The sequence below is a fragment of the Bicyclus anynana genome, chromosome 6 (genome assembly GCF_947172395.1).
Source record: "Bicyclus anynana chromosome 6, ilBicAnyn1.1, whole genome shotgun sequence".
Classification (NCBI taxonomy): Eukaryota; Metazoa; Arthropoda; class Insecta; order Lepidoptera; family Nymphalidae; genus Bicyclus; species Bicyclus anynana.
Genome location: NC_069088.1, coordinates 8,685,327 through 8,757,415, shown reverse-complemented (window position 1 = coordinate 8,757,415; position 72,089 = coordinate 8,685,327). Strand labels below are relative to the sequence as shown.

Genomic DNA, 72,089 nt, shown 5'->3' with positions numbered 1-72,089 from the left:
ACAAGTACGTGTAAACTGACCGAGCTAAATGGGTCATTGGTTGCAAGAAATCGATAAGAAGCTTTAGATCGAACCGTTTAGCTTGTTCAATACTGATCGCCAGATTGGAAACGGTGGCATCCATATATTGTGGATGTCCAGGCAACTCGTACGAAAAGATTTGCATGTACTTTTCTAATTCGTACAGCAAAAATTTGGAATGCCCTTCCGGCGTTTGTGTTTCCTGACACATATTATTTGGACACCTTCAAAGCTAGAGTGAATAGGCATCTTCTAGGTAAGCGCGCTCCAACTTAGACCGCATTAATGCTTACCATCAGGCTTAATTGTAATCAAGCGCTGGCCTATATTGCTTAAAAAAAAAAAGATTACATCCTGTTTGATTTTTCACTAGTAAGTTATTGAGTGAAAGATTAGTTCTTATGACGTCGTTGCATTAAAATACTAAAGTTACATTGTGATAGCCCAGTGCTTATGACCTCTGCCTTGGAGGGCGTAGGTTTGAATCCGGTCCGGGGCATGCACCTTAAAATTTTCAGTTATGTGCATTTTAAGAAATTAAATGTCGCGTGTCTCAAACGGCGAAGGAAAAATATTGGAAACCTGCATACCTGAGAATTTTCTTAATTCTCTACGTGTGTGAAGTCTGCCAATCCGCATTGAACTGGCGTGGTGCCTACTATTTGGAGTTAGCCTAACCCTTCTAATTCTAAGAGGAGACTCGTGTTCAACATTGAGCCGAATATGGGTTGTTAATGATTATGATTATGAGGACTAATAAGTTAAGGCATCGTATCGACAAATACGTAATATTGTCATTGGTAGGTAAAGTAATAATCTTTTTTGAATAATCACCAAGATACAATATCCTTGCTGGCTTAAAAAATCTTCTTATTCGAATTTATTTATACGAGGCCCAAGTTAATCTAGCTTATAGCTTAATCTCCCCACGAAAATGTCATGAAAATTGTTCCATTAATTTAGGAATGATACTTTAACAAATGAATTGTCAAACATACTTAGATAGTCAGAAAATTAAAAATAGTTGTTTTTAATTTGTACATTACCAAAACAAACAGACATAATATTGTTTTTGTTCATTTAATGTAGATGTACAAACTGAATAAGTTTCCTGTCTATTATGTATCATAGACAAATGTTAACTAAACAGTGCTTGTGCTAAGTTATATTAATTGGTAGGTGGTTCACCGAAAATGTTTAACAAGGGGCAAATATACATTGCGTATTTCAACACAACATAACTTCTGAATTTGGAATAGTACCCATTACTTTGATATATTAATTTCACAGAGAGAATTTGACACTGCGAGACGGTACAACGTCTTATTTGTTACATAAGTTTGCACACTATGTTTTCACAGATAACTTGCAACGACTTAAATGTCTGTGATACTTTATTTTACGAGATTTATTGCACTGAATGTACACGTTACTATTTATTTACTATTTTACTTACTATTTAGACGGCGGCGTGGTGCAGTGGGTAGTGACCCTGATCTCTGCATCCACGGCCGTGGATTCGATTCTATAATATTTGTGTTATCACACAAATATTATAGAATCGAACGCAAGAATGTTTAGGTGTGCTTATTTAAAATTATTTATATGTACACAATACATTTAAAGGATGAAATCAGCTATCTTAGTAGGTACCTACCCGTAACACAAGCTACGCTTAGGTCTTTATCGTTAGCGACCAATATTCGGCTCACTGGTGAGCTCGAGTCTCCTCTTAGAATGAGAGGGGTTAGGCCAATAGTCCACCACGCTGGCCCAATGCGGATTGGCAGACTTCACACATGCAGAGAATTCTCTCTCTTTCAAAGAAAATCTCTGGTGCCAGGTTTCCTCACGATGTTTTCCTTCATTAAAGACACGTGATATTTAATTTCCTAAAATGCACACAACTGAAAAATTGGAGTTGATTGAAAATTTGGATCGGATTCGAACCCACACCCTCCGGAATCGGAGGCAGAAGTCATATCCACTGATATACCTATATAGGTCTTTATAGTGATGTCTTTTGTCTATTTATATTTATTTAATAATACTAATGGCCGCGACTACATCTGCGTGGAACTTTCGTAAAACTAAAGGTGATTTTCTTCCATTATAATTAATGAATACTTTATTGCCATACTTATGACTAGGCATACACAATTCAATGTTAAATGTACCACCTACTACAAACTACAATACTATACGCATTCCATAAATTATATATTCCCAATTCAAACTTTTATTAACTATTTTCCCATCAAGTTTTACTGTTGCAAAAAGTATGAAGGAAGAAAAAAAGGAAAAAAAACATTTATTCATATTTGACTCCATAGTACAAATAAAACATTTCAAAAATACTTGGTTTTGAACATTTTTACAACTATTGTCCAAAACAAGGATTGTTAAGAAAAATAATCATAAATATGCCTAATAAATGCTACTAACTAATTATGTACATTGTACATAAGGTATAACAGATGGAATCTTTCTTATCGTCGTTATCAACCCATATACGGCTCACTGCTGAGCTCGAGTCTCCTCTTAGAATGAGAGGGTTTAGGCTAATAGTCCACCACACTGGCCCAATGCGGATTGGCAGACTTCACACACGCAGAGAATTAAGAGATTCTCTGGTATGCAGGTTTCCTCACGATGTTTTCCTTCACCGATTGATATTTAATTTCTTCAAATGCACACAACTGAAAAGTTGGAGGTGCATGCCGGGACCGGATTCGAACCCACACCCTCCGAAATCGGAAGCAGAGGTCATATCCACAGGGCTATCACGTATGTATCTTTTTTATACATACTTACAATTCAACTTAAAAATGTATTTAACATATAAAATCCTAACAGTTTTCCAAAATTTCTGCATTTAGGCTAAAGCTCGAAATTAGCCTGGAAAATTTATAGATTAAATCTTTGGGTTAGTTCCAAATAGCGCTTCTCTCGGCAATCTTTTGTATAAATAATTACCTACTGCTTTGTAGAAATCATTGGTACGAAAATGTATTTTCAGTTATTCTGAGAACTTTAATTTAATACATTGTTTCTTTGAATGAGCAGAAAATGTAACAAATAAACGCCTTTTCATTTTTCGTTTCGCGGTTTGTGATACTCAGAGAAAGTTTCGCTTGAAGGAGCTTAATACAGATAGATGAGAGACAAATAAAACTTTTAAATTGGTAGCTAATGCCACTTTGTTTGTTGACTGGCAAATAATCATGGTATAAGGGTCTCTACACACTATTGGCTATTATATAATAGCCAATAGAGGCTTTACCTTACCTACTTTACCTTGTCTACTTTACTTGACGTTAGTAAGTAGTTAAGTAGCTTAGAGCAACCAAACCATATGGTTTGGTTGCTCTAATACTTACACGTAAACGCTACGCCATCTAAAATGGTCTAGTTGATAGTGAGTAGAACAAAGACCATCCAATTTACAATTAATTTAATAACGAAACGATAATGAGATAATATATAAGTACATACCTACGTATTGACAAATAATCAGCTAGTAATTACACATAAGTTTAAAGGCATTGGTGATGCCTTTTATGAGTTTTCATCATTTATTTATTATGAAAATATACGCACTCATACTTAATATAAAATTAATAAATAAATTATTTTTATTTTATGACTTTAATACTGGATCGTTTTACCTCGTATGTAAGTAATAATATAAGTATTTTGATTGAAAAATCGAACAAAAGTAATGCTCGGCAAAAAGTCTATAGTCTGCGGGGAGCTTATAACTCAGAGAGATTTATTACCTCAAGAGGCCACATTTCCCACGACAATAGTGCCTAAGGACTGTCGTCATTTCAACTGATAGACGTCCACTGCTGGACGATAATGTACGTCCATGCTCTACTATCATTTGCCGCTTGCTTCCAGGATTCCAGAGACACCATCCTAATACTTGATGAAATCAAAATTTATCTATCTTTCATTCCTACATTCGTACACCTATCCATACACAATCATCAATCGTTTACTATTAAAGATTTGGGATTCAATATATTTGATCCTGTCAGTCAGTTACTCCTCACATATCTTGAGCCTAATATGGGCTCATAGTACTAGTGAATTTTCTTCTATCAACCTATTATAGCTTGTGAGCGAACTATGAATTACTGGGGACTTAATGCACACAATTTTGAAGGCATTTTGACGGCCTCTGTGGCGCTGTGGTATGCGCGATGGATTTACAAGACGGAAATCCTAGGTTCGATCCTCAGCTGCGCAGATTGAGGTTTTCTTAATTGGTCCAGGTTTGGCTGGTGGGAAGCTTTGGCCGTGGCTAGTTTCCGGCTACCGGCAAAGACGTACCGCCAAGTGATTTAGCGTTCCGGTACGATTTTGTGCAGAAACCGAAAGGTGTGTGGGTTTCATCCTCCTCCTAACAAGTTAGCCTGCTTCCATCTTAGATTGCATCATCACTTACCATCAGGTGAGAATGTAGTCAAGGGCTAACTTAAAGGGTAAAGAATAAAAAATATACATATGTACCTTTAATAATATTATTATGACCACGCAATGATAACATAAAATTTTAATTGGCTAAAAAAATACCTACAGTAAGAACATCCAAAAATTTGTGAGGAAAGGCAAACGTCGTTTGAGATGAGTTGCATGACCATTAACGTTTATCGAACATTCTGGATCCTTGCCAGTTATATCTAAACCAGTTTTTCTCAAACTCTCTGATAACGTTCACATGTGGTAGGTATAGTATAGAAAGTCCATACATGGACAACTGTATACGAGTATGTAAAAGCAAAAATAAAACAATTCTCTGTTTTGAGGGTCCATTCATAGGACTCACTGATGGTAAGTGATGATGCAGTCTAAAATGGAAGCGGGCTAAGTTGTTAGTAGGAGGATGAAAATCCACACTTCTTTTGGTTTCTACACGATATCGTACCGGAACGCTAAATCGCTTGGCTGTACGTCTTTGCCGGTAGGGTGGTAACTAGCCACGGCCGAAGCCTCCCACCAGCCAGACCTGGACCAATTAAGAAAATCTCAATCTGCCTAGCTGGGGATCGATCCCAGGTCCTCCTCTAATAGTTATAGTTCTGTATGATGGGTATTCTTAAAAGAGAAAGCAAGCTGTTTTAAGAAATTATTAAAAAATCACGTGTCTCAAACGGTGAAGGAAAACATCGTGAGGAAACCTGCACACCAGAGAATTTCTTAATTCTCTGCGTGTGTGAAGTCTGCCAATCCGCATTGGGCCAGCGTGGTGGACTATTGGCCTAACCCCTCTCATTCTGAGAAGAGACTCGAGCTCAGCAGTGAGCCGAATATGGGTTGATGACGACGATGATGGGCTTATAACTAAAATATAATAATAATAGAATCAGTTTCTAAAACTGAGTAATTTGTCAAAATTTGGAGTAAATTAATAAGCGTACCCACACAACAATGCGGCTTAATCGTAGTTGCATAAGTTTTTGATAGCGTACTCAATAACAATGAAGCAGCAATTTATCATTCTCTTTGAGATATGAGAGTGATAAACTCCGTAGCCGTTAAAACGGCTGGTCTGTGTCAACACAATTTATTGTAACAGTATTTCTATTAGCAGCTGGGACACAAGAATGACACTACTCTATTTACTTTTTAAGTACTACAAAGGACTTGAGGAGAATACCTACATTGACAGTGAGGTTTTTAACTTGAACTTGAATCCGCAGAAGAATCAAAGTCACCGACAAAGCTCGGTTTGGCTGAAGTGGCTTTGGGTGGAGTAGTTAGTTCGAAGAACCGATGGATGTTGGGGTCTCAAAGTTAATTGTGGTGACCTGTTACCGAAAAATGCAGTGTTGGTGTCGACCAACACTGCATTTTCCGGCACTCCGACCGAAGTGAACCGATGAGTGGACCATTTGGAGTGAACCGATGACATCAAGCGGGTAACTGGATGGACTGGACATATGGATTATATGGATAATGATTTAAGCTTAGTTGTGTAAATAACGACGTAAACCTTAGTATATGATTTAAATATTTTATTAAAGTACAAAAGGTACTATATCTGCTAATATATAGAAGATAGATATATGCTGTTGCGACACTTTTTGTAGAAAATGATGTTTTCTGCAAAAATGTAGTACATTATTTTATTCTCACATCAATTGTTTTTGCAGCGTACGCCATGTAATAAAAACTTTTGTACACCTTGGGTTACATTATTGGAGTTTCAGGAAGGATTCCTGATTTTTTGAAAACATAATATTGCCTATAGCCTTCCTCGATAAATGAGTTATCTATCACTGAAAGTATTTTTCAAATCGGACCAGTAGTTCCTGAGATTAGCGCAAATCAAACAAACAAACAAACAAACTCTTAAGCTTTATAATATTAGTATAGATTTATATTTTCTTTAGGTTAGTAGTAATTCTGTGTCTATTAACCAGACTATTTTGATTCATAGAGGCCATTCGCTAAAAATCAGTAACATAACGTTCGAGGTTCGGTTATCACTAGCCTAGTTTTATTATATAAATTACACTCTTAAACTAGTTCAAGAGGTGCGTCGCACTTTAATTTGTCAAACAAAATGGACCTTGCTGAAAAAAAGGGCAACAAAGTAATCTTATATTGGTACCGCTATTAAAAGGTCTCTACGACTTAAACTTAAACTAAAAAACTTGTCAATGACAGACAAGGTCATAACCCAGACAAGGTCACACTCACATACCTACCATTTAGATTCTTTTGATGTTGTCCTTATGCCCTTTCTTTCTAACAACTTGCTTACAATATTTGTGTAACGTAATGGATTAACATAATATTATCTTTTCTTCAGTGTCTTGTGAACTTACTAATGGATAAAAGTATTTCATTAGTGATACCTATAAAGCTCTCGGATTACATAAGTTCGTACCTACTTAAAATTCGGAACTACTTATAATATCTATTTCATAGCAAAACTAAAAACCATATAATAAAGTATTTTTAAGTGTATTAAATAAATATATTACACATATACGAGTATTAGGTGTTTTTTTACAAAATTAATTAAAAGATCTTATTGGCAATTTTTAATATTATAAATAATTATGATTTTAAATGAGGAACTGTCGTGTTTATTGTCGGCTCTTCTCAGCTGAACCTGGTTTCCAAACCAGTGATAGAAAATCACTCAGTGGGCGATGGAGCGATCTATGCTTGGAGTTTCTCTGCGTGATCGAATCAAAAATGAGGAGATCCGCAGACGAACCAAAGTCACCGACATAGCTCAGCGAGTCGCGAAGCTGAAGTGGCAATGGGCAGGCCACATAGTTCGAAGAGCCGATGGACGTTGAGGTCCCAAAGTATTGGAATGGCGACCCCGCACCGGAAAGCGCAGTGTTGGTCGATCCCCCACTAGGTGGACCGAGGACATCAAACGGATTGCAGGAAACCGCTGGATGCTGGCGGCTCGTGATCGTAATGCTTGGAGATCCATGCAAGAGGCCTATGTCCATCAGCTGAAAATGATGATAATGATGATGATAGAATCTCTGCAAATAGAACTTGACATTTCACTGCTGTAAACTAAGGCTACATAAAAACGAATTTATAATTTCCCTTTCACGTCAGAATACACAAGGAGTACTATCTATTTAAGACATCGTTTAACAATGTAATACATTACAACGCAACGTCTAGCTTATTTCCATTATAGAAAGCTCATCGTTCATTCTTTGCATTTAAAATTACTTAATCCTGTTCGTTCTATGTTACATAGAGATCGTAACTTTAAGATATTGATCGTTCTGTTTATGCAAAGTGAAGTGAAAGACTATTATGATGTAAGAGACTATTTCTAAGTGCATAGTAGGTTTATTGCTTAAACAAATTCTAGCATTGTATGTTTTGTTTGTCCCTTGTGGTCTAAAACTCTGTGAGCCCCTGACGTCATTTTATAAAAGGTATAGCTAAGGTTCATCTGATTTATGATTACCATAGATTAGTTTGAAAGGCAACTATGGAATTTGGATCATAATAGGCTTGTAAGAAGGCAACATACGTCATATGTGATTTTGTTCAAAACAAGGAAAAGCAGTATATAGCATCCGAACATAGAACCTCCTCTTATTTAGAAAATGATGAAAAATAATTTAATTTGTTTTAATTCAAGCTACAATTACATCCTACTATCCTTAACGCGAAAGTTTGTGTGGATGTTTGATTGGATGTTTGTTTCGATATTTGTTTGGATGTTTGTTACTCTTCAACTACTGAACTAATTGGCTGAAATTTGGAATGGAAATAGATTTTACTCTGGATTAGAAAATAAGCTACTTTTCATCCTGAAAAAATCCACGGTTCCCGAGGGATTTGTGAAAAACTATATTCCACGCGTACGAAGTCGCAGGCGTCCGCTAAAAAATAAATATTTGAATTACCCTTCTTGCAATCGGGTAAAAACACCCTACAATAAAACATGGTAGGTGCTAATTGTAAATTACAGGAGGAAGCGCTGTAAGTCGGAACAGAACTTTCACTGCACTAGTCACGTATCTTCGACTCGAGTATTTAGAGCAGGAAATTGAACTTTTCCAAACGCGGAAAACGGGAAGAATCGGTAATTACTCGGCACTTTCTGTTCACGTGAACTTGTATTTATCTTATAAGCTAATAGCTTCGCGGCAGTACTTACATAACGAAGTGTTTTGAAACTTGAATCAGTGTCTCTGTGCTTGTAGAGTACCTACAATACTTAAATTCTTCTACGTTCTTCGCAACTTCTCACTGGACTTGCGTCTCTACGTTCTTTTAACTTGATTTCGGTGAATTATCACTCATTATTTTCAACCCATATCCGGCTCGCTGCTGAGCTCGAGTCTTCTCTCGAAATGAGAGGGGTGAAGCCAATTTTTATTAGTACAACAATTTATATTAGTGAGATTAATAGCGTAATTGTAATTACATATATAGTCTATATTCATGAATTGACGTTTGTTTTCTCCTTGACAAAGCAATGAATCGTAAGGAACAAAACCTAGAATCAAGTTTTTCTGATATCTACATACTTGTGTACATTTCGACTGTATAGGTAGTTTTAAATATAGATCCTTAAATGTGTAGTCCGCAATAATTTATATTAAACTAGTGGGCCCGGTCAAGCTTCGCTTTGACTTATGTGCACTTCTTCCCTATCCCTACTCTACACTAATCTATCCCTACCATACCCTACCCCTTGACTCTTAAACGTTTGTATGGGAAATATAAAAGGGTTGTTTTTATGGTTTTCCCGGCAATTATTCTAATTTTTCTCACCTTTTAAACCTTCCCTATACCTCCACGAACATTTGAAGACCAAGATAAATCCGTTTAGCCGTTCTCGAGTTTTAGCGAGACTAACGAACAGCAATTCATTTTTATATGTATAGATAGATATCAGGGATTAATAAAGACAATAAGAAATCGTACCATGTGGTAGGTAATGCATTCATTGTATTATCTCGTAGCATTGGATACAGAAATAGTTTGCACTGTGCAAGGCGTGCTATTGTTATACATAAGTGAAGTAGGGAAGCGAGGTTTATTCCGAGTGGTTGCCGCGTCCGGATTCAAGATGTGTAGTCAAGCCCGCCTGTTCGAGATTATCGTGTTAGGAATAATGCACTGAAGAAACAGTGAAGCATCTACATTATCTACTATTTTATTTTAACATAATATACTCGAACGGGTACTCGCCAACAAGGTCTATTTTTATAGCTATATAAAAATTAATGTATGAAATGTGTTCGTTATCAACCCATATTCGACTCACTGCTGAGCTCGAGTCTCCTCTTAGAATGAGAGGGGTTAGGCCAATAATCCACCACGCTGACCCAAAGCAAAGAATTAAGAAAATTATCTGGTATGCAGGTTTCCTCACGATGTTTTCCTTCACCGTTTGAGACACGTGATATTTAATTTCTTAAAATGCACACAACTGAAAAGTTGGAGGTACATTCCCCGGACCGAATTCGAACCAACACCCTCCGGAATCGGAGGCAGAGGTCATATCCACTGGGCTATCACGCATCTTGGAATGTGTTACTAAGCGCAAATCTTGAGAACGGCTGAACCGATTTGGCTAATTATTTTTTTAGAATATCCTTTGAAGTAGGTACATCGATCGTTTTCTAGGGTAAGACTAGGGTAGGGTTAGGGTAGGGGTAGAGAAGTGTAGAAGTAGGGTTAGGGAAGAAGCGCAAATATGTCAAAGCGAAGCTTGACCGGGTCTGCTTGTGTATTAATAAATATTCATAATTCTCTCGTATTATAATACTTTCCTCCGAGCGAGCCGATACGAACCGATGGACATTGGGGTCCCAAGGTGCTGGAATGGCGACCCCGTACTAGTAAGCGCAGTGTTACATCCCCCACCAGGTGGACTGACGACATCACGCGAGTCGCAGAGTATCGCTGGATGCAGGTGGCTCAGTATCGTGATGTTTGGAAGTCCCTACAAAAGGCCTATGTCTTGCAGTGGACGTCCATCGGCTGATATGATGATGATGATGATGATGATGATGATACTTTCGTCAGTATAAAAGCAGTATGGGACTGGTAACTTCTATTACGAATCTCATTTTGTTTGTTTTTAAAATTCTATTTTTACGACTCTGAATGTCAAAATACAGGGTGCTCGGGAGCCTATAATTCTTTTCTTTACCGAAAATTAATTAAAAATGTTCAAGGACCATGTGTTCTAAAATTAATATTTTCGGGGTAACTAATATTTCTTTTGTAAATAAATCTTAAAATTTGTCCCATATACGCATCCTTATAATTATGACGTAACCAAGTTTTACGTATTTTATAATGCAAGGATGAATAAAGGCATGCGTTATATGGATAGTCGGAATTATTTGAATTACTTTGTACGAAAATTTAAATAAATAGTTAAATAAATATTAGTTATACAGTTCGGCTCCAACAAGTGGCGAGTCCACTTAACACCTCGAAGTTATGGGAAATACTCCCGAGCACCCTGTATAGATACAGTTGAAATAAATTCGAGTTTCATTATAAATGATAAAAACAAAACATCTATCTTCGAACTTGCGTATTATTCTGGAGAAAAAGAATACAAAGACTTTTAAATTGGTGCTTAAGTTAATATCAGTACATCCCGTATCTGTACTAAAAATCAAATACAATATCGTACCTTAGCAATATCTCAGACGATATTCACGTATTGCCTACGAGTACAAAGAATACGCAAACAGGATGACATAAACATTTTCCTTTGTCCATAAATACGTTTGCAAGCTTTTATTGAATGGGAAACAATGGATTTTGATTGCTACATTACGTGTTCGCGTAGATATATTATGCTGTCTTTTGTGAATATGTTTAAAACATAAATAAGTAAGAGTATCTATTGCTTGGATTGTAATATATGTTTCAATGAAATTTTTTTTAAATTATTAAAATGTATCTATCTATATGTCTGTCTGTATCTTTGAAACTTTACTAGGATGCAATATAAAGTCGACTTTTATCTCAGAAAAATGGATTTTACGCTGCATTTTGCATTGAAGATACGTAAAGGAAATAATAACTATATTATCTATGAATTAGACTCAAAATCCTATTCTCCTAATCATGATTTATTTAGTTATTTCCACTCATTGATTGTAATGTTGTTCATCATTATTAGTAATTTCTTCCAAGCTATGTTTACTATGAGGACAACAGCAACAGAATATGATGATTTACCTAACGATTTATTTAGAAAACAGTCAGTAATTAAGGATAACCCTAATATAGCCGTATGTTAACAAAGTCAAAGTCAAAATTTATTTATTTCAAATAGGCTTAGTTTACAAGATCTTTCGAAACGTCAGGTAATAATAATATTAAACTTAAGATAATGGTGATAATAATTATTCGAAAACTTAAAATTAATGTTACGAGGGTTCCAAACGCGCCTTGGTCCGAGAAGAGCCCACAACAAACTCAGCCAGGTTTATCCTTTTCTAGTTTATCACCATTTAACAATAGGTATATAAGTAGCCTGTCATGTAATACATTTCATTTCCGAGCAAATTTGTCATTTACGTAATCATTGACACTATAATATGACTTTTCTATACGAATAAATACGAATAACGAACCGATTATCAAGGGTTAACCCGTAAATAGACACCCGTAGTGATCCTACAGGATCGATAAATGTATGGTAAGCGGCTTTGAGGCTGCGACAATGCGGTGACCTGCTACAGCGCTACGTGCGACATGTTTATGTTGGCGACTGCCTGCAATTATTGTAGCAACATAAACGTAAGCCCGGCTTTTAGTGTAAAACATGATTTTGGTAAACAGTATTTTACGTTAAATAATTGTACTTACATTACAATTTTAATTAATTAAACTCAATGATAATTTTATTTTATACTATACATAGATTACGTATTATCACCGACATAGCTCAACGAGTTGCGAAGCTGAAGTGGCAATGGGCGGGGCTCATAGTGCTGGAATAACGACCCCGCACTAGTAAGCGCAGTGTTGGCCGACCCCCCACTAGGTGGACTGACGACATCAAGCGAGTCGCAGAGATTCGGTGGATGCAAGTGGCTCAGTATCGTGATGTATGGAAGTACCTACAAAAGGCCTATGTCCTGCAGTGGACGTCCATCGGCTGATATGATGATGATGATATGATGATAGGTTACGTGCCTACAAAATCACCGCAAAAAGTTTTTTTTTTTTTTTACAAGTTAGCCCTTGACTACAATACTTGACTCACCTTTCGGTTTCTACACGGTATCGTACCGGAACGCTAAATCGCTTGACGGTACTGCCTTTGCCGGTAGGGTGGGGTGGTAACTAGCCACGGCCGAAGCCTCCTACCAGCCAGACCCAGACCAATTAAGAAAATCTCAATCTGCCCAGCCGGGGATCGAACCCAGGACCTCCGTTTTGTAAATCCACCGCGCATACGACTGCGCCACGGAGGCCGTCAAAAAGTGATGCGAATTTAACTACACTGAGCGCACAAATTTGTCTTTAATTCCATTAACACACAACTTGACATTGTAGACAATATTTAGGTATTATTTGGTTAGATAACGTTCGTTATTTAATAAACAATTTAACTAGCGATTAAATGAAATTAAGATAATTATATACATTTATCCGCTTCAGTATGATGCGCTAGTGTCCTATTTCTAGTACAAAATATCATTGGTATAATTAAGGGAAAAATCAGTCTTGATATTGTTATAATGGTCACGCCTCAGGTAATAGGGGTAACATACACACAAGTTTTGCTTTGTATTTTTTTTTTTTAGTTCGATACTGTTCCGCTTCTCATCTACTTAGTCTGTTAGGTTTTGCTGCCTAAAAATTGATTATTGTCGGCAACTTAACAGGAACAAAGCGTCAGCTTTAGCGTTTTCTATGGTTATTTTTTTATTCTTTACAAGTTAGCATTTGACTACAACCTCACTTGATGGTAAATGATGATGCAATCTAAGATGGAAGCGGGCTAACTTGTTAGGAGGAAGATGAAAATCCACACTTCTTTCGGTTTCTACACGGCATCGTACCGGAACACTAAATCGCTTGGCGGTACGTCTTTGCCGGTAGGGTGGTAACTAGCCACGGCCAAAGCCTCCCACCAGCCAGACCTGGACCAATTAAGAAAATCTCAATCGGCCCAGCCGGGGATCGAACCCAGGACCTCCGTCTTGTAAATCCACCGCGCATACCACTGCGCCACGGAAGCCGTCAAAAAATGTTCTGTATATAATTTAAGTTAACTGGTTAAATGACTTCATAACAGGTCATCTTTCTATGATATGATTAAGGAAGAAACTGGTAAGCATTTAGAACTCTAAACAAAATGGCTAAATCATTACTCATGAAGTGACTAAAGTTTGTACGCATAAAGCTCATGATTTCCCCGGAGGAGCATCAAGTCACTGACCAAATTAGCATGACAAAACATATCTCATCTTTAAATGCAAAGTGGCTTGTTTAAAATTGTACCTCTATTTTATTTCTAACGAAAAGGATATGGTAATAATTTATATGGATGCATTTTACATTTGCAAATTGCAAAGTTTTACGTTCTGTTTACTGTTTGCGATTTTCTGTAGATAGTTAGTTTCCTTACCAATTAATCTAACTAAAAAATAAACAACACAAGAAACTAACTTATATTATATAAAAAACTAGCTGACGCCGCGCGGTTTCACCCACGTGGTTCCCGTTTCCGTAGATATACGAGATAATATATAGCGTATAGCCTTCCGCGATAAATGGGCTGTCTAATACTGAAAGAATTTTTCAAATCGGACCAGAAGTTCCTGAGATTAGCGCGTTTAATCAACCAACAAACAAACTCTTCAGCTTTATAATATTAGTATAGATAAAAATATTATTATAGTTCGTAAACACAATTTTAAATTTTAGTCCAGCAAATAAAATCTAAATCTAATTATAGACAGCAGTGATTTATTTAGCTCTAGTAATTAAAAATATTATACATGTCTTGACATAATTTCAATGGCAATGGGCGGGGCACATAGTTCGAAGAGCCGATGGACGTTGGGGTCCCAAAGTGCTGGAATGGCGACCCCGCACTAGTAAGCGCAGTGTTGGCCAACCCCCCACCAGGTGGACTGACGACATCAAGCGAGTCGCAGGAATTCGCTGGATGCAGGTGGCTCAGTATCGTGATGTTTGGAAGTCCCTACAAAAGACCTATGTCTTGCAGTGGACGTCCATCAGCTGATATGATGATGATAATGATGATGACATAATTTCAAGAATTTTACTCTACTAATATTTTGCTTCAACGTTTAAATTATTTGATCAAGTCATGACAAAATTCTTAGAACGTAATATTAGGGAAACATACCGTATTATTAAAGCCGTATAAATTTCAAAAGAATTGCTTAGGAATACTTGGAGTGAAAAGAAAGGAAATTTCGTACCTATATATAACAGTAAATGTACAAAGTTTCACATAATTACGTACGAGTCGGAACGCTGCCGGGTAGGAAAATTGCTTGCACAATAACATAATAGCTTCATTGCTCTTATAAATGTTACATACTATTGTTATTGTCAAAATCTCGAACTTATGTCTTTTGTACATTTGAAAAGACTCAAAATTTGAAGGAAATCTTTATGAAGCGGTCTATGTGCAGTTGTGTCTGTCTATAGATATGATAATGATAATGATAAAGAGATAAGAGAGCTGTGATAGCCCAGTGGATATGACCTCTGCCTCCGATACCGGAGGGTGTGGGTTCGAATCCGGTACGGGGCATGCACCTCCAACTTTTCAGTTGTGTGCATTTTAAGAAATTAAATATCACGTGTCTCAAACGGTGAAGGAAAACATCGCGAGGAAACCTGCATACCAGAGAATTTCTTAATTCTCTGCGTGTGTGAAGTCTGCCAATCCGCATTGGGCCAGCGTGGTGGACTATTGGCCTAACCCCTCTCATTCTGAGAGGAGACTCGAACTCAGCAGTGAGCCGTATATGGGTTGATAACGTAACGTAATGATAAAGCCTTTTCTCTAAGAATGAAAATGTTTTGCCAAATTGCCATTCCTACTTGTACATACACGTCATGTTTTAATTATGTTGTCATATATGTATAATTATTTAGACTTACATTACTACTAAAACAATAACATTTAACTAATTTAATTACTGCCTACACATCTACAAAGTTATAAATTAATATCAATTTACTTAAATTAAAGTTTCAATAGGATGTGACACATTAAATAATCTACGGATTTTTACACGATTAATTTAGTAACATATAGAAAAAAATTGTTTATTATACATTTTCCAGATAACCTATCTAGAAAATGTACAATCAATAATTTATTACAATAGTATCAACAATAACAAGGTTATTAAGAGAACTTTATTTATACATAAAATAATAACAAAAAAATTTAATTAACATGTACTAGTAAGAGATAATAATAATGTATTAGTAAGAGATACAGTTTGTGAGATTGTACGGGTAAACTCTGGATCTACTGAACTGATTTTAAAAACTATTTTACCAGCAGAAAGCCAAGATATTTGTAAGTTTAACAAACTATATTTTATCCCCGTATTTTCATGGGAACGGGAACAACGAGGGTGAAATCGCGCGGCGTCTGCTAAATAAATATAATGTTCTAAAACCGTAAACTTGAATTTTCATAACATCTTTTAGGTAAATAAATATATGCGCGTCTACTATTTAAGCTATGAAGGTAAAACGTTTAGGCGTTTGAACATAAATGAGAGTGGTATGTCCCAGTAATTACCCCTGTCGCACGGACAAATTTGTGTCCAGTGAGAGCCGGACAGCCTCCCTAACTCTTTACTATTTAGCTCTGTAATAGTCTTATACACTGCATACTAAATAGACAGTGAAGCTGTTTTAAACTGGACTGGTTCATATTGGATAGAAGCAGGCTTTACGTTGCGGAAGTTCATCATGATTATATAATGACTTATTTATTTTGCTATCATCCGCAAAATGTCGACGAACCCATGCGACAACGTCACCCAGGTCCGACCAAATACTAATGGACTGGTTCAGTTAATGCCGGGTCAGGCCAAAAAAAAATACGTTATTGGGATTTTTCTTACAAGAAAAATCTTAATAGCAGCCTTGAATTGGGAAGTTGGTGGTGTTAGTGCCTGTGCCTCGAAAACCACGTAAAACCATCGATCCTGCGCCTGATATCTCACCGGTTTGTCTGCCTGCCTTGCCGTCGGACTATGAGAATGAGTTTTAATGGTTAATCTCAACATGAGATTGGCTGCCATGGTCGAAAAATTCGGTCGGAAGCAACATTATTTGATAATATCACGGGTAGAGTATTTAAATAGAAAGCTTCATTGTGTTTTAATCTTTACCGGGTGTTTTACGAAGTCATAATTCTCTTATGATAAGGTAATGAAGTTAGTTATTTATCCGTAATATAGGTACAATTGTTATACTAATAATTAACTTGGTGGCCAAGGTAACAATCTATACTTCTGTATGTCATCATCATCATCATTTCAGCCGATGGACGTCCACTGCAGGACATAGGCCTTTTGTAGGGACTTCCAAACATCACGATACTGACCCACCTGCATCCAGCGAATCTCTGCGACTCGCTTGATGTCGTCAGTCCACCTGGTGGGGGGTCGGCCAACACTGCGCTTACTAGTGCGGGGTCGCCATTCCAGCACTATGTGCCCCGCCCATTGCCACTTCAGCTTCGCAACTCGTTGAGCTATGTCTGTGACTATGGTTCTTCTGCGGATCTTCTCATTTCTGATTCGATCACGCAGAGATACTCCTAACATAGCTCGTTCCATCGCCCGCTGTGTGACTCTGAGCCTTCTTATGAGGCCCATAGTTAGCGACCAAGTTTCGGAACCATAGGTCATCACTAGCAACACGCACTGTTCGAAGACTTTTGTCTTCAGGCACTGAGAAATTTCAGCCGAATGCAGCCCAGCCGAGTTGGATTCGACGGTTCACCTCTTTCTCGAAATTGGACCTACCTAACTGGATCATATGTCCTAGGTATATGTATTCGTCTACAATTTCTTATCCCCGTATTCTTATGGATACGCGAACTACGCGGGTGAAACCGCCAGGCGTGGGCTAGTAAATTAATAAAGACGTTTGCAAGCAATTAAAGGACAGTTTCAAAGACGGTCCCACACTCTCCTTTATGCAAATGTTATGTAATTTCTGTTGTGGTATTCCATAAGACCCTTTGCGTAATTGCTTTGAATCTTTGACCGTGTTATTTACACTTGTTTGCACACGCATATTATGAGGAAGTGTTTAAGACCTTTATATTAGCTGTCTCCATCTTAGTCTCTTTGTTTACACTACACAAGGTAGACTTTACTCAACATGGTTGGGCAGGTCTCAACAGTATGCAATGTGAAGCTTTTTTGACGGCCTTCGTGACGTAGTAGTATGCGCAGTAGACTTACAAGGTGGGTAATGGATATGGATGGGTCCTGGGTTCGATCCCCGGCTGGACCGATTGAGGTTTTCATAATTGGTCCAGGTCCGGCTGTTGGGAGGCTTTGGCCATGGCTAGTTACCTACCGACAAATACGTACCGCCAAGCGATTTAGCGTTCCGGTACGACGTCGTGTAGTAACCGAAAGGGGTGGGGATTTCATCCTCCTCTCCTCTCCATTCTTATTCTTTACAAGTTAGCCCTTGACTACAACTTCACCTGATGGTAAGTGATGATGCAATCTAAGATGGAAGCGGGCTAGCTTATTAGGAGGAGGACGAAAATCCGACCATCTCTCTAATCCGAGAAAAAACACCCCTTTCGGTTACTACACCACATTATACCGGAACGCTAAATCGCTTAGCGGTACGTCTTTGCCGATAGGGTGGTAACTAGCCACGGCCGAAGCTTGCCACCAGCCAGACCTGGACCAATTAAGGAAACTCCAATCGGGCCAGCCGGAAATCGAACCCAGGACCTCCGTCTTGTAAATCCACCGCACATACCACTGCGCCACGGAGGCCGTCAAAACGCCTACTTTGGGACTACGAATTACGAACGAAACGAATACGAACAATGATGACTGTGTGTATTGTATTGGTATATTTATTTATTGACATTTATTTAAATTACCAATTAATAGTTATTAGGTACTATTTATAAATCTCGTAAACAAAAAAGAATTTTAAATTTTTTAAATTATATATTAGATGTTCGTGTGTGTGTGTGTACTTATACCTACATTTCACAGTTCTGATGTCTATTTGGATTGTACTAGTATAATAAAAGGTCATTGAGTACAGCAGCTAAAGCAGAGTCAGGGTCAGAAATGGATTCGTATTTTTTTATAAGGTTAAAGCGGTGTATCATAATGTACATTTACACGAGCGGCAGCTGCTACCGACGACTGCAGTCGACTGCCGTTGGTTGCCGCCGAGACGTCGCCGACTGCAGTAGACTGCGGTCGGTAGAGTTGCCGCTCGTGTAAATGAACCCTTAATAAAAAAAAGTGTAGGTATCACAAGCTTCTATAAATTACATTACACACACCGAATAAACGAAGGAAATAATTATTTCATTCGCATTGTTAAGACAAGCGCTTCGATCCGCGGATTTCCGTGAGACATTTAATTTTTTGCATGAAAGGAACTAGAATTTCCCAGAGCATCTTGTCTGGAAATGGGGGCCAAATTGTATTACGACTCGCCTTTAAATAGAAGCCGTCTGCCCTGTCAATTATAATTTGGGTAAATTCGAGGAATTTTCGAAGAGATATAGGCTTCTAGGCGGATTCGTATAAACCATATAGAGAATAACGAATGTACGTAATGTAAGTTACAACGTACATGTTACATTATAACATACCGAATACTTGTAATGGCGGATTTAAAAACTTGCCGCCAGATGGCTGTTAAATTTTTGCCTCCTTCTGACATCTGAAATTGGCTAACCTATCCCCATAATATCCGACTTCAAAAAGGAGGAGGTAATCAATTTGATTGGTATATTTTTTTATATACATATAGACAGATGAGTTAGTTGCTAACTATGGGCCTCATAAGAAAACTCAGAGTCACACAGCGGGTATGCTAGGAGTAGGTATCTCTGCTTGATCGAATCAGAAATGAGGAGTTCCGCAGAAGAACTAAAGTCACCGACATAGCTCAACGTGTCGCGAAGCTGAAGTGGCAATCGGCGGGGCACATCGTTCGGAGAGCTGATGGCCGTTGGCGTCCCAAGGTGCTGGAATGGCGGCCGCGCACCAGAAAACGCAGTGTTGGTCGACTCCCCACCAGGTGGACTGACGACATCAAGCGAGTCGCAGGTGTTCGCTAGATGCAGGCGGCACAGTATCGTGATGTGTGAAAGTCCCTACAAAAGGCCTATGTCCTGCAGTGGACGTCCATCGGCTGACATGATGATGATGATGAGACAGATGAGAGTATTCAGGTTAGAACGGTTTAGTTCAGATGATAAAGTGTCACGCATAGTATTTTACATTGTACAGTACGTACAGTACTAGAATATTGGTTAAATTTTCAATACTCACTTTTTCTATGTACCTATATTTAGAGATGGTTTTCCTTATTTCTGTTGGACAAAATGTTTAGGGCCAAATTTGCCGCCCTAGGCTCAGCCTACTCAGCGTACTACTAAATCCGCCACTGACTTGCAGTGAATTGCCTCGTTAATCCAGTGGTTGGTCAACGTGGCTTCAGATGATGAGGTTAGGATATTTAATCGGATTCAGAAGATTTTTCAAGAAATTCTTAGTACCTACAGCAGTTCTGAGTTGAAAAGTTAGTAGTGTTACTCCCCTATGCCTCAGAAAACACGTTAAATCGTCGTCTTCGAAAAGAATAGGTGCTGGAATGGCGATCCCGCACTAGAAATCGCAGTGTTGGCCGACCCCCCACCAGGTGGACTAACGACATCAAGCGAGTCGCAGATATTCGCTGGATGCAGGCGGCTCAGTATCGTGATGTCTGGAAGTCACTACAAAAGGCCTATGTCTTACAGTGGACGTGCATCGACTAATATAATGATGATGATGATGATGATAGACATATTAGAGACTATCATTCTCCAAAATACAATCTATCTCTATACCAAAATTCTTTAAAATTGGTTTAATTGTTTAGGCCTTTGGTTTGTAAAGCGGGTAAGTACTTACTGTCATATCCGTATTTGTAATATTAGTATAGAAGAAAGATATACATGATCTTAATTTTTGGGCCTTTTCATGTTGAGTCTTACTTTAAGTTATACACACAATATATGAGACTCCTTTTATTCATATGAAAGGCGTCGTCGTGTTAAGTTAAAGAGATCAAAGGTCCATTGAACATGAGTTGTTCGTGAAAGGGATCACTTCACGTATCGATAAGTTGTAAAAGTAACCCGCACAAGCGCTTGCCAAGTATCCGACCAAACCACCTACATTAAGTGGACGATTTTCATGCCTGTCTAAGTTGCTTTATTCTTTATAATAAAAAACATCATTATCAACCCACATTCGGCTCACCCGATGGACGTTGGGGTCCCAAAGTTGGCCGTTGGACGTTGGCCGGGTGGCCTGACGACATCAAGCGAGTCGCAGGGATTCGCTGGATGCAGGTGGCTCAATATCGTGATGTTTGTAAGTCCCTACAAAAGGCCTATGTCCTGCAGTGGACGCCCATCGGCTGATATGATGATGATGATGATGATGATTCGGCTCACTGCTGAGCTCGAATCTTCTCTCAGAATGAGAGGGGTTAGGCCAATAGTCCACCACGCTGGCCCAATGCGGATTAGTAGATTTCACACACGCAGAGAATTAAGAAAATTCTCTGGTATGTAGGTTTCCTCACGATGTTTTTCTTTCACCGTTTGAGACACGTGATATTTAATTACTTAAATGCACACAACTGACAAGTTGGAGGTGCATGCCCCGGGCCGGATTCGAACCCACACCGATATCGGAGGCAGAGGTCATATCCACTGGGCTATCACGGCTATAACAAAAATAACACCAAAATAATCCACTACTATCACAGCTACAAAATATGTAAAACATAGATTACACGCAGATGCACTTCATACATGCAAATTCGCACTGTCTACCCTGAGGACTCATCACGGACAAAGGATATGTCAGTTTTCATAATTTATTCACGTAAAAGTAATATGCCTACTCTATTTAAAAACATTGTGCACGCCACTGGGTACCCTACTTAATACGTTGAAGTCGGACAAGCAAAAAACATTACGGGTTCCGTATCTATTCAAACAAAGCCAGTACCTTTTTGAAGGAAAGATAAACGAAAGGGAAGCCTCTGCTGTACGCAAATCTGAATGTTTGTTTGTCTGTAAACTACCAGTTTCTGTTGTACTTTTCAAGGTGTTCTTTTTCAGTTGTACTTATCAAGGTGTGAGTTTTATTACTATGACAACAAATGGTACAAAAATAATAAAACAAATAATTGCTAGATGACCAAGTTAATTATAGATTTCCTGACATAATAAATCTTGAATCAATTAAGATAAGTTTGTTATCTTGATTTATTGTGCTTGGATCTTGATTATATAATTGCTACTCAAATTAGTTTTGCGTTATCATTTAATACCACCATTATAATTGAGATAAAATATATTGTAATATTTATGCAGACATGCAAACAAAACAAATACAAATTATATAAAAACCAAAGTCAGTTTTATAAAAAAATTTAAAGAAAGGTACCTACAGTAAGTTTAACAATAAGTACTTAACTAATTATACTACTAATATTATAAACGCGAAAATTTGTATGGATGTTTGTTTATATGGATATTTGTTACTCTTTTACGCCGCAACCACTGGACTGATTTGTCTGAAATTTGGAATGGAAATAGATTTTACTCTGGATTAACACATACTTTTCGTCCCGGAAAATCCACGGTTCCCGAGGGATTTGTTAAAAACTAAATTTCACGCGGATGAAATAGCGACCGCTAGTATGTATATAACGAAAAGAAGCAAATAAAACAAAAAATATTGTCAAGGCAATCTTAAACTAATAATCATAATATCACAAATGAAATTAATTTACTATATAATAATATATAATAATATTTTGAACTACTAGTCGTCTTTCTTGTCTGATCATATTATTATTAACCTACTTGAATGGCTAATTTTAAGAACAGGCCTTTCTCCTTATAGGATAGTAAAGGAGATAGTCCATTTCAGGTCCACTCTTGTATCATTAAAATTCAAGGATTCTAATAAAATCTAAATACGTGAAATAATCTAACTAAATAAAAAGAAATAAATAAAATTAAAACCCAAGTTTTTGAGTTATATCAAGATGGCGCCCTTAAAGCAACTTTGACATGACAATTGACAGCAAACGTCAAATCGACTACTGCATTGAAAACGTCATCACTCCGCCATTATTATCGGTTCTTACGGATAATAATGTTTTTGATGTTATTTTCTTTTATTTCCGCCAGGGTACAATGACTGATCCTGAGCTCCATACAATTTTGGACCATCTCTTTTGAGATTTCAATCCCACAATGTTCATATGCCGGTTGGCGGGTAAGCTTCAAGTTCAATCCTATAATTATCACTATCACAAAACCTTAATTAGGATAATGAATGAGACCGATGACTATACTTGTTCTCAACGGCACAGGGCCACCACTTTCCACCTCCAAAGTCCTGCTGAGAATTTCTTAGAAAAAAAATTCAATATTTTAACACAGGACTCAAACCTAGAACCTCTTGATCCACTGCCACACAGCCTAACCATTAAACCAACAAGGAATGCCTGTATAATATGTGCTACGTAAAATAGTTAGAAAATATGTATCCAAACATTTACCTTTTGAATTTTAAAAAGCGTCTGAAAACGGACCCCAATTTGTTTAGTATAAAGGCACCAATTAAAAGCGACAAAAGCTGTTTTGCATCAAAGGAATTCAAAAACGATTTTGCCATCAATAATAATTGACCTCTTTTTGCGTTAAAATTATTCTACTCGGGTGTTCAGTAACTTCGCTTGGAATATAAGAGCTCGTTCACACATACATACATCGTCATATTATGAAGGTACTCGTATCAAATAACGATTCGATTCATAAGATACATACAAAGTACAGTCATGTAAAAAAATAATTGATACGAAGTTCGTCAATAAATCATTATTAACTTTCAAGTTTAAATTAACATTAATAATGTTAAATTAAACTATTAATTAACCGACCTTATATATATTTATGTTTATTAAAATTATTTTAATTAAAAAAAAATTGCTTAAGGAATTCTAATTTTAAATTGGATGACGGCAGCCCGAGGCTCTAGGTTAGCGGGTTGTTAAAAAAATGAATGCAAGTATATTTAAAGTAAATGATATCAGCCTCGGGTTAGAGGGGCAACTATACCCTGGGCGGCAGTATCAGGAGAGGAGGTTACTATAATCATAATGCATTTATATGCACGCCGTGTAATTTATGTAAGAAATTTTTTTTTTTTTATTTATAAGTGTTCAGGTTCCACGTCTCCAGAGCGAGTAACCCTTTCGCCCTTTATTAGGTAAGTACGGACTTCTTTCTAGGTATAGACCCCGGTAGGTATAATTATGAACCAAATGTTAAACGCGTGCTTCGTGGTTGCCCTGTAAATTAAATCATATGTCAAATAATTGGAATTTCGTACGCGATTGTAACATCGTCAAGGTGTTGCTATGGTTACTCGTCAGTACGTCGCTAAAGTCCGAAAATGTATTTCTGCGTATAGGTTAACGTAAAGGCCGCGCACTATACCTACATGGTAAATCGCAAGCTTTGTTTTCTCATTCAAAAAAATGCTATTCATTATTCAGCAATTTTTGATGTGATAACTTCTTACGGGAGGGTAAATAGTAACGTAACGCGTTACGGCGCCACTCTGTGTAGCTTCCCTTTCTCTCACGTATGCGGCAGCAGGTTTATGTTATCACTTCTGTCAAGCATCACGAGACGCACACTTTTTTTTATAATTCATAAATACCCAAGAGAGACGGTAAAATTAAAAAAATGTTTTTATTTAATAAAACATTTCATGACAAAATTATAAGCTGCATCGCCCGAAATGACTGCGTACATCATTTACTTCGTTATTTTGGCGTAAAGTTTAAGCGGCAATTTGCCAAATTAATTAATTCCGCATTACAACGTATTTATCGCTCGACACTGGCTGCCCAGAGTTAATTGGCAGTCTAAGATATGGCATTAAGATCTCCCTATGGAAAAATATTTGGTAAATACTACCTTTAGAACAAAAAAAAATAATATAAAGGATGCTCCCATAACTCTAGGGTTATATTCTTTAACAAAAAATAATTCAAAATGTTCAAGGAACATTTGTTCTAAAATGAATATTTTCGGAGGAAATAATATTTCTTTTGTAAATAGATCTTGAAATTTGTTCGTTATAAGCATCCATATAATAATGATGTAGCCTATTGTCTTATTGTTTTACGTATTTTAAAATGCAACGATAGCTAAAGGCGTTACATGGATAGTAGGAATTATTTGAATTACTTTGTATGAAAACGGCAACAAATTTTTGACGGCCTCCGTGGCGCGGTGACGGTCTTCGTGGCGCAGTGGTATGCGCGGTGGATTTACAAGACGGAGGTCCTGGGTTCGATCCCCAGCTGGTGGCTGGTGGGAGGCTTCGGCCGTGGCTAGTTACCACCCTACCGAAAAAGACGTACTGCCAAGCGATTTAGCGTTCCGGTACGATGTCGTGTAGAAGACGAAAGGAGTGTAGATTTTCATCCTTCTCCTTACAAGTTAGCCCGCTTCCATCTTAGACTGCATCATCACTTACCATCAGGTGAGATTGCAGTCAAGGGCTAACTTGTAAAGAATAATAAAAACACAAAATCTTGAACCTACGCCCTCCGAATCGTAGGCAGAGGTCATATAGGCAGTCATGTTGCTTTATACCAATTAGTTTAAATTACTTTGAAACACAATAGAAATAAATAAAGTTTAATGTGTTAAATGAATGGTCAGAATCTTTATTATAATTTTTAACCTACGAATGCAAACTAAGATCACAACTTCAAAAGCGAACTTTATGTGTACACATAGTGACGTTTAATTTGTTCGTGGTACCTTAGTATCTCATGCATACGTAATGTAATAATGCTAAAAGCAGAAGCTATTTCAAAATCTTGCGTTTTGCTTACATTTTACTTCCATTAATAACATAAATAATAATTAAAGTAGGTTGCATATTGGATTTTTTTTCAAGGTTTACAATAAATACAATTAAACCTAAAAAAGTGGTATATCTTAGACAGGTTCCTAATGTAATTGTGCAGGACTCATCAATATCAATTACCTATTCTATTTCGTCATCAACCCATATTCGACTCACTGCTGAGCTCGAGTCTCCTCTCAGAATGAGAGGGGTTAGGCCAATAGTCCACCACGCTGGCCCAATGCGGATTGGCAGACTTCACACACGCAGAGAATTAAGATAATTCTCTGGTATGCAGGTTTCCTCACGATGTTTTCCTTCACCGATTGAGACACGAATATTCTATTTAATGGGAGAAAACATCATTCAAATCCAATTAGCACAACACTTAGCAAATTAGATTTTAATTAAAACCGTTAGCTTAAATGTATTATGTAATTTACTTCCATTTAAAACCATAAATAATTAAAGTAAGTGATATTTGATTGCTATAACTAGATATGCCTGGAAAAATAAGGATATACGCAGGTAAAACCGCGGGCACAGCTTAAATCATCATTAACAACCCATGTTGAGCACGAGTCTCCTCTCAGAATGAGAAGGTTCAGGCTAATAGTTCATCACTAATAGCCCAATGAGGATTGGCAGACTTCACACATGGAGAGAAGAAAATTCTCAGGTATGTTGGTTTCCTCAGGAAGCTTTTATTTCACCGTTTGCGACACGTGATATTTAATTTTTTAAAATGGATATAACTGAAAAGTCGGAGCCCTGGACCGCATTCGAACCTACGCCCTCCAAATTGAGCAGAGGTCATATCTATTAGGCTATCACGAATCTCTCAGAATCTCACAATTTCAATAGCTTTCGGGGAGAACATCGATACGAAGAAACCACGCTCAAATCCAACTCGGATAAAAATGCACCAGCACTAAGCAAATTAGATTCCCAGAAAATGTTTCCTTTTAAAAGCCGCGTGGCTGTGAAAAGGCCATCGCACGGAACGCTGTCATTATGTTAGCGAACAGCACGTGTTGCTGTTTGTACGGAACCTCGTTATCGCGCGATGTGACTCACTTACAGTAATGAAAAGAGGGAAAAGTTTTCACTGCCGGTGATTTTCGACCGCTTCCCGATGTATATCCTTTTACTTGGAAATATTTTGTGTGTCCTTCATCATATTCCGATAATGAACTTTACTTTACATGGCTATTCTAAAAACATGCCGATAAACACATCTATCAGAAAATAATTCTATTTCATATTTACAAATGCAAAGTCTCCGCTCTGAAATATGTCCGGTTATTATCGATCTAAATAGTGATGTGTATTGTTCAATTATATTTTTTTTTTAATTTAGCTGTGACAGCAAGTGTTCAGTACAAATACTAGTACAAATGCTGGCTCCGAGAAAACCTGGCTCAAGAACATTGAGAAATTTAAATTACGTAGTGATAGACCATATTTCAGTTTACAAAAACATATCTTGAAATCACGAACAGTGCGTGGGTGAAATAGAAATTAAAGATTTTCTAATACTGCCGAACTAAAGACGCCGAACGAAAGAGAGAAAAGACTTTCGTCGACTGTGCTTTTATGGGTCTTAAAGTTCTTTGGCCACATCTCCAGAAATCATGATTCAATAGAGCGGTTGGTAGTGCAAGGGCAAGTCCAAGGCAAAAGATCCAGAGGCCGATCTCCAACCCGCTGGACGGATTTAAGTTAAGGCTGCTACAGAGTCATCTTTGGTGGAGTGTACTCAAAATGAAGCCAATCGCCAGAAGTGGAGGAGCATTGCACAGAAGGCGTCGCTCATCGCTGAAACCACGACCAGTCTGCCAAGAGTAGCCGTACAAAGTAAGTAATTAATAGAATTGTTAACTCTAAACCGTTTTGCTTTGACCTAAATTCGCAAAATTATAAAGTAAATTTATTTTTCAAACGTTCAATCACGCCAGATACCGCCAGAACGATGTCAAAGATGAGAACGCATAATTTGATCATCAAAACAATAATTTTATTCGTACATGACCCCGCAGTTTATGAATAATAATCAAGCCGGGAACTTCTCGTCGTTAATTTTCCGACAGCCCACGATGAAATGCAGATGAGGTCTTTTTGATAAGCCTTCTGTATAATTTGAGCTTTTGCTGTAACAAACATTTAGCGGTGTTTACACACTGTTTGCTGACTAATAGGTGTACAGCCTATGATTTCTTTATTATTCATTTATAATTCTTTACTAAAATATTAAACAGCCGTTATGATCAAGAAAACCGAGAAAAAATAAAAGTTGTTTAATTTCTAAACTTCACATTTTACAAGCAAACGTTAGTCTACTCATGAACTTATGGTTTGGGTTGCGGTACAATATATTTAGAAAAGGATACATGATTCTACCAAGACAAAATCCTAGACTTCAAAATCGCACACAAAAATAACCTTTTTTATTTCTCTACAAGTTAACCCTCGACTACAATCCCATCTGGTGGTATGTGATGATGCAACCTAAGATAAAAGCAGGCTTGTTAAGAGGAGGGTGAAAATCCACACCCTTTTTGGTTTCTACGCGATATCGTACCGGAACGCTAAATCGCTTGGCAGTACAAATTTGCCGGCAGGGAGGTAACTAGCCAGGGCCGAAGTCTCCCACCAGACAAAGAAACTTCAAAGTCTACCGACATTAGAGGATATCAAACATACACACATAAATGCTTATGATAAACACACAAGTGAATTGAAAATTATATAAATAATAATAACATTAACTTTGCGTTATGTTAAATCGTATATAAGTATTTCTAATAAACATTCGACTGAAACATCGAAACTCGAGAGCACATATGGAAAAGGATAATTGCTCGAATTCAAATGGTCGGAGTTATAAAGGTAAATCGCTTAGGCATCGGGACGAACGCGAGCGGTGTTTCCTCGTAATTGCACCTGTCGTGGAGACAAATGTATCCTGCACGTGCAGGCACTCGGCTCACTAACTGCTGCACATATTTTGTGAACTTTTAACTAGTATCGACAGATGCCATGTATGAGCCTACTTTGAAGTACGTCATGTATGGGAAAGATTTTGTTTAACTATTCCAGTGGGCTAAAGATGTGCGCTAAGAGGTACTTCATAGCCTAATTTCTCTGTCTGCTCTGTCTCCATTTGACTACATATCTCTCTCTTTAACTTTCGTTTCGATAGGACGAAAGAGGCAGATGTATCTCGTTATCATAATAAAATCATGTCTATATCAGAAGACAAGCTAAATTAGAATATATAATTAGCTACGATTGGTCTCAAGATTGGTATGCTTGGAACTAGTCTGATTATGAAGTCAGAAAGATGATTCATTTAGGTATATAGTCTTAAACTAAGCAATTTAATCCCAGTTTTGTTTTAGCAAAAACTCGTATTTCTAGGTTCTGGAGATAAACTCAGTAGTTATATTATATCAAGATAAGTCCGTCGTGCTTAGCCTCGTTTGATTATTCTTTTTCTTTCTTTTTTTAAAGAAAACCCATCAAGAGAAATATATTAAACGAAAGCTAAATTTTATAAATATTTATTTTCACTGTTAGCTGATAACATTATGAATGCCGAAGGCACAATCTTATTGTGTCTTTATTTCGATTTCTGTCCCCTTGTATTCTTTTTCTTGTATTTGTAGTAAGTCTAGACATCAAAAATTTTACCTTATGTTTACATAAAAGTTGTTTAATGAAGAACTAGAGAACAACCGCGACTTCGTGCACGTAAAATTCAGTTTTTACAAATCCCTCTGGAATCGAAAATATACTTTATTGTACACCACACAGAAACATACGATACAGAAAAATAATGGAAAGAAAGAAAAATGCACAATAGGCGGCCTTATCGCTAAAAAGCGATCTCTTCCAGGCAACCTAACGAAGAAACTAATAATAAAAATTATAAAGATATAGGCTAGGGTGTACAGAAGTAATATATAAAAGAAAATAACGCATAAAAAAGAAAAAAAAATCATGGATTTTTCCGGGATGTAAAGTGGTCTACATGTTAATCCAGTACTATAATGTAACAATAGCTAATTAGTGAGTTGATCCCCACTAGATGTACCGTCGATATCTTAAGTTATCTTAAGTTTAATATTATTACCTGACGTTTCGAAAGAGCTTGTAAACTAAGCCTATTTGAAATAAATGAATTTTGACTTTGACTTTGACTTTGATACCAAGCGAGTTGCAGGATGCCGCTGGATGCTGACGGCTCATGACCGAGGTGTTTGGAAAAACATACAGGAAGAATATGTCCAGCAGTGGACGTCCGTCGGCTGTTAATGATTATGATGATATCATAGCTGAATTACCTGAATAGGCTAGATATAAGTCTATAAATAAGAAAATATGTAATATGTAAAAATACAGTGTAACACAAATATTATCAAGCCTTATTGTCTGCACGGTTAAAGGACTGGACGAGAGATGTTTTAAAAGTGGCGTGATAGCTCAGTGGATATGACCCCTGCCCCCGATTCCGTACGGTGTGGGTTCGAATCTGGTCCGGGGCATGCACATCCAACTTTTCAGTTGTGTGCATTTTAAGAAATTAAATATCACGTGTCTCAAACGGTGAAGGAAAACATCGTGAGGAAACCTTGCATACCAGAGAATTTTCTTAATTCACTGCGTGTGTGAAGTCTGCCAATCCGCATTGCGCCAGCGCGGTGGACTATTGGGCTAACCCCTCTCATTCTGAGAGGAGACTCGAGCTCAGCAGTGGGCCGAATATCGGTTGTTAATGATGACAGATGATTTGACCCCTGGTCGTCGCACTATTGTCGTACCTACTCCTACAACAGGCTTTGTTTGGAGGTTAAGGGCAACATTGATCATATAATAAAAGCCAACAAAAGTGTACCAACATCGCCATTTCCTAACTCCTGGCTGCTATTGAGATTTTTTTTAAAAAAATAAACGTACTTTCACTACTACAACTACGTATCCTTCTTAATTTAAAAACTTATTTAGATGCCATAATTGAGAAAAATAACTGTGTTATAACTTCGTTATGAAGATTTACTTAATATGCAATGATAACGCAAAACAATAACAATCTCGAATATTTTAATAACGGTAATTCAATTAAAATTCTGAGCTTGTATCACATACCTACCGAATATTAGGATCCTTTGTGAAACTGCATCAGATTACGTGGTAAAGGGTTTCTTAATTAAACTAAACCATAGTTTGTCGTATTAGTGTAACACAAACACAAACTGTTTCAACCAAGTTTACGTACCTAATAATAAAGAGCGTCCTACGAGACATGCAAATCGTGTCTACCTGTGATCACATGAGACCCCTTTGTAAAGACTTTCCAAAGTTGCCACCGTAAATTACGTTATCATTCTGAACTAAAATTCGAGTATGGGTAAGTACTTATTAGAACTGTAACAATAATGCCAAAAATTTTAATAAAAAAATTCAACCGACTTCCAACTCAAACTTAAACTAAAAAGCAAAAAATAACATCTTACCTATGTGCTACATTCTGATCAGTTTGAAGGTGGTGCCAAGCCAGTGATGTTTTAACTAAACCCGTTTATACTACAAAATTTCTGTGGTTCTTTCAGAAACAGCTTTAATTAAAACACAACACTGGCTTGGTACCGCCTTCAAACATAACACAACAAAAAAAAACATACATACAGCCGAACGTAGAACCTCCTCCTTTTTGGTAGTCGGTTAAAAATTATGTTTGTCATTCAATTCATGTCAATTAATTTTATTATTTATCACTTTAATTTTATTATATTAATTTTATTATTTACAATTTGTAATTGAAATAGAGCGATCCTTTATATTAATTGATTATTATCACGTGGCTCAAACGGTGAAAAAAAACAGCGAGGTAACAATACTCGTGAGTTTTCTTAACTTACGTGCGTGAAGTCTGCCAATCCTAGAGCTAGAGTGGACTATTAAGTAGCCTACCCCTCTCAATCTTAGAGGAGACTGCTGTGTCCAGCAGTGAGACGAATATGGGTTCTCAATCATGATCATGATGATGATCCATTGCACATAATTATTAAAAGTAAAGTATGTATAATAAATACGCGCATGGGAAATCCCCAGGTTCTAATCTTCTCTGTATTTCTCAAAAGTGAAAGAAAATCACGGTCTTTTTAAAATCACTCACCACGTTCCACCATTTATTTTTGGTAATCCTCTCGCCACAATATGTACCCGAAACAAGAGAGTTAGAAACTCACCACTGAGCATTTACTCGTAAATGCATAATGAAAATTGGAAATCTTCATAATATGTAAGCTTGTCGATGATTGGCTTATATATTTCATTTTTTTTTTATTTGTCACGTGAGGTTTAGACTGTTATGTCACCTGAAATTGTTATTAGACGATGCTGTCTGAGATTGTAGCAGGTTAACTTGAAAGAGGTACGACTTTGCCGGTTGATCAAATCAAAATCAAAAATAATTTATTTCAAGTAGGCTCAGTTTACAAGCACTTTTGACACGTCAGTTGACTATTTGTAAAGATTCTACCACCAGTTCGGAAGGCAGGTTCGGCTGAGAAGATACCGGCAAGAAACTCAACAGTTGCTCTTTTGAAATGAAAAATTCATGCAGTATTATAATTTACAATTGATAACAATTACAATTTCTTATAGTTTTACTTCCTATAACTAACTAGCCACGTTGGTCATGAAAGAAAATTTCATGTTTATAACGCCAAGAAAAGTCCATGTTACCATGAAACACGTATCTATAAGCAAGGACACATTGTGATCCTTGTACACAGTGCGAATCAAAAGAATAAGTTTGCTCGCTTGACTATCCAGGGAATTCTCAACAGCCTCTGATGAATCTATCCTTTGTCTTTCTCATGCACAATTTGTACGAATCCTATATATTGGGCCAAAATTGTGTTGCATTCAATAAAATGTCACGCTCTTACATTACCAGCAACAAATGCTTGACACGTCCGTTGCATTGTGCTCCGAATACCTTTGTGACTAAAATAAAGCAGCGTAGGTGTGTTCAGTTCACTAATTTTAGATTCTCGAACTATATCAAGGCGTAAGAAGATTTTTTTTGGTATAATAAGACAGTTTACAGTGACTTATTAGGATAATTAATCATCTGTAGTCTTCGATAGTAGTCCCCCCTAATATATTTAACTTACAAACAAATAAAGGTGTATTAACCATATATATATCATGGCGTAGGACATTCTTGCTACAAGTTTTCTTTTTCTAATTGTGTAAGTGCCTTGGACTCCTTAATGGCGAGCGCAGAAGTATCGCCTGATGGAGCCCGAAAGCAGAAGCAATTGATGTCGGCGGAATGACTCTCTAAGGGCGTCTCCTCTGATGCTGATGTGTTACGATAGTTGTTGCACTTGGGATCACATGGGCTATTATGGTGGCTCCGTCAATTATTTTCAAAAAGAAAAACAGAAATTTACCTACTAAAAAAATCAATGACGTTATAAAATATACCATAGAAGCTAATTCCATGAAAACGAAGTCACGGTCATCAGGCAGTAATTGGCAACAATGATTTTCTTTTAGTTTCATGCCTTCTCCGTTGTCTCGGTCACGTCTTTATGTCTTCAAGGTAGAATAAATTGAAATGTGTGAATAAATGTTTCGGCCAAATTCTCGTGTGCGTCACATTTAGTAACAACACAATAACTCGTTACGGATATCAAAGCCTGTATATAAGAAAGGATTTCGTCCGCTCGTATTAGTATAGAAATTAAAAGTTATGGCCCGCATTGGTTTATGGTTTTTGTTCTTTTTGTCTGTGGTGGCGGTAGTACTATGTGATACTACGGCTGCGCCTGCAAGTACTCCTGCGGCCGGCTCATCGTCCCCTGCCCCAACTGATAAACCTCCAGCCGATAAAGCTCCAGATAATGTAAGAATAATAGATACATTTTAATAACTCATGCTTTCGTGACCGTGAACCATGATAAGATAAGATAAGATAAATATACTTTATTTGCACACCACAAAGACAAAAACAAGTGAAATAAAAAACAAATTAGGAAGAGATCAGCAAACAAAAGGCGGCCTTATCGCTAAGTAGCGATTTCTTCCAGGCAACCTTCGGTTTAGGAAAACTTAATAAATGAAAATGATAGACCAGTAGAAAAGACCTTTGCCTCCGATTCCGGAGGGTGTGGGTTCGAATCCGGTCCAGGGCTTAAACTTTACAGTTGTGTGTTTTTTAAGAAATTAAATATCACGTGTCTCGAACGGTGAAGGAAAAACATCGTGAGGAAATCTGCATACCAGAGAATTTTCTTAATTCTCTGCGTGTACGAAGTCTGCCAATCCGCATTGAGCCAGCGCGTAGTGGACTATTGGCCTAACCCCCCTAAATTTCTGAGAAGAGACTCGATCTCAGCAGTGGGCCGAACATGGGTTGATAGTAATTAACACATGCTGTCATTTTATGTTTGAAGATTTCGGTTTGGGGTGTAAGATTACCCCAACCCCTCACCTGCATTTAATACTAGTACGTCAAAGTCTCACGATATCTGACTTTTTAGGGTTCCGAACGTACGTACTATTTTAATGTCTTGTTAAATTTTGTTACAGCCCATAAAGGAATTAATTACCAGTATTACTTACATACCAGCGAAAGTAATAACTACATGTACTCAAGTAAGTAATCTTCATAAAATGTATTTTTTTATTACGTTCATTATCACCTACCCCATTTTATAGTTCCTACAAAAAAATAGGTTTTGACAGTTTTCTAGAAATCATCTAGTCTATGAAGGTTCAATAAAAAGCTTCAACTGAGCTCGTTATATCGAACTATAATAATAAGAATAATAATATAGCCTTTATTTCCAAGTACATAAATTACAAAAATTTTACAGTTTACATTTTTAAAAATTACAAAAGATACAAAAGTTACAAAAAACATTTCATTTCATTAAATATTAAAAATGTCAATTAATAATTTAATTGATATTAATTACAGAAGTGTTTGTGTCAGAAAGGAGATTTCTCAGTCATTGTTAATGTTCATTTCGTCAATATCGTATCGGACTATAGATAGACCAAATGAGATCTATAATACTCTTAATTTGTGAAACGCAGCGAATATCCCAACCTAGATATTCCCAACTTCATCATTACTATCATCATTTAGAAAATGATTAAATTACGCAAAAAATAGTACATACTCGTAAAAAACCTTATCTGTTTTTTTTCTTTTACAGGTAACAAAAGCCATTCTCGATGGTTTATTTTCATTTGGTAAATAAAACACACTGGACGTAATTTTTGTTTTATGAAATAAATTTCATTGTTGACAATTATTTCCCTATGTCCTAACTATGTTGTAATACTTGATTATCGGTATCGATCACAATACAATTTATTATGAATTATCCTACTAGATAATCTTACATTAATCAATAGCGAAAAGCTTCAACCATCAAATAAGAAGCTTTCGTTTAGCTGTTGGGTCAAATTCAAACTCAGAACGCGGTAAAATAGGCTAGTTGACACTTTTTTTAAATGGTCTTAAATAGTTACATTCTACTACATTTTTTTCATATTTTTTTGAGATGTCATTACATGAAAATTTTAGTTTTTAAATATGTTTTTGACAATTCGAGCCATAACGCCCTGTCGGCCATGACGTCTATATTTCAACCTTTTCATGACGTCACTTACAAACGGAGCGGTGACAAAAATATTAGTTCACAATAATAATTAGAAGTTAGTACTTACATCAAGTAATTTTGTGACGTCACGAAATGGATGACAGCGTTTTTGGCGTTTGGAAAATTTGAAAAATGCATGTTTTTTAAATTAAGTTTTATAAAAAATCCTTAATTTTTGTTAATTACTTAATATCGATATATTTCGGGCCCTTATTCCATACACTATGCGAAGTTAATATTGCTTATATTCAATTTGATATAAGTCAACTACACTATTCTTGTGAGGATATTCCTCACACTCTTGGATACCATTACCTGAATCCTCAAGGTCCACAACGGTAGGAACGAATTTTTTATTTTCAATTTCTTATCTCGATATTCCAACAAGAATGGGATTGACGCGTGTGAAGCTTGACCGGGTCCGCTAGTTTTTATATAAAAAGATGCTTTATACTTGGACGGATATCATCATCAATTAACATCAAGTGTGATTCGCAGTCATGGGCTAACTTGTAAAAAAATCAAAAAAGGCTTCATAGAATAAGGTAAGTCTGGCTCTAGCAGGCGCTCTATAGAGTTAACAAACATGACTGGCAAGTACTCGAGACTGTTGATTGCACTAGTGTTTATTGTGGTTGTAAACTGTACACACAATACACAACTGCACAACTGCTTCGAACACTTCGCCAACAACGGACGCGTCAAGTACTCGGCCGAGTACTTATTTAAGTCAAGAAGTAAGTACTTGTCAAAGTATTGTAATTGGGATGATGACTAGGTTTGAACATATTGATTTTTATGAGACATTCGACAAAAGAAGGTTAATATTAATTAATAATACCTACATAAAAAACATAGATTGTGTGTGTGTTTGTAAAGTTGTAATTTAAAAAAAAAAAACTATCAATAATTGTGTTACGTAATAAGTTGAAAAAGCATACATTTTTAGCTTTCTTAAATTAAATGTGTATTTTCTTATTATGAAAAGTATAAACATAAACGCAAAAGTAACAAAGACATTTGTAGTTTTGTTTGAAAATCCATATAAATTTAATGATCGCACGGATCGACGACAGTCGTCTACTACTTTTCTTTAGTGCTACATAAATCATGGAGCATTTTATCAATCCGAGCAGCATCGCCAATATGCCTATTGCTCTGAAAGTATTAATCCTAGATATAATAGATACCCTATTAATTGTACAATAAAGCTGAAGAGTTTGTTTGTTTGTTTGATTGAACGCGCTAATCTCAGGAACTACTGGTCCGATTTGAAAAATTATTTCAGTGTTAAATAGCCCATTTATCGAGGAAGGCTATAGGCTACATTTTATCTCCGTATTCCTACGGGAACGGGAACCACGCGGGTGAAACCGCGCGGCGTCAGCTATCCTAGATATAATAGATACCCTATTAATTTTACAAAATTGCTTTACAATTAACTTAAATACTCATAATATAAATACTGTTTAAAAAACTGTCATCATTCCAACTGTATACGTACATACGTTGTTTTGCTTATTAAAATTTTCTACTCATAGCATTCAATATGCTGTTGGCGGAAGACAGGCAGGGTTCCTAGCTTTTCATTGGAAAAACAAATAGATCCTACGTACAAGAATGTGCAATTTTTCAAAAAATTTGCCAGCACCTTGTGTAAACAACACCCATAAACGTGGTTAAGCCTTTTATTACTACTAAAATAGTTTCTACTACTAAAAAGGGCGTAGGTTCGAATCCGAAAAACATCGTAAGGAAACCTGCATACCTAAAATTTTTCTTAATTCTTTACATGTGAAGTCTACTAATTCGCAGGCCAGCGTGGTGGACTATTAGCAAACCCGTCTCATGGAGACTCGTGCTCAACAATGAGCCGACTATGGGATGTTATTGATGATGATATAGAAATAGTTTCTCCAGTTCTGTATAGGTCGTACAGATGGTATATTTATTTATTTTGTAAATAAAACCAAACTAGAATTTTATAATATCACATTTATTTATACTTGTATCGAGTATAATATGGCATCTAATTTTAAACCAAATTATGTATATAATTTGATTTAACGTCATCAAACAATAAAAAATATATTATTAGGTATTATAATATATCCATTTACAATATATTGTAACATTTAGAGACAATTATTTAAAGAACATAGAGTTTGTAGGGATGTTTACAAGATGATGAAGTAATAATTATCTTCGTATGGGAATTATTGTGAAATATTTATAATAAACAAATAACTACAATTATATTAGATCTATGAGGTTTAACTTGTACTGTAAAATTAAATAATTCAAAGAGATATTCCGTAAACACGTTCACAAAGTCTTTTTTTTTTAATTCGACATATTCAGCAACAGTTACTCTTAACGACTTTTAGACGTAAAGCCATACTTTTTCTATTTCAATATATATAACTGAAATTCACTTCATCAAATCATTTTTAATCAAGTAAAGTACTAAAGCTAAAATAATTCATCATATTGTAAGAAAGAAAATAATTTCAAATAATGATGGAACAACTGAAAATACAACTAAAATGAGTAATTCCATAAAAGATAAATATATTACAAAATAAAACCATAGTCAAAATTGACAACAAAACCTTTGAAAATATTAAACTTTTGAAAACTTTTGAAACCTTTAAAAATCTAAGAAAATCAATTTTGATACAGTAAGGTAGGTATATAACATGAGAAGAAGATGGTAGGTACATAAGAGTATTTAAACTTACAAAACTAAAAAATACTGGTAAATCGTTATGTAACATATATTATCATATTGTTATATATATGTTATACATCTGTATTAATTTGATTTTATTTACTCCATTTTGGTTTGATATTGAAAACACATTCTGGCAAAGGCTCTTATTTTATAACATAAATTTAAAATAAGCGACTGACTGCAACACCTCGAATTGAATCATACTGTAGACCTGTCAGATTTTATCGTTAAAATCTTTGTAGCTACAGACATTAATTATATGCCGTTAAAACTAACTTCAAAAAATATGAACTCAATGATGAAAATACTTTAAAATTTTAACTTCTATCGCCTTTTAAGTTTTTCACCACCTTTAAACAATCTCTAAATGCTCTTCTGGATACACATACCACTATTATCAAGTATATAAATAGTTTTATTTCATATAATATATTAGGTACGTACAATTTCTGAAAAAATAAACTTTGCTTATTTGTGGCAAACATTAACCTGCTTTATAATAATATAATATTTACACGGTAAAACTATAATGGTGGGTCTTTGCGTTCATTGAATAAATTGACAATATACTAAAATCTTAAAATATAACAGTAATTTTACATTAAGCGATCTTATCAATCATTTCCAGCCTTTCTACCACAAAATATCACAATATATTCCGTACACATCTCATTACTAAGATAAACACCCTTTTCTATATTTAGGTATTTATAAACCATAATATTCATTTTACAAATATAATAGGTAATCAATGCAATATTCATATAACATTACAAACAGCAAAGGATATATAATTACATCATTGAGATTTCTACAATTTTAACTTATTTATTAATCAAAATTACATACATAGTAGGAGATCAAATCTTAGAAGATGAAAATCAATATTAAATAGCGTAATAAAGTAGCAAAGAGTTTTTGTGCTGTAGATTATAATGAATTATTTGACTAGACCATTTGGTACATTAATGTAACTATTGGTAATGTTCTGTGGTTTCTTTTCTAAGTCTACTTCCAGGGTTATATAGGTTGGATTCGTGACGGCTCTGTTCAGGTTGTTCTGTGCATTCTTGAAATTGTACTGTTTGGTTTCAAACACGTCGTCGGACTCTTCTTCGATTCTAGGACACATCTTTAGGTATGGCGACGTATTTCCTTCGTGATCTGATTCTGAGCCGCTTCTGGTAGGCAAGTTGTTCAAACTTAACATCGGTGTGAGCTCGGAGCCTTGACTATGACCGATATCAGAAGTCCTTTGGTTCAGTTTTCGTGCGTCGAAATCAAATTTATTTCCTAGCGCTTTAGGGCTGAATATATTGTTTTGATTTGCCGGACTCATATGTAAATAACCTTCATCATCTGCAAAACATAAATTTGGGTCAGAAAAAAAAATATGCAACTATTTTTATCTACAACATTAAATGCCATCATACTAATGCATGCAACACGGCCAATTATAACGAACATTCAAGTTGCAACACAATTTTCTCCATATACTTAGTTATTATCATTAATTTATCTATATAAAAATGTGAGAATTATCATTAAAATATTTTTTACTTATAAATTACTTGAATCATATTTTTTTGATATTATGTTTGCTTTGGATAAAATCGTGCGTGAGGCGGTAGTATTGGTAGATAGATACATAGATACGAGTACAACATTTGTAGGCACTAACCAATGATATCAGTTTTTCATATAGTGTGTTGGCCTGTCTGAACATACAGCTTAGCAGCTTTAATTGGCTACTATAAGTTTAATAACGTAAGTAACTAGGTATTTACATAATATCTTTTGTTTTCCCTAATGTCTAATGTTGCATAGTTGCATCGTTATATTATATGCCATATGGTTTGTATTATATGCCATAAGTTAGTGTGTGCCTATGGAAATTGAAGTCCATAAATAATTTATAATGGTGCGAAAGCTGAACTTTGAAATTTGTACTACTAATGCACTTTCATTCAAAGGTGCTACTTTATATTTACGATATACTAACAAATATGACCCACTACAGGTCTTTATAATAATTTGTAACTAGTTGGTTAGTGTTAGTAGCAACCAACATGCGGAATTATTGCACAGGATTTTTTTTATTATTACTTTGTTATACCTAATACGTATTCGGGTCCGCATGGTCAGAATGCTGTATTTTCTGTCGCGTCTGACAAAAGGAAAATATATGTATATGTATATTCAATAAATGTATATGATAAGTACTATAAGTAAAGGTGAGTATTAGGAAACAGTTGTAGGTAAATAATAAATAATATAAAGCTTAGCGTCAGCTTTCAACTAATATAATAATGAATATGTAAATACAAACATATTCAGTCACGTATTTAAATCAAACTATTACTTATATTATAAGTACCTACTCGTATATTGTTCAAACCAATGCTTATTCTAGGAAAACTACATGATGCTGTTTTCAAGAAAATCGTACAGTCTTCAAGAAAACTATCGCCAAATCTTCAAAATGAACTTAATAATAAATGATAAAAATGTGTAGTTAACACATGCACAATATGTATATTTTTTTATTTATTAACAAGTAAGTCCTTGACTTCCTTGACGTCCTTGACCGAGAGCCATGATAGCCCAGTGGATATGACCTTTGCCTCCGATTCCTGAGCTCGAGTCTCTTCCCAGAATGAGGGGGATTAGGCCAAAAATCCACCACGCTGGCCCAATGCGGATTTGCAGATTTCATACACACAGATAATTAAGACAGACAATTAATAAAATTCTCTGCTATGCAGGTTTCCTCACGATGTTTTTCCTTCACCGTTTGAGACACGTGATATTTAATTTCTTAAAACGCACACAACTGAAAAGTTGGAGGTGCATGCCCCGGACCGGATTCAAACACACCCTCTGGAATCGGAGGCAGAGGTCATATCCACAGGATTATCACGGTTCTTAGTAGTAGGCCTAGTATAGGTATCTATACTAATATTATAAAGCTGAAGAGTTTGTTTGTTTGTTTGTTTGATTGAACGCTCTAATCTCAGGATCTACTGGTCCGATTTGAAAAATTCTTTCAGTGTAGATAGCCCATTTATCGAGGAAGGCTATAGGCTATATTTCCGTATTCCTACTGGAACAGCAACCACGCGGGTGAAACCGCGCGGCGTCAGCTAGTCTAAGATATAATTGTACGAAGTGTACGTACCAGGCAGCAGTTGCGTTGGAGTGAGTGGGAAGAAGCTGCGAGCGTCGTTGACGTATTGGTGCGGACTGGGCGATACCATGTTGTTGTAGTCGGGAGCGCACACCATCGCCAGGTAGTCCTCCTGTCCCTCCGTCTCCACGTTCGAATTCATACACGCTGAGTTCAGATCAACGTAGTGCTGTTGGAATATAAATATACAAATAAACAAAATTGAAATGTCTGTCAGTGATTTCAAAATAACTACAATTCCTTATGTCATCATAATTATCATCTAGGTATAATAGCCCACTACACTAACTGTGACGTATGCTAGTTGACATATACGAAATTAAGATTCTATGTAACAAATGTCATCCAGTGCCTAATAACAACCCTTCGTGGATATCATACAGTAGGTAGATGATGTTTCTCAGTTGTTGATTTGATGTTTATTTTAATAAGTTGATATTAAAGACAAAAGTGAATAAGGTAACTGGGCCAACACAGTCACACACATACTGAGATCAATCAAAAATCATAATACAAATTACTCAGTGGGACTCTTGTGGCATTACTTCAAACAATCTTTTGGTCAACCGCTATTCTGCAGCAATGTTTTGATAACTCGACTATATAACCTAGATCAATGTAGGACTTTCATTGCTACGAGGCAAATTACTGCATTTCACGACGTCGCGCTTAAAATCTACTTGAAGTCTTTACATATTTCACCAGCGCGATGCGCGCACATGTAACAGCTATACATTGTAACTGCGTCGCGTTGTTACAGCTTTACATTGTAACAGCGTCGCATTGTTACAGCTTTACATTGTAACAGCTTCGCGTTGTTACAGCTTTACATTGTAACAACGTCGCGTTGTTACAGCTTTACATTGTAACAGCGTCCCGTTGTTACAGCTTTACAATGTAATAGCTTCGCGTTGTTACAGCTTTACATTGTAACAGTGTCACGTTGTTACAGTTTTACATTGTAACAGCGTCGCGTTGCAACAGTGTCAGCGTCTAAGCTTAAGGGCTATTGAGTATGTTTTATGACATTTGTTTGATTATTTAAATAGGTACTTACATTACGAACATTGTCTTCAAGGAATGAGCCGAGAATCTCCTGCAGCTGGCTGAAGTTCGGTCGCGCTGTGGGCTTCTGTTGCCAACATCGCTGCATCACTTCGTATAGCCGGTTGTCAGCGTACTGCGGTTTTTCCAGACGGTGACTGTAAACGTAAAATATATGTATTCGAATGTATACTTAGTAATAATCGTAGTATTCATATACAGTAGAATTTAATTGCCACGGCGAATGTCCCGTGGCCAGGTACGAGTAGGTATTTGAACTTCAAATGCCCGCTGTATTTCATTAAGTAGGTAGGTTATCCTAAATTGTCAGCAGAGACGTGGTTAAAAACTAGCTAGCCAAACTTGAGCTAATTTACCTCAATAAAAAACCTTAAACTGATTCGAGATAGAAATAGAACCTTGAATCTCCCAATAATAAATCCACCTCATTGAACAGGACCGACAGTTACGTGCCCTCCAAAGCACGGGAGCGTAACACCAATAATTTCCCATCCGGGCTGATAATTTTAACTGATATTTTCTTAGAAGAAAGAAAAGCTTAGTTCATTATAGTCTGACTTATTTAGTCTGATTATAGGCTTACAGAAATATAGACATTTCGTCCAATGGCGTCCCAGTCCCATCTATTTCGTTCCAACGTAATGAAACAGGTAACGGTATCTCCGATTTAGCTGCCATTGGTTGATTGTCGATTTGTCTTCACGAGCTTATCTCGTTGGTCGGATGTCAGCGCCACTGAGGCAACTATAGCTTGGCAACTTCGTTCGTAACACTCCCGATGTTCCGCGCGGAGCGAGGGGAGTGTAGCGATGAATGAAAAACCCACGACTAATGCACGTCACTTCCCCGCAGTCTTTGCCCCTGTCGCCCGCATATCATGGGAGTGTCAACGAACTTGCCAGACTATAACCGCAATGGATCTAACTTACCCTTCATTGAGCCACTGAACAAGACTTGGAGGGCTAACGTTGGGGTACGGCGTCTTGGCGAGCGAGAACAACTCCCACAACACGACACCGAATGACCATACGTCGGATTGCGTCGAAAATATGCGGTCGGTCATGCACTCGATGGCCAACCATTTCACTGGAAGGGGGCTCTGAAACATAGTACATTATGATATAAGTGCGGTAAGTTGAAAATTACAGCCGAGGCAATATTGCAGCTCGAGCCGAAGGCGAGAGGTATAGTAAGGAAGCAGAGGCTGTAATTATCAAAGTGCACGTATGTCATACGACGTTTTATAAAACATTTGCAAGGAAACACACTTTCTGAAAATGAATTTTCATCTTTGCCGGTTTTCCATATGATGATATTAAAAATTTATAAAAAAATCAACCCTCCCGCTGCGGGACATTTGAGTGCCCAAGAAACCGGCGGTCAGGGCTTCAGAGTAAGGAATCTCCTTATACTCGTAATACGCGCCGTCTCAAGAATCACTGCCTTCTGTATTCGACTCTTAATTCAACAGTTAAGTGAAAGCTTCTTAGGGTTTTAAGAGTTATAAATTATGTTACTTACTATGTTTTCTGAAAATACGATCGTATAGACGGCAACTTATCAGCCAAATTAGTGTTACTAAACTTTAGTACAGAATAAAACGAAAAATAAAATACACAAAAGAAAAAAACAGTGTTAAGTTGCTCACATTTTCTTGTTTCTTGTACTCGTCGTTTTTATAAATGCTTCGCGCTAAGCCAAAGTCGCATATTTTAACAACGTTGTCTTCTGCCAACAACACGTTTCTAGCTGCCAAATCACCGTGAAGCACCTGTAAATCACCATTAAACAATTAGCTACATTTAGAATATTATTATGCCTTCATAAATCTCAACTCAACGGGCTAAGAGTAACGGCTCGGAGTAACCTCGATTAACCGAGATAGATCAACGAGTTGCGAAGCTAAAATGGCAACGGACAAGGGCCGGGGCACATAATATATCATACGAAATGTCGATGAACGTTGGGGTCCAAAGGCGTTGGCAATCACTGTGGTGATCGACTCGCACCCACCAGGTGGATTGATGGTGTGAAGCAAATCGCAGAGAATCGCTAGAAGCTGCCGACTCAGTACCGTTTGAAAGTCGCTACAAAAGGCCTAAGTAAGTCACAGTCACAGTATCTTTACTCTGCCTACGTCCTGCAGTGGACGTCCATCTGGTAATGTGATAATGATGCTTGTTATTTTCACGATATATCATTAACCCGTAAGTAGGTAGTAAGGCATACCTAGGTAATAAGATATTTTTAACAAAAAAATTAAACAGACTTCAAAATCACAAAAATAAACTAAAAAGCGAAAAATAACATCGTATATGTATATGTATATATTTAAAGGCGGTGCACGCCAGTGACGTAATAATTAAAAAGAATCACGGGAAAGAACGTTTCTGAAAGAACCACGGGAAAGAACTGTCTGATAATCCTAAAACTTCATGAATTAAACGGCTTGCCGCTTGAGTTAATTCATCACTGTGTTGGCACCATCTTTAAAGTGATCAGAAAGTAGCACATACGATGTTATTTTTAGCTTTTTAGTTTAATTTTGTGATTTTGAAGCCGGTAGAATTTTTTTTTTACAAAGATTTTATTTTTTTATTTTTAGTGTGTCCTAGCATAAGTAACGAAAGCGCTACGGGCAATTTCGTTATTTTTATTTTAACACAAAGTTACTGAACCAATTTTCATGAAAATTAAATGAGATCAATCTGGAAGAATACTCTTTCAAACAAAAAACATATTAAAATAAAGAAAATAAACATACGCGTCGAATTTCTGAACACCTCCTCCTTTTTTTAAGTCAGTTAAAAATCTACATTAATAAATTCTTAATATAAATTTACCTTTCTGCTAGCGAGGTACTCCATACCCCTTGCGATCTGGAAAGCCCACGCCAACAGGTCCCGCGAAGTCAAAGGCCGCGGGTTGCGACCGTCGAAAACGTAGTCGGTTTCGTAATTCGAACGCCATTCGGGTTGAACATACCCCGTCTCTGAAACTGTAGTCAGAAAATATAAACAGACTGTAACTGTAGGTATAGTAGGTAGTTTATTGTAACTATTAAATTTGTTTTCTTTTGATACCTTTATCCTCATATTCGCAAACGCTTCGAAAACTAGAAAAATGTATGGGAATGACAGATCTTGATCACTTGACCTGTCGATAGCAAATGTAATTCCCATACATTTTTCTAGTTTTCTAAGCGTTTGCGATCGTAGAAAGAGAATCGACGTGCCACATGGATAATATTTATTTAATAAAATATTTAATATTTTAATTTAATAAAAACCGGTTTAGATAGTAGTGGAGCCCCATTTTATTATTTGTACTGGGCCCTTGTTTACCTAGCTACGCCACTGTGTACATGATATCGTTCATATCGTTCACGTGAACTTATTGGATGGATAGTAGGTAATAACATAATGCTTGTAATAAATATAAATGGTTTATGTATTCACCTTTTCTGCTGGATCTGTTTGTATTAGCAGTATTAACGAAAGTGTGGTTGGTCTCTTGCGAGTGGTTCGACCCGTAGTAGTCTGACTGGATGCTGTAACACAAACAAATAATCTATATCTATAACTATACTTATATTATAAAGCGGAAGAGTTTGTTTGTTTGGTTGGTTGAACGCGCTAATTTCAGGATTTGCTGGTCCGATTTGAAAAATTATTTCAGTGTTAGATAGCCCATTTATCGAGGACGCCTACAAGCTATATACCTATTAACTCCGCATTCTTACGGAAACGAGAACCACGCGGGTGAAACCGCGTGGCGTCAGCTAGTCTTATAAATAAAAACGAATTACCGTATGTTTGTCTAGTCTGGCAAAAACTCAACAAAAAATTGGGAATGTGTATGTGAATTACAACCATGAAATATGAAATATTATTCATCGCTTCATGAACGTAATGAATGAGTTCTTCAGTATGAAAGATAGAAGTAGGTATTATAACAACTCACCCAGTACTCCCGGTGGTGCAGATAAACCCTCTGTTGACCTTCCCGAGACTTTTCTCCTTGTCATCTGTGAGTTGGTCAATGAAAACCTCGCGATGCCTCTGCATGTAGTTGTGAATGTTGCCAAATTTGCAGTACTCCACGATCACGACGAGTTCACCTGAATCATGGATACACAAGTAAATAAGTTCAAGATAATTTATTCAAACAAATTACTAAAAAATGGCGACTATCATCTCTAGTAAATATAGCCATTTATGCAGTCTATATTTTAGTGAAGAGGTATATAAGGTCAGTCTATGTATTTTTGTTTCTTTGTGGCGCTCTCAGACATTAAACGCATGAGCCGATATTGTTGTTTTAAAAAGTCTACGATCTATAGCGATTAGTAGGTATCGTTGGTTAGGTATTAAAAAATCTGATCTCTTTCAGCGTTTTTGATTTAAAATGACCTATACTTAAAAAGTTCTTAGTATTATCTTTTTAATCTGCTTTTTAATTGCGTGGGGGCGTTCATTGTACAGATTGTAGAGATGCTGTTGTAATATATACCTACCTATTTCGAGCGTATAAAATACATTACAATAATGAATATGAATGTAATTTATTTTTAAAAGGTAACCCGATAGGAATCGTATTGTTAGGACACATCGCCCTATAGCCGTCGATTGGCATAGATAACAATTAGCAAACGAAAACAAACACGTAACCAATGCCTACTCGATTGGTAGTGTGCCGCGGAAGTGGGTAGATCATTCTGTCGACACTTTCAATTTCGTTTGTTATTGTAATTCCAGATTCAAATCCCGTCCAGTATAAACAACTGCGTCATTGAACTATAAACGCAGTGTGAAAGAAAGTTCAACAGACGTCATGTACCGACTTTAGCAACCGTTATTTTAATTTTTTTGAAAAATTGATATTTGTGGTATATAATTAATCAAAAAAATGCAAAATTTGAAAACTTAGTCATAAAGCTCCTAAGAATATGAACCATAGGCATACGCCACGATCACCCGCGTAGTTCCGTTCCGGGAATACATTGACAAATTGTCACATAAATATTTCGTGGCACTTTCCTGAAAATTTTCAAAATCGGTTCACCAGATCTAGAGAAACCTCCTCACAAACATACAAATAAAAAAAACACAATATTTACCTTTTTATACTATTAGTACGAGTATAGATAAATAAGCTTTATAAGAGTATATTATATAAGTTCGATTCTGTAAACCCTTGGGAAAATGTGCTGGAAACATTTTAAAGCAAATAAAAATTTGCAGTTTTTAGATTTCCATATAAAAAATGCATGTTATAAACTAAATGTCTTAAGTAATTATTACAATGGAAACCTGTAAGGATGCTGTAACTAGTAGAGAGGCGGATTTATTTTGTTTTTCAGACAAATTTTATTCTTTTTCGATCCTATTCAGTAGTTGGATTTTTTATTTAGGTATTTCAAGGGTTTTGTTTTAAAATATTATTCCTCATGGAAAATAATAAAATCGAATTAGAATTTTTAATTTATGTTTAACCGTTTGATTGCAACAATCACTTTTGCATACAATCAACCTCTCATTCTAAACGCCTAATATACTTTCTCCGTATACGTCACGTCGTACATAATACGAGTAACACAGATAATTTGCATTTATAATATTAGTCTATATAAACTAAAACACTCGTACCATGGACCGTACCTATCTGATATGCAAAATACGTCCATTCTGAAAGCTTTTAGCCCAACGTAATCAGATATAGGTTTTATATTATCTCGTAATCTATTGCCGTGATATTATCGCTACGCAATGATAAAACAGGATTGAACTGCTCAGGTGAACGAGCAGTATTATGGAACTCTTGCATATATGCTATATATACGCACAACGGCCAACCCTTAGTGGCCAAGTGCGGAAAAGGCCCAGAAGAAAAGAAGAAAGAAGAAGAAGAAGATATGCTATATAGCCGACAGCCGGGATAGTCCAGTCGATATGACCTCTGCCTCAGATTCCGGAGGGTGTGGGTCGAATCCGGTCCGGGGCATGCACCTCCAACTTTTCAGTTGTGTGCATTTTAAGAAATTAAATATCACGTGTCTCGGTGTAGGAAAATCATCGTGAGGAAACCTGCATACCAGAGAATTTTCTTAATTATTTGCGTCTGTGAAGTCTGCCAATCCGCATTGGGCCAGCGTGGTGGGCTATTGTTCTGATCCCTCTCATTCTGAGAGGAGACTCGAGCTCAGCAGTGGGCCGAATATGGGTTGATAATGATGATATATGCTAATCATTCAGAAGTCCTAAATATGCTTATTTAGTAAATTCATGACGTTAGTTTAATTTACTCCTAGTAAACCTATATTAAATATTATAAAGAGGTTAAGATTGTGGTATTGTTGGGAGTAATCTCTGGATCTACTAATCCGATTTTGAAAATAGTTTTGCCACTAGAAAGCCACGTTATATGTAAGTATGTCTATATTTTATCCTCGTATTCTTACGAGGACGAAGACTATGCGAGTGAAACCGCGCGGCGTCTGCTAGATAATAATAACGTTGTTGCGAATGATAATACATATTTTCCTATTCGCCTTCTCGGTATTAAGTACTTGATTTAAAATAATTCCATTTAATATACAGGAAAATCTTACTCACGTTTGCCAACATTTTTAGTACACGCCCCCAGTAAGTTCACAATGTTAACGTGTTTGCCGAGGTGTACCATTATCTTAAGCTCGGATGCTAAGGCTTTTATGTACATGTTATCTGCAGTCTTCTTAACCATCTTAACAGCAACGGGTGTAGTTTCCTCAGCGTTGATTATTCCGCGAGCTTCTGCTTTATATACGACGCCGAAAGCACCTGCGCCTAGTTGTTTACCTAAAATAAACAAATGCTGTTAACAATAACTCGTTGCAGCTTGCGGGCTATTCTTGTACATGCTGAAAGATACGTATATAAACGAGCAAATAGGCAACGATATATACTATTAAGAGCCGTGATAGCCTAGTAGATATGACCTCTACCTCCGATTCCGGAGAATGTGGGTTCGAATCCGGTCCGGTTCATGAACCTCCAACTGTTCAGTTGTATGCATTTTAAGAAATTAAATATCACGTGTCTCAAACGGTGAAGGAAAACATCGTGAGAAAACCTGCATACCAGAGAATTTTCTTAATTCTATGCGTGTGTGAAGTGTCAATCTGCATCAGGCCAGCATGATGGACTATAATCCGGATTACATTTGTTACATAGATTCTCAATTTCACATATTTTATGTCAATTAATTTAAGTCAAAGTTATTGAATTAGCCTGCTGGTCCCCGTCACTATCATAAACACTAACAACGATTGTTATATAGATCCAAACATTATCACCCGCCCGCTAACCAGCATGGAAACTCTCTCGATCACTACCTTTCTTAACTAAAACGAAAATCTTTAACTCTAACATTGTGATACCTGTGGGACATTTTCCATTTAATATTTTGATTTTTGTTAACAATAAGCTTGATTTGATGTTAATTCTATTATGTAGTTAACTTACGTCAATGTTAGTGAATTGACCGGCGGGTTTATCAAAATCAATAGGTCATCAAAGTTAGAATAAACTGAATTGAAAAATGGAATTGTCAAAATAACATTTAAAAACTGTTAGTATCCGAGTGAAAAGCGTACAGTGTCAGAATTTTGTGGAAAATAGAACCATACCAAAATTAAGCTTCTCAGGAGGAAACTCAAATCTTTCATCGTACGGCAAGAGTTCGGCTTGCTCATCAATACCCAGCTCTGGGTTCAGAGATCTCGTCACTCCTTCCTTGAAATACAAAAGTCCGGCAGCCGCTAATTCTTTTCGGAACTGTTTTTCTTTTCGTATCTTCCATATTAAATATACTATCAATAAAACAAGGAGAAACACGACGACTCCTATAATACTTAGGTATATAGCTGACAATACCGGAGATTGTTCTGAAAATTACAAGTTTAGTAAACAAACATTGTTTAAATACAAGGAGATGAAGCAATTGTTTTAGAAAAATTCTCATAATGGCAGCACTGCGAGATTTTTTCTAAAATAATTACTCTGCTTCTATGGTTTCGATTTCAAGTTCATTCAGTCTAGGATTTTACATTTAGGCTCAAGTCTTGTCTGATGGTAGACATCGACCATGGCTAGTTACTACACTACCGACAAAGACATTCCACCAAGCTATTTATAAAAAATATATTAACTTTGTCTTGTATTTGTAAGGATAAATCCCCATTTTCCCCTACAACAAAACTAACACCCTGACGTGATTGATGTAGGTACGTTAATAGTCAAATGTATAGGGGCTTCTTTACTTTGTCAATCTTAATGTAACTTTACTATTATTTTTACAACTTCATAAGCCTCAATATCTCCTCTTAAACGGCTGGTCTTAAGTCCGAGAAGTTCTGGCTTCGATCCCCGGCAGCTAGATTTTACCACTTCTAACTCTGTATGTTCGCTAAGTGGAAAGACAAAGGGCGTCTTGGACATGTTTCACAAAAACTCGGCTTTGTTATAAACCTAGCCAAACTTCTAGTCCTTTCCTTTAGTTCGGTTTGACTTAAAGTGCTGCGTAGTAAACATAAAACATATCACATAGGAGGCTATAAAACCTGCGCAGTGTCACATAACATAATATACAAAACATATGAGTGTTGCAATTTCAGAGCGGACTAGATGTTTGGCGTGCAGTATACCGTCTATAAATGAAGTAAAATGCTCGAGTACCTTTAATAATAAGATTGTAAAAACCACTGACAGAGTTTTCTCCACTTTCCGCCACACATTTATATTTCCCTTTATGTTCGCCCTTAACTTGTTTGACATCAATTGTAGAATTAACGGTGGTATGAGTATAATCCAAATAATCAGTAAATATGTCCACGTTAGTGTTATTTTCTAGTTCTTTGTCATCCTGTAAAAGTATTATTAAGGTCATCCAAAGTACGACTTCAATTATAGATGAATTTAAACTATAGCGTCTGTTTCCTAAGATTAAACCTTTTAATTTCTATTTAATAACAAAAGCAGCAACACAATAACAATAGTCACTTAACATCAGATGACCTGCATGCTCGTTTCATATAAATAGAAGACTCTTGACGTTATAGGGGCTATACCTGAAGTAAGTACAGGTTAGTCACTGATACTATAAAATACGTAACAGTACAAAACGCTTTAGCGTAGAGCCAAAAATATAGTGTCTCTATAAAAAAATAACCTGATTATCCAGCTGAGGTAGTAACAGCATCGGAAAGCTTCAAAGTAGACTGAAATTATGAAAGACTTAAAAACCAAAGTGTTACAAGACAGATGTAAAGGTATTCATTTGTAGAAGTGCTCACATATCCCTATAACATATTTAACAGTGTAATTCATAGATGTTGCAAGGGTACTGAGGGTCAAATTCTCATACGCATAGAGTTTAAATTCGACACTCAGCGGGTGAACGATCCCCTGGGGGCGCCCCCACAACATCTATGAATTTCAATGTAAGATGTTCAGAAAACTAATGTTTACCTTGTACCAAGTTATGACAGGGGGAGGAACAGCGTTAACTTGACAAGTGAGACGTATCGGTTGATATGGATCTACTTCCTCGTTCACTTCTTTGGCTGGAACTGTCATGTTTGGTGCTCGTCTTTCTGCAAATTTTATCGATTAAGAAAAAAAATAATAGTCTATTATAACTTCCATATTTTTCCATATTTACATTTACGTAACCTGACCAAAACAATAATAAATCCTAGCCATTTGCCAGAAAAAAGTTAAATAATAAAATATATTAAAATATACTCGTAATTTTCAGGTGTTTTATAGTTCTGTTCAGGCTAATTAAAATCAAGAAACTGTAAACTGTTATTAAGGTCCCATACTAAGTGGCACTATTTTTTTTAATCTTGCATTTGTCTCCTGTCATGTGTCATCTCAATATCTACACCTTTTCAACCGACTTTCAAAAAGGACCTCTTCCTTTTTCCGCACCGCCTTCAAAGTGATTAGAAAGTAGCACACACGATGTTATTTTTTAGTTTAGAAGGTAGGTTAATTTGGAAGTCGGTTGAATACTTTTTATTAAATTTTTTTATAAGCAAATACTCTTTCAAATACTTTAACTATCGCTTATTCTTTGATCTTCCTCTCCCCTAGTTGCAACTTTCGCTTTTACTTTGATAAATATTGTTTCTCTGTAAGTGAATGTAAATTCTTTAAGAGAAATAAAGATTCTTTGACCACAATATTTTTTTAGGGACAAAACTTACTTGTTTCACAATGGTATAGCAATATTGAGGACGCTGAAATGTTTATTCATTCTTATTGTTAATATAACCATCAACAAAACAATTATGCTCGTTGGTTTATATACGAGTATTAAAAAGACAACAAGGATGATGATAGTTTTTTAAATTTTATAAAAATTAAGAGTATGCTAATAGTAAAGCAATTTTGTAAAAGAAACAGAGTATCTGCGATCATTACTTTCGGAGCTACAGGGATTTAAAGGGTCAGATTTGCAGCGCTGCGGCGGATCCCTAAAAAACGCCCCATACAAAATGGCACTAACTAACAAATAATATCTTTGTTATTTGTGCGTTTATGGTTATAGTTTACATATTGCAAAATGTCACATTTAATGTAAGTAAGCTAAAACTGAATGAATTTTCATCTAATTACGATTAATTTTTTTTAATATATTTGAAATTTTATAATCTTATTTATTTTGCAAATATCCAGACAATCTTTGCTTTTTATGTATAAATTAGTTAACATTGACCCTATTTACCCGAATGTATCATAAAAGTCAATATATTCAAACTTAGTCATCATCCCCATTGACTTGCATTGTTAATTAAGAAAGTCATTCAAAAATATTTCGAGCACCTAACAAAATATACAACTTGGGTATAAAAGTTACCTTCGACAGTGATGTACACTGTTTCACTCTCTTCGGAATTGTCAATTTTATACGCATAGCATGTGTAGTTACCGGCGTCTTCAATGACAACACTGTTCAACTTTAACTGTGCAACGTGGGACAGCTTAGTATTTATTACTGTTACTGGAACAAATACAAATTCGTTGAAAAAAACATCATAAAAACAAAACACAAACAAGCATTTAACTTTTATATTCTGATCTGTCTTGTTTATTTAGGATAGAGATATTTTATAAATTTATCATTTATTCAACACATTCGGATCTAACAATTTTTGTTAAACACTGCAGTGTACTTAACTTTTCTTTTGAATTTGTTGGTAGTCTACATACTGAATGGTTAAAAAATAGTTATTAAAAACTGTTTATGTTGATGTTATTTGAATTTTTATTAATATTTCTTTAATTTTCTTGAAAATTCAATGTTTGCATAGGCCTGGCCTCTATGATATATGCGTAACTGAGTTTGCATTGCAAAAAATTTACTCAAGAAATCTATACTAATATTATAAAGCTGAAGAGTTTGATTGAACGCGCTAATCACAGGAACTACTGGTCTGATTTGAAAAATTCTTTCAGCGTTAGATAGCCCATTTATTGAGAAAGGCTATAGGCTATTTTATTGCCGTATTCCTAGGGGAACGGGAACCACGCGGATGAAACCACGTGGCGTCTACTAGTATTGTATAATCTAATAATATAACAATTCTCGTTAAATTAGGTAGGTACGAGGTTAATAAACACGTGTTCAAACAGTGACTAACATACCGTGGTCTGACAGTATTTCATTGTTCCTGATCCATGTCACATTATCAAAGTCGTATTTTGACGCAAAACATTCAAGTGTTGCATCCTGACCCTCGTAGTACCACGTAGTAGTTTTGTCGCTTGCGTTCATAACGCCAAAACCATTATGGATTTCGTTTACAAGAAATCTTCTTGAAACAGATGCTTTATTAGATTCGGTGCCTGGACTGCACGTTATGTTCCCTGAAGTGTATGCCGTTATTTTTAGGTATGACGTCACTGTAGTTAAAGACTTAACCTGATTTTCAGCCTGGAAATAACAAATTTACAATACAGAAATTTAATAAAAATCAGTCCAACAAAAGTTAAGGTTAAATGGTGGTTCACTCACTTTTACTTATGGTTATTTACTTTTTACACCTTTATATTTCTTTGAAGGTTTTATATCAAGATAAAAAGGTTCGTTTTTTGAATAAATTTAACGGTAACAACGACAAAAAGTACTGCAAATGACACCACTTGCAATACCAATTCAATTGTTATACCAGATGTTATGATCACTACAATTGTCGTGGAACAACTCATAGGCAACTGCTATCGACTGCAGTGTGCTGCTCGTGTAAATTAACCCTAAGTGAAAGTGGCGCCGCTAGAGAAATCTTCATTCTGTTCAGGCTTTACAAATTCATACCTTGCCAGTAATGTCCTCTCGATGTCCCGCTTCCGTTGTAAAGTACCATCGAATGTTTGGTAGAGGATACCCAATAGCTATGCACTGTAATGTAGCGTCTGTGTTCAGCAAAACTTTCTTATCACCTGACTCAAAGTAAATTTCTGCAGGAGCTATAATGGAATGTAAATTAGTGAACATCTTGGTTTCCACTGTCTACTGATTATTTACATTTAAAAGCTACGCTTACTTTGGAGCTAGATAGTTGTGTGTGTACTATCTATATTTTACTTTTTATTAGACAACTGTCGTGTGTACATATACTTAGGAAAGCATTTGTTGTATTTGAACGCTTAACGGACGTTAAAAAACTCTCGTGTGAATGAGGGCTTACGAACGAAGCGGTTTACACTCCAATAGTCATAACTTTTCATTAATTGTCATCAAATTTACTTATTTTTCAAAATAATATTTTGCGTACTTCTTTTTAGTAAAGTAATTTTTTTTATTTATATTTAAGTTAAGTAACTTTAAGTTTAAAATTAATATTCACTTTATCTTTTTTAATATGATCAAAAATGTTTTAGGAATGGGTACCTACGACAAAAATCTGAACGAGGATAGAACCACGACATTTTGGTGATGAGTTGGACTCTTTTACCGTTTAACTAACCACATTATCTTATCTATTATGTTATTACCTTTTTTCCGTAAATCAAATATTAACTTCTTTTCGTCATACTTGTTGGAAGCCACTACTGTATAATTAGCTGTATCGTTAATATTTAATTGAAATATGGTCAGTATCACTTTCCCAGTTTCATACGTAATATTATATTTTCTTTGATAGTTTTTGTTGTTTGGTGGTTCTATTATTATCTCTTTCATTTCATTATCATTTTCATTTTTATAACTGAAACAATTTTGTACTTTAAATAATTGTTGTAAGTAATTGTATTTCATGGTTGTTAATATTTAATACTAGTACAAAACATTTACACAGGATGTCCCGTAAATATTACGACATACTCTACAAGCCGATAGCTAACATCTACTACTAAAATAACGCAATATATGTTAGCCAAAATTTTACGGTTTTAAAGTTATTTTGGTTTTTCTACAAAATACAAAAATCATTACCTTCAGTGCAATTTAGTCATACTATGTGCTGAAAAATTAGTTTGACTTGCTGACTTGCAACCATCGACACGAGGCGGGGAGGGGTGAATGCGTTGAACGTCGGAGCGGCACCGCTCAGTTGTTAATTAATCACAACATTACTTTATTAACAGACTGTCCAACGCTGCTACGGTGCTGCTGCGACATAACAACGATGCGGCGCCGCACCGCTCGTGTGCCCGCTGACACGGTGATATCTTTGCGATGCGTTGCGGCGGCGGTGCGGCGCCGGAGTGGTGACGCTACGTCGTCTTACAAAGGAATATCTGTGGCATGTCACACGATGCGCTCCGGCGCCGCACCGGACTTGCAACCACGGACACTAGGCGGGGAGGGGTGAAAGCGTTGCGACGTCGCGTCGGAGTGGCACCGCTCAGTTGTCTGTGCGTCACAACATTACTTTATTAGCAGACTGTGAAACGCTGCTACGGTGCTGCTGCGACATAACAACGTTGCGGCGCCGCACTGATCATGTACCCACTGATACGGTGAAATCGTTGCGATGCGGCGTCGCAACGCATCGTGTGCCCGCGCTCTAAATTACTACGAAAATATAGCTTTACATATTGTTGCGTGTCTGGGTTCGAGGATTCGGATTGAGACACCTCCGCTGCAATATTTTGAAAATCCCTTAAGTAGAACAAGCGTTATTTAAGCTTAATAATCGAGTATCAATTGAAAAACTTACAAGGTAAAATGCGCTTTGGGATATGTATCAAGCACTTTCACTATTAATGTAGCTCTATTTTGTTTGGTTTCAATTGGAAGCTTTAAATTACCGTAATCTATGTTCACAAATCCAGTTTTTCCTAAAAAAAATATTAAGTAAGTAAAAAGTAAGATTACTAATCTTGTAACATCAATCAGCATATTATTAAATATCAAAAGTGGAGCTAAACAAAAATTATCAAAATTATTTTCTCGCTAAGTTTCAAGATAAAGAAAAGCCTATAAGATTACAGAACATAGAAGCTAATGCTTTAGCAAATGATGATGATATTTAATACTAAGATGTTTTGTTACTAAACTTCTAAGGCGCTATGCCTTAGAAGTTTAAAACATAGGTCAAGAAACTTAGGTACATATATGTCCCAACATATATTCGGATGCAATCATAATATCTCTATATCAAGTAAATTATATGGTCGTCAAAGTTAGAAAAATACACCGATTATATAATTTATAAATAAATATTATAATTCTTACCCTTATATACTTTTGTAACGGTAGTATGATTACTCGTAGATACCGAACTAAAGCTTGTGCAAGTGTAATTCCCATCATGTACTTCGTTAGCATTACTTATCTTTATATTTTTGTACAGTAAAATCCCCGAATTTTTCACGGTTTCCTCATTTGTGTCAACATAAACGCTACTCTGAAAATGTAAATTTAGTTATTTTTCAAAATTCCTTAATAGTGGACAACAATAATGACTCTAAGGTTTGTAGGTAGGTGGACTAAAATCTTGACAGGTTCAATCAAATTGTTATACGAATTGTTGTCTAGAAAATAAGTTTAGGTATGCTACAACCTTTCTTGATGACCACTGTTTACCAACAAACAAATTAAGGGTGTAAATCACTTGTCATTTCACACCTAATAATAACTAACTTGTTCTTAAATTAATGAAAGTAAAATTGATTTACCTTCTACCTGAATTTTCTACCTTAATTTTTAATTTCTTTGTTGGTAAACAGTACTCATGAAGAAAGGCTGTAGTATAGAAATAAAAGGCGAATTACTAAAAAATGCACATTTCAAAAATTTTGTGTAATTTTAAAAAAACTTAATTTCATGATCGCAAGTGAAATGTCAATAGATAAGAACAAAATATTTCTTCTAATGAAATAGGTAGGTATATATATAATATAAAATATATATTAAATTATATATTATATATAACCTACCTATAAAAGGTATATATATATAATAAATTAAAAAAAATAACCTGTGAAACACCTCGTGGATAAGTCCAATTCAGTAGTACTGGGCTAAGTTGGTATTCAACACTGCAGTTGAGCCAAAATGACTCCCCTTCTAGAAAGAACTTTGAGTCCATCTTAATGTCTGGCTTCGGAGTTTCGACCAGATATACTAAAAGGAAAGAAATGTTGAAAATTTTAGAAATACAATCCAACTTATTAAAAATATAATAAAATCTTAGAAAATATAATTTCTTATTATAGATGCCTAAATTAAAATATATATATATATGAAGTACTGCACTCTAATAATTACATATCTAAAGCTTTTTAACTCTAGATGCTAAATTACTAATACACTTTAATGGAGTGAACTGCGAATAAAAATATACACTCACTTATTTTTTTAATTACAAAATTTAACAAATAGTTAAAAACCGCATAATAACAAGTTATTAAGGAAAACTTAATGGGGAAGTATTCGTTCTATATGGTTAAAATTCCAAGTAATCGTAATATAACAAAATATTTTTTTAACCTTATTTACTATATATAAATCGAGTGATATATTTAAAGTATTAATAAAATTACGATAATGTCATTATCTACTTATTGAATATGATTCGTATATTCGGTGCAGTAATTCATTAAGGCCACTAAATAAACTGAACAAGTGCGTGCTGGTTCACTCCGAGTGTAGGGTTCCGTAGAAATCGAAATATTAAATGTGTTAAATAGATCCCTTTTAGTATTACTTATGAGTTAAAAAAGTTTATGTCCAACAGCTAAATAGGACTAATTATAATATATACAATGAATATTTAATAGCTTAGTCAAGAATACACCCAAAAGATCTCTAATAAGGAGTTAATTACTTAACAGTTCATTAAAAGATATTATAAATTATTTATTAAATTTATAGATACTTAACAACTTTGTAGGCTTGATATCATATAGCCTGAAAGAACCAAGAGTCTCAAGTTAACCTGCGGACAGTCAGAACCTTGTTTTACTACGGAACCCTAACGATAATAATTATTATTATGAGCAAAACTAATAAATAAAAAGTTCAAATAATATATTTTGAGTGTTCCGTAAGTAATCTAATAAAAAACAAATGTTTTTCTGCGATTATACAGTATCTCGTACACAAACATAAGAAATAGTAATGAAAATGTTTATTTATAACAACGAATTTACAACAATTAAATACTGATAATCGACAGAACATGAAAAAATTGTCTATATATATATATATATATAATTGTAAAATATAAAACAATCTTATAATGCAGTACGTACGGAACCTTTAAAACTCTATCTTCTATAAACTAAAATAATCGTAATTCACCCGTTTCGCACTAATACTATAAGATAGAATTACAAATTATTATAAAGTGTTAAATATTATACATTAAATAATACGTGAAATAATATTCTACATACAATCATTCATGTTTCGCTTTTAAATCGCTTTACTAGCATTTTTATGTTACGTATTTTCGCATTCCAACAGCCAGACGTTCGTTTCGTCGTTTGTTCCACACGTGTTAAGATAAACAATGCTGCTGCGAATCGAGTCAGCTATTAAAACTCATAATTCCATTATAGTCCAGTCATTTTAGGTTTTATCTGCGGAAAAATTCCTAGTGAACTGAATTTTTGTATACACCTTTATTACGGTGTTATTATGAAGAAGTGAAAAATCTACATCAACATGGTTGCCGGCAGTTTTTGCAAATACGATGCGACCTATTGCTGAGGTCAATAGAGTTCATTATAAAAATTGGTCCTCATAAAATTGTCTACAAAAATGTTTCTTGCAGTTTTACTGTAAAATTAACTGTTTTCGGATTAAAGCGCTAAGAAAGCGACTAGAATGCACTGTCCTCAATTGATTTCCAAGCAAAAAGTCGGGAAATATTTGCGAAAAACTGATTTTCGCGACTTTTTCACCTTTGTAACTTTTTTACCCGACACGATAATGATGTAAATTTTTCACATCTTCATATTAACACCGTTACAAAGCTATATACAATAATTCAGCTCACTCGCAATTTTTGCCCAGATTGGGGATGACTGGACTATTACTTTTGGATGCTTTTAATCAACTATTTCCACTTACGATCAGTGCGAAAAGGGCCAGAAAAAAAGTGTTATTAAAATAAAAATAATACTATAACTAAAAGAAATCATAATTTTCATATACAATATTAACAAAAAGGTATTAGTACAAGGTTAGTTAATAAGTTATATACTACATAACATTTGTGCAAACAAAGATCACGCAGAGCAACACACCAAGTAAGAAAGAAAGATAGATTCCAAGCAGCAAGCTAACAAAAGTGAAGGATTAGATTGTTTCCATACTAAATGAAACCACCACACCACGCTACCTCGTTATGTGACATCAAGATTGCAACACTATCTACTTACAATGTATATCCTTATTTTCAATAGGCACATTTCCTCGAAGTCCTTTACAACGCATGTGAGTGCGAGACATACGCACTTTCACTAAATATCCAATTTTTGAAGAGTATTCTACATAGTCTGTTGTCTTGTTGTTACTCTGCAGTCATTATCGTATTACCAAATAAATAATGTCTTGTTAGTATGGATTATACACTTAATCAATGTGTTTTTCAATTTTATACATATTATTAGTAAATAGATAGAGGTATAGTACAAAATAAGTACAGTATGAATTTATTTTATAATAAAATACTACCTCCCCAGTTTTTAAATATTTAGTATACCATAAAACTGAAAAACACGACATACTACATGCACCACAAAATATTGCTTTCACTTTGGATTTAATATGCCACATTTTATAAAAAAGACAATGCATTTATCTGTGCATTTCTAGGTGGATATAGTAAGTATTGTTTAAAATGTACACATCATGTAATCACCTACATTTTTGTACAAAAACTTCTATCGTATCACTTTTGTTTTGTGCCACAAAGTTACAGAGGAAACCTGTCATGGGTACATCCAAAAGTGCATCGCTACTGAAGGTGAACCCAATTTTAGGGCTAAAACTATATTGTTGGTTATCACTGTCTGCAAAGTCCTGAATATTAAGAATGACGTTATCAAGATTATCTAAAGCAATTAATAAGACGGGGGAATCTTCATGCTTTAGTCAGTCTTTTGCAGCATCAAGCATTAGTTAGTACCTTTAAGCTGTTATTAATACAAAATTAATCGTATCTTCTCATGCTAATAATGTTTTACAATTTTGACGTGATTATTATTTAAAACTATGTATAATATTTTTTTATTTACAGCTAATTTCGACCTATTAGATCAATTATTTGTTAGAGAATTAGCTAAATCTAATGAAATCATGCAATACTCATAGCAATTTTGCAGTTTCTTTTTATGTGGATATATCTATTGCACATTACTAAAGCGATTAATCATTGTTTTTATTTCTGATGTTAAGTCACGTTTACTTTTTGATGAAATAAATTATTTATTTGCTTAACTAACATTTACGGTTGCATACATACCCCTAACAGAGTAACCTCTACATCAGGCGTTGTAGGCCTACATTCAATTACAACCATCGTTCCCACAGTGGCCATGATTATTTCTCTCATAGGTGCAAATAGTTTACCAGTATCTACAAGTTACACAACATATAAATGAATGGATAGTAAATTAATACTAACTAATTGTTTATGTGCCACTATATCTCACCATCAACGTAGATGTAAATATACGAAACGTGTGCGGTGTTGTTTGGTTCTTTCAGTATGTTGTGAAGGACGGCTTTTTCATTTACAGTATTATCAAAGCAAACGTAGTATCCGATTGCATACCTATCCACATTGAATAAATCTAGTGCAGATTCGAATTCATTCAACGTATTGTCTCTCGTTAAATTTCTTTGTACCATAGTGAAATTTCCGAAATCATTTTCTGAGATATGTTGTTGTTTTATCTGTACCGGCATGAACGATTTGCAATATATTGTAAAATTTTGCCCATTTTTTAGTATAACATGATTTGTGTTCGGCAAAATAATCGGTCCCTTAATTTCTTCATCTGAAACCAATAATTAAATCATATGTCATATGACCTAAACTTTTAAAAATCTTCATGGACGAACTGCTTAAGATCACATATTTCAAAATTATAGGTATAACTACGAAATTAGGTTACGAAACAATTTAAATACATCTTTGTTTAACGAGCTTATGAGTGATTGTTCCACAAACACATAACCAGTAATGACCTGTATCCACTCAATAATCCAACCGCACCTTTTGTTAAATGAAAAGAAAATGAACCTTTCACGGAAAATTTCCCACAGCCAATTTGTCAACGTAACATCATCTATAGCGAGCAGTTAATCATGTAGGGAAGACAAACACTAACGACCTTGATAAGAGTTGGTTTAGTGTTTCACCGTGCCAATCGATGGGGTAAATAAATATCATTAAGAAGATGAGTTTCGTAACAGACGAGCATGCTAATGGTTAGCGTAAATTGAGTCGTACGGTGACTAGGTTGCCATCGAAAACGATATTAATTAGCAGGCACTCGGGTGTGACAAAGGCGCGGTCAATATCCAGAAAATTAATCCTACCACTGGATGTAATAAGCGGCTCCAGCGGTCACTGATCACGATTGATGATAACACAATCGAGAATAGAGAAGGAACCAATTAAATGATTAGTATCCCGTGGCTTTGTGCTATAATTCTTAATATCTGTAATCAGGTGTAATAGGAACATTGACAGATAGGTAACTATTTCATTTAAAAAATGTAACTAACGCACGACTGTCTTCGTCCTCCTATTAGGACTCAATAATCCAGGCCTGTCACAAACTCTGTTTCAAGCCGCTAACAAGAAAATACCTCCCTGAAAAATTTCATCTTTGTACCTACGTAAAGCGTTTTTCATTACTTTGCGACTTTTTGTTCTTATTTAATTAGATATCAACTATTATTTTGCTAGTGTTTTATCTTAATATATAGAATACGTAAAGTCTGTCTCTATTTGGCTACACATAGATATATCTATACCTATAAACATTACTGGTAATATGTACCCATACTCAGTACTTCTCCGGATGTGCCCGTTAAGATATCAGAATGTGCATCCTGTTAATAAAAATGTTGTAGAATGGAACGTTTCCTTCACAGTTAAATACCTACTATAATTCATTTTAAGAGGAAAACATACACACCATAAGTTATAGTATATATAATATATATACTACATAGTTCAAATATCTAAAAATTAGAACGAACATGGTCATGGTCATATTATTCATCAAAAAAATATATTTTCAACGAAACGATTAACGACAGGCTGGGCTGCAAGGGCATTGGATTCCACGTTGTTTTTATAAAAAGTGAAAGTTAATGGACAAAGAAAATGTTTTCCTTCTTGTGTGCCAAATCTGTGCTTGATTCTTACTCATTTAATTAATTATTGAAACAAAATTAAAAACTTAGCTCTAGCTTTTAATGTAATACATTTTGCACGGATAACAAAATTAATTGTCATGGAAAGAAATACCTTTTACTAATACAAGAAAAATATTTCTTAAAATTTTGGTGGATTAGTATGTAAATAAAATTTAGTTTAGTTACGCCTTAGATCAAGATAATATGTTGTTTTACACACACATAATGTGTGCTCAAAATAATTTTGCCAAAAATATTTTTGAACAAATCTGTCCAATATTTTATTTAATTTAATGAAAAAAAAAGATAAAATTGGTTAATTTCTACAAAAATGTTTTGTTTTTAATTTTTAATTTTTAATGCACGTAATGTAAATACTTCTCTCGTAAATGTCTATATTATAAGTTTACCTACATAAAATACTACTACGTAGATATTTATCACAAATTACTTTTAGATACTTCTCCTTTTTTAAGTTGGACAAACCAGTTGTAAACTCATACACAAAATACGTGCGAACGACCTTCAATCGGTCACCGCTTCGACACTAGTACTTAAGTAGCAAAAACAGAGCCAGTTTGTTATTGGTGGAATTATATTATTTATACGCCACGTCAAAAATAATATCGCCGTAGTTAAAACATTTGGTACAAGTTATTGCGTCGGAACACGCGGAGTAATTTACATTTTACTCGTACCATCGCTGAAACTGCAATTTACAGCCTTTACAGGATTCAGGTAAGATGAATAAATCTTAACGTTGTTTTTTGGTAAGTGAAATCGTCTATTGGTCGAGTAGCTCCACGGTTAATCGACCGAAGAGATTCGATCACTGCTCACTGGATTGTTTAACTAAATCTTGGAACATTAGTAATAGGTACCTACATTTTGCTCAGTTAGCTCAGTTTGCTTATAACTACTACACAACACAAAAAATGTAATAAATAAATCTAATACTGAATTTTTATGAAGACACTGCCTATTTTGTGTCATGTACAAAATAGTAAAATTGTAATAAAATTGTATTGAGCTAAAAAAGAAAATGTACTTTTCCATTTCAATTGTCAACCACATGTAAAGAATCTGAAGACGAAAGTCTTCGAACAGTTTGCATTTATGAATCCGAGAATTGGTTTCCTATCATAAGAAGGCTCAGTAGGCAATCGAGCGAGCTGTCATCGGCTTATCTCTGCGTGATCGAATCAGAAATGAGGAGATCTGCAGGAGAAACAAAGTCCAACCGACAGCTTAGTCACGATGATGAAGTGACAATGAACGGGGCACATACTTCGAATAGGAACATAATAATGAAATGTCGAATTGACTGCCTAAAGAAAAAATTGTTATTCTCACGAATCATCTTAATCAACCTGAGTTAAATATAAAATAAATCTTAATTTCAATGAAACATATAAATTATATCCTAACGAAGTGGTGGAATTGTTTTTATTTTGAGTTAAAATTATGTTATTAAAATGTGAAGTTAGTAAAACAATCAAAGAGAAAACAACCCTCAACAAAATATGTTGCAGCCAGAAACATTTGTTTACTCATAGTTAGTCGAAACACAGAGATACAAAAAGGACCACAACTATAGTTTTTACTTCCCGATAGAGCTATGTCACTGTAGCTTCCTATTACTGTAATAGTATAAACTTGTAGTTCCGTGAACAAATACGTAAACACCAGATTGTTTCCCAATTCGACAGTAACAATAATCGAGACGACTATGACTCATCGCACGCCGTGGACGGAGTAGGTAACTATACCGTGAAACTTAAGAGAAAAATCAGACTCAGACGCTTACGAATACCATGACTCAACTTCATTCAATAAATCTTATAAGAATTCAAACATTTGCACAGTGTTCAAATAGTGAGATGTTATACGTCTAGAGACCGCTTGTAACCGCTCTTAACCTAACTAGGGACCACAGATAATATACTTAAAATGTATTTCTTATAATACGTATATTTATCTATACTAATATTATAAAGCTGAAGATTTTGTTTGTTTGGTTGAACGCGTTAATCTCAGAAGCTACTAATCCGATTTCAAAAATTCTTTCACTGTTAGATAGCCCATTTATCGAGGAAGGTTATAGGCTATAATACTATCCCCGTATTTCTACGGGAACGGAAATCACGCGGGTGAATCCGCGCGGCTTCAGCTAGTATCACTATAAAGTTAATTTAATGGGCGTGTTTTTGGTGAATGGAGGATTAACAATCTATAATAATCAACACATCATCAATAAATAAAAATTATAGTGTCTGTATGTGAATTCAACAATTATTAATTAATTATGGTATGAATTAGTTAATGGTATGGTCGATTGTAATTATTTATTACATAAAATCAAATAATATAAGTAGTAAGTAGATACCTAAACTATTCATGAGAAAATGTCGGCACATTTCAACTATCACAAGCTCATCGGAATTACTGTAAGAACTGCAGATATTTTGCGATATGTATTATAAAAAATACCAACATATTGATATATTATTTTTCAATCAAGTATGGTAGATTTGCGTTTGCGCTCAGAAAATGTTTTAAATACGAGACAAAACTAAATAACTAAGTACTCGTATATATACCCGATTGTTATATGTACCTTTGTAATTATTTGTCTATATTACTCGTACTGTGAAAATTTTACTGGCCTAATGTCAATATCTAGATAAGTTACATTTTAAGTAAAATGTGCCGCTGTTTCTTTCCTTAATAATAAATTTAAAAAAAAATATATTTTCTCAAGTGCTTACAGTTTTTATTTATTTGCAATTATTATCTGTCTGTATGTCTGTTTGTCCTGACTAATCAATGGAATGGCTGAACTGATATTAATGGGAGTTTCACTATAAGATAGAGGAGATTATTATGCAACATATAAGCCACGTTTTATCCCTTAATAATAAATGGTTCCTGCGGTATGTTTGAAAACCTGAATTTCACGCAGATGAAGTCGCGGGCGTCCGCTAGTATGTAATAATGTCTCACTACTTTTCGACGTTATATACGTGTTTAAATTGTTTATGCATTGTAATAATTCATACTGCATTGTACCTAAACAACTTCAACTAATGAAAACATTTCGCTCTAAAGACTACTCATCCTATTCATGAATCTTAACCTCACGTGCGTTCGTTAGTCTTGTATGACCTTGTATGGATCTACGAGGTTCCGGGTTCGATTTTTGGATCAAGAAAATAAGATTATGCCATTTGATTACCTTATTAGAAATTCTTAATAGCAGTTTTCGAAATCTAGAAGTTGGTGGCATTCTTTAGAAAGTAATTAAAACTGTTATGTTATTATCAAAAATAATGTCAAAATTCATTTATTTCAATTAAGAATAGTTTACAAACACGTTTAAAATGTTATGGCATGATCTAGTGGTGATAATTTAAGTCGAAAACTTAGAATTAAAGTCATCGTGCTAATCTCAGGAACTACTTAACTTATTTATCAAATCGGACCAGTCCGATTTGAAAAGTTCTTTCAGTGTTAGATAGCCTATTTATCGAGGAAGGCTATACATATATTACTTATCCCCGTATTCCTATGGGAACACGATAAGAAAATAGAAGTAAAAGAAGAATAATAAAGTGCGATGAGAAGAATAAAAGGAGCAGAGCAATGTGATATAGACTAGGGATGTTGGTAGATGGACAAAATTAAAGGATTACCAATATTTTGAAGATACTATCTACTATCTGGTGGTATCTATCCTATTTAAGGATGTTAATGAAGATTTTCTACTCCTAAAGAAAAAATATATAAGCCTGTGTTTAATATGACAATAAGTAATAACCCTAGGAATTATCATTTACCTGTACCTACGTAAATAAGACACTGTCGAAATGTGGTAACAAAACCTATTTTAATGGAGGGAAATCCTTACGAACGCCCACTCATAGGCAGTAGGAGATCAGCTTATGTCTGACGTTTACAGAATAAAAATCTCATGTCACATTATTTTTTATAACTATAACTACGAGGGGATTTGGATTACCAAAGATAAAAGGACGTAAATACATACAGTAGATAATTTTAGACTGATAAAACGTAAAAGTTATTGACAGATTCGATGGATATGATAATATTGGATTCAAATCTCTATTTACTCAATCTTGATGGTTCTAAAAATAGCTGCTATAATAAAATTTGCGACTGCAAACCAACTTATAAATACAAACTGAAACATTTGATCGGGTTGGCCCACAGTTGAGTCGTTTGGTCTAATGGTTTTGATTGCGATTTGCGAGTATTAGTTACATTTCAAAGCTCTAGTTACCGGTACACTTTAATGGAGATTGCACAAAGATTGGCGGTTTCCGATTATTGAAATTCTATAACATCAAAGTACAACAAACCTTGCTAATAAGTATTGTTTTATAGCTCAAATTCATAGTAATAATATAATTAAAAATTCATAGTAATAATATAATTAAAATTAAAAAATCCTACTCGTATAATAGAAATGTTTAACTGACTGTTTGTCTGTTACGTTTTAACGCCCAAATCCATTCATCAATTTTGAATGTTTTCACAGTAAACTTGGCTTTAATCAATGACAATTTTATACTAGGTATAGATAAGGTCCCTACAAAATTACCGCAGAAAGTGATCCTAATTTATCTACACTCAGAAAAAATGCTCACGCACTATTTTGTCATAATTCCATTACAACAATATTTTGTAGACGATATTAAGGTATTATTTGTTTAAATAACGTTCGTTGTTTAATAAGCGACTAAATGAAATTAAGTCAATTTTCTACATTTGTACTTTAACAGCGCCTTTCATGGAAAATAAATATTTTTTTGTATTATTACAAATAGATTATTTCCAAAATGTACTATTTTGGGAATAGGTTATAATTTGATTATTCGGTTACTTCGACGTTGTAGTTTTTCTGTACGGAAACCATCAAGACATTCGAGTATAATGCAATGCAATCGAATATTAAGGATACTGTTCACATGTTGTTAGCACATTTGGTTGCTTAGCATCGTTATTATACTTACATAGCTCTCCGCATACCTTTGTATATCCTGTTAGCGAAGCGGTGAGCACCGCCAGCATCCCACAAAATATCTTATTACATTCATTACCATTGTATAGCAAGCATTAATACAAAAATTAGTTTGCAAATTCATTAACTTCAACTGTTATGTGAATTTGCGAATCATTCATCAATCATCAAAGTTTATGTTATCAGTATACAATCAAAGCCGTTTCAAAATTTGAAAGAAGCCTCCGTTGTTATTATTTTTGAAAATCCGCGTTTGAAAAATTATCCTTTAATTTTCATCGTTACGTAATCGCTATCCGTGGCATTTGTTTGATATTAGAGACATTATATTTAATTTTCTATTTCCTAGATTTTGACGCAGCTATAATCTTTCTAATTAATTTATAGCCAAATAGGTAGGTATGTAAAAATATGTAACGCATTATGTAAAATGTGTAACCGAATACAAAAGGAAAGTTCTTAGTAAGATTGTATTCATATCTATTATCACCACCATCATTATCAACCCATATTCGGCTCACTGCTGAGCTCGAGTCTCCTCGCAGAATGATAGGGGTTAGGCCAATATTCCACCACGCTTCAGGATTTTTTTGTTTGTCCTTCAACGTTTGAGATACGTGATATTTAATTTCTTAAAATGCACACAACAGAAAAATTGGAGGTGCATAATATCACGACTCCGCGAGAATCTGCTACTATATAGGTATTTGTACTGAACCAACACGGAACCTGAAAGATCTTTCAGGTTATAATGCCCGTTTTGTGCCGCACTTATCTACCCTTAACGTTGCGAAAATTATTCAACTTTTATGAATAACGGTTTAGGTAGGTCGTTATTATGATAAGTAAACAATAGATTGTAAAGGTCCTATTATATTTATTTTCGTATTGTATTTCGATTCTTGATGCTGTTACGCCCACAATCGCCGTTTATATTTTTAAAGGTAAACTAAAATTCCTGTTATTACCCTCCTTGTAAAATAATATTTTTACTTAAGAATTTTAAAATACTTACGTAACGGACGTTCAAAATAATGATCAATCGATAAATATGTAAACAAAATAGTCTTCATATTTTGAGTTGTTAATTCACAATTAAAATGTCCAATGCAGTAACTTAAAAACATTTGAGAATAAAAGTAAAGTCAGTAACTCATTAACAATTCATGAACAACAAAATAAGGAAAAATATACTGCCTAATAATATATAAAAATAGGTAGGAAGGTTTTCTCTGATACTAAGTAGGTTGTTTATGCGAGTAAATACCTACCTACATATTTTAAAATTAATTTAAACAACACTAAGCTGTTTATTATTAATAACAAGTATTACATAGAAGCAACGAAATAAGAATCAAAGCAAACGCAGATAGGTCCCCATCTACCGTTTACTACCTACCTATACATACCTACCTACCTACCAATTTTAGTAACGCAGTAAAAAGTTTAGGAATCTCTCTACTTCATAATCAGGCGGGTACCCTCATTTTAATCGCTATTTTGAAAATCCGTAAACTTATTTTAACATCGTCAATAATGCGGATATTTTATTTATAAATTATGACTAAAAATAGCTATAGTAAATAAGTTTTACTATAGCTATTTTTATTTAATTAGATAAGTAGGTAATAAAGATATAGTTAATCAGTTTTGAAATGGCTTTGAAATCTATACTGATAACGGAACACGGTGCATTAAGGTTGTTAAAACATAGTTAATTCACTGAATTATTTGTACATCTGCAGAAAAAGAAGAAGTTATTGTTAATTCACCAAAATATATAAAAAATCATTCAAACCTGCTAATATACATTGACATTTTATTATACATCCAAAGGCAAATATCAAAAGTCGCCTCGTTAAGCTGCTACTCATTTTGGCTGGTTTGTTTTTAAATCTAAGTAAATAAACAAATTTTAAGTTAAATTAACGGCGTCCATGCATTGCGTAGTGTAAATCCCTTTTTCCTTCACACAATTTTTTAATAGACCGTCTCGTCTATTCCCAGCTTTATATTCGAGGCGTAGTTTAAAATTGACATTCCTGTATCACAGACGATGTAAACACTTTAACTTGGAAACACTTAGTCACTTCTAGTAATGTAATAATAATTATTATGTGCTCTGTGAATAGTAATTTGATATTTGCGTAAACATATCACATTTTGAAACTTTAGCGGGCACTACAGGGATCGCGTGCGTGATCCCGTGCGATAGTAAGGCGTATAATTAGGCCGCACTAAAAGTTGCAACAACTGTGGAGCGCGTTATACGCGATACAAAAGCGTCAACGACGCGGGCACTCTGCGACGATAACTCCGACGGAATGTTCAACGTACAATACAATTCTGCACACACACTCGCAACCACGGCGCGCCCGCTACTCGCGTTCAGACCAAGATAACACCATATCAGACCCATACAACAAAACGAGACAACGCGAGACCAATCTAACACATTTATCTACCATACGCCATACCGTATAATAGCTATGAATTATTCCACAAACCAAAACCACTAGTACCGGTGAGGCCTTCTTGAATTTTATAAAACATACCTCGCGTGCTATTACCATGTTTTAGAAAGGTCACTCACATGCGATTACATAACATCGTTTTCCACTGACCTACGTTTTAAGGTAAGTTTGATAGTCACGTTTTAAGATGGAACACGTGCGTTACATTGTTCAAAGTGACGTAGTGGAACAGTAAGATGTTTGGCACAATTATAGTCATTTAAGGAGGTCTTATGCTATTATGCCCTATGATATTTCATATCCAGCAAGTCTTAACGATATTCAGATCACTGAAGTTAACCACATCCACACGCTGCGGCAGGTTATACAGAAGACTCAGGAGTATAACCAGCCACTTTGCTTAGCGTTTGTGGACTATGAGGAAGCCTTCGATTCGGTGGAAACCTGGGCTGTGCCAAGGTCATTGCAGAGATGCCGAATTGACTACAGGTAAATCCAAGCATTGAAGTGTTTGTACGAAAACGCCACTATGTTAGTCCGTATACAGGATCAGACTACGAGACCAATCAAGTTGCAGCGAGGGTTACGTCAGGGAAATGTGATCGCTCCGAAACTATTTACCGCCGCATTGGAAGACGCCTTTAAGCTTCTTCGAACAATGCAGTTCGAAGAGCCGATAGACGTTGGGGTCCCAAGGCGCTGGAATGGCGACCCCGCACTAGAAAGCATTGTTGGTCCACCCCCCACCAGGTAGACTGACGACATCAAGCGAGTCGCAGGTATTCGTTGGAATGCTGGCGGCTCAGGATTGTGATGTTTTGAAGTCCCTACAAAAGACCTATGTCCTGCAGTGGACGTCCATCGGCTGGTATGATGAATCAGTCTTTCGAAAGGACTTCCTCTGTCAACGTGATTAGACGTATCAATTATTATCGTAGATCCTATATATATGTATATAATACTCCGATGTATTGACCAAGCTAATCCTAGTAATTCATTATATTCTTAAGCTCGATAATAATTATATTCTCAAGCTCGATAGTGACTGTTTTCTCATACTCGGATATACTCGTAAATAATTACATTCTCAAGACAGTCGTAATCATTGCAACTGATTGAGCTAGGTGCGCCTTTCTTTTCATTCTTCATCACTCAACGATCGGTTCGTCGTCATGTTCATTTCAAATCGAGCGAGTGAATCTTATAAAAAGTTACATAAACATACACCAACTTCGCTGCAAACTTTTTATTACTGTAACTTGTAAGCATGTTATGAA

At 35.4% G+C, this 72,089-nt stretch overlaps 1 protein-coding gene across 7 annotated transcripts; it reads right to left on the bottom strand.

Annotated features, from left to right (window-relative positions):
- Nucleotides 1–37,411: 37,411 nt before the first annotated feature.
- LOC112056304 (vascular endothelial growth factor receptor 1) lies at nt 37,412–70,691 on the bottom strand. Of its 7 annotated transcripts, none has more exons than XM_024096708.2 (23): nt 70,137–70,691; nt 61,578–61,925; nt 61,388–61,500; nt 60,303–60,438; nt 57,893–58,038; nt 57,148–57,319; nt 56,630–56,750; nt 55,464–55,675; nt 54,784–54,935; nt 54,114–54,402; nt 53,326–53,469; nt 51,930–52,054; nt 51,138–51,324; nt 50,090–50,347; nt 49,035–49,259; nt 46,384–46,540; nt 45,879–45,970; nt 45,264–45,418; nt 44,069–44,191; nt 43,350–43,519; nt 42,413–42,557; nt 41,347–41,524; nt 37,412–39,527 (listed from the first exon to the last, which is right to left on the bottom strand). In XM_024096708.2, the coding sequence occupies exons 1-23, from the start codon at nt 70,210–70,212 to the stop codon at nt 39,109–39,111; spliced, it is 4,143 nt and encodes a 1,380-aa protein (XP_023952476.2). In that variant the 5' UTR covers nt 70,213–70,691; the 3' UTR covers nt 37,412–39,108. The 7 variants fall into 7 exon arrangements, with proteins under 7 accessions (XP_023952476.2, XP_023952475.2, XP_052737940.1 ...); XM_024096707.2 differs by lacking the exon at nt 60,303–60,438 and adding an exon at nt 60,789–60,945 and having other exon boundaries at nt 70,137–70,690; XM_052881980.1 differs by lacking the exons at nt 61,388–61,500; nt 61,578–61,925 and having other exon boundaries at nt 70,137–70,689.
- Between the last annotated feature and the right edge of the window lie 1,398 nt (nt 70,692–72,089).

Excerpts from the sequence above, each read along its gene's own strand:
- LOC112056304 (XM_024096707.2), bottom strand. The coding sequence starts at position 70,212 with ATGAGTAGCAGCTTAACGAGGCGACTTTTGATATTTGCCTTTGGATGT. Across the intron at positions 46,541-49,034 it reads TACTAAAAATGTTGGCAAAC|GTGAACTCGTCGTGATCGTG; the intron begins GTGAGTAAGATT and ends TCCATGATTCAG. Across the intron at positions 43,520-44,068 it reads AGTACAAGAAACAAGAAAAT|AGCCCCCTTCCAGTGAAATG; the intron begins GTGAGCAACTTA and ends ACTATGTTTCAG.